This window comes from Notolepis coatsorum (assembly GCF_963971535.1).
Source record: "Notolepis coatsorum genome assembly, chromosome: 7".
Classification (NCBI taxonomy): domain Eukaryota; kingdom Metazoa; phylum Chordata; class Actinopteri; order Aulopiformes; family Paralepididae; genus Notolepis; species Notolepis coatsorum.
Window position 1 is genome coordinate 81,671,657 of NC_140171.1, and position 72,089 is coordinate 81,743,745.

The following is a 72,089-nucleotide window of genomic DNA, read 5'->3' on the forward strand; positions in this document are numbered from 1 at the left end:
GCATTTGCCAATGTGTTACTTGAGTTCACACAGGCTTGATATACTCTGCTAAGCACCCACACACACACACACACACACACACACACATGGCGTGCTTTGATCAGGACATGTTGAAAGTATACTGTAGTGTAGATAAATGTCTGCCATGATTACCATAACCACAGAGTCAGCTAAATATATGACATGTATAGGCCTATGGAGCTTCTCACTCACCCCATCCTCCTCTGAAAAACTAATTGTGTTCTTCTTTATGGGAGAGACAAACATTTGGAATGTATTCTGCTCATTTTGACAGTAATAATAATAATAATAATAATAATAATAACTTTATTTGTATAGCACTTTTCATACAGAGGTTGCAGTTCAAAGTGCTTCACAACAGTAAAAAATACAGGCATAAGCGGGCATAAAAAAGATAGACAGGTAGCAAGGTATGGCAAATCACAGTGTTTCACATTAGGATCTAGCATCCCAATAGGCTCTCCGCTTACAGTTTTCAGTAATACAAATAATAAAAATAGTTTAAAATGATTCAGTTTAAAAATAGTCTAAAAATTATAAAATAGAACGGACATAAAAAATACAGGCATGAGCGAGCATAGCAAGCAGTAGCATTGAGTGGACATGAGTCTATATCAGTCTATATCCTACGATAATGACCACTGATGTTTACAGTAGAGTCTACATACTACTCTAATGTTCACATGCTGTGTTTATAGTAGAGTCTACATGATACACAGTAATGTTCACATATGGTATTTATATGTGAGTCTACATACTATATTGTTTACGTAAGAGGTTCATAGTAGAGTCTACATCCTACTACAATGCTCACATAAGACGTGTATACCCCAAACATTAACAGCTACAATACCCAGAGTGCATTGCTCTATCTAAATGCAGGCCAGCTGAGAAGATGATGTCAATTAGGAGCACCAAATACTGTATTCATTCAACTCAACTGTACGTGGTTGAGCTAACACTGTCCACATTCCACATGAATGCCCACCACTCTCTTTCCCTCTTGTAGTTTTAAAATATCAGGTGGTTTACCCAAAACTATGTCACTGTAAATTCTCCTCACCGTTGGTCTGCACTCTCTGTGGCCATAGGATGCATTCAAATGCGTTTCCTTTCTATGCCCTCTTGAGACAAATTGTGTTGATGTGTAAAATAATTTGCAAAGTACTCATATTTCTATTTCCATCCCTATTTAATACTCTTTCAACTGCAGGCATAATAATAATCATGAGAAAGTCATGGATGGATTTCATGAGTAGATTGTTGTGTCACTTAAGCAAATATGCTCAGTTCAGCAGGGGCTGCCCAACGTATATTACCACAAATGCTGTGAATGTCAGTATAACAGATTAGGCCACTAATTAAAAAAAAAAAATGGAGTACTCCTTCACAGATGAGACAGCAAATTGCAGCCATTATTTTAACATTGCTTACTAATTTAACATCACATGCTTGTCTGTCTCTTGACAATTCACATGACTGATGCGTGTTGTTGTGCGCATGGAGAAGGACATAGCGGTGAACAGGTGCACAAAATGGTGGTACATGCAAATAACGTCAAATTAACTTAAACGTTGAGATCATTATTATGATGAATACGCGTCTTCTGGAGACAAGCATATATTTGTCTCCGGTGGCAACTCGTGCCGCTCCCCTCTCGTTTAAATGGAATTTAGATTCATTGTGAGGTCACGGATTGTTATGGTTTGACACCGACCCCAAACGCTAACGACACAAGAGAGTTGGATTCAGAGTTGCCAAATACGAGGGCTTGTTTATTTGATAATAGGAATAAGTGAAACAGGGAAAGCAGGTCAACAAGAACAGGTACAATGAACAAGGGGCAAAGTTCTGCTGCTCTGCAGCTTCTCCCGGAAGGGTAGTCTTGGGAAGCAGGAGCAGACCTCTGTACCGCTCTGCAGACTCTCACGGCGGACCTCTCAGATGTTGTGTAAGACCGAGAGAGGGAGAGAGGGAACGGGTCAGTGACAGAGCAGACTTGAAACGAGCTGGAGGACAGGGTGTTATATTCTTCGTGTTAAACAACACAGTGATGTGCAATATCACTGTCCGATGAGAGAAGTTAAGAGAATTATTAAGGACTCGAGCCACCCGAACAACTGCCTCTTTGAACTGCTGCCGTCAGGCAAGCGATACCGGAGTCTTATGGCGAGCACAGAAAGACTCAGAAGGAGCTTCTATCCCCAGGCCATCAGGCTGCTAAACGAACAATAATCGCTAAACGAACAATAATCACTATGCAACAACCATCAAATGCACACAGCACACACACCCACACGCACACACACACTCACACAAACAAACAACACACTGCAGCACCCACTCTCCACACTTTAGATCACACAAACACACTTACACTTTATATTTATTGATAAAGGATTTGCACTACAACTCGTACACCTACTGTGAATTGTACCTAAACTGCACCTCGTCCATTTATGCCTTGCACTATATAGTATTGTATATTAGTACACTGCACAGTATTGTATATTGTATATTGTATGGTAACTACGTCTACGAACATTGTACATATGTCTAAACTGAACACTGTGACCTCTTTTTTTTCTTCTAATTTTTACTATGTTTTTATTTCATACTTATCTTGTCATGCACAGTCTCTGGAGCGCAACAGTAAGAAGCATTTTGTACAAAAGTATTCTGTACTTCTGTATGACAACTATTAAAGAAACTTGAAACTTGAAACTATTCCAAAAACAGCCCAAGTGAATATCTTCATGTAAACACACAGTGAGCAAAAATCCAAACACCGTCCAAATGTGAAATACTATCTTCGTGTAAACACACAGTGGGAGGTGGAAGATCCCAAAAATATTATTCCAAAAAAGGAAAGAGCAAAAACGATTATGGCTGGGTGAGTGACTGTCTGACAAAAAGGTGGTAGACTTCAGTGTAAAGGTTTACACACGAAAATCGGAAATAGGTCAAGACAGTCAATCTAGAAAAACTCACCCAGACGAGCTGCGTAAAGGAACAGGAACAACAGTGGAGGCGAGCGCGCGCCACGGAGCAGGTATCCAAGCGAAGGCTTCTAGGAATTCCTGGAGAATAGCACAGTGAAACAGAAGCAACGGGGAAAAACAACCAGCGACAAATCAAGACGAACCAACAACTTAGGGTGGGGAAAAAGGGGTATAAATAATGAGGGATCGATTGATTGAAGGGCAGTGACAGCTGGGGAATGTGATTGAAAAGCGTGGGGAAGTGAGGGAACCAATCAGCGACGTCTCAGATGACGTCAGCGGGGAGAAACGTGTGAACGAGGGAATTGAAATACTTGACAGAAAAAATGAATGAAAACAAAGCGAGGGTGGTTAAAGGAACAGAACGAGTGAGAAGGCAAGGACAGAAACCTCACAGTACCCCCCCCTCAACGGGAGCCGCCCGGCGACCAGGCCGACCCGGCTCGTCAGGATGGGCCCGATGGAAGTCGGTGATCAAGCCGGGATCCACGATGAGCTGCCGGGAGACCCAGCTACGCTCCTCAGGGCCGTAACCCTCCCAGTCCACCAGGTATTGGAATCCCCGGCCCCGCCGACGAACGCCCATCAACCGGCGGACCTGCCACTGGGGGTGACCATCCACTAGCACAGGAGGCGGTGGATCAGGAGCCGGAGGCATAAGGGGACTGAGGGAGACGGGCTTAACCCGGGAGACATGGAACACGGGGTGGATGTGCATGGATGCAGGAAGCTTCAGGCGCAGGGCCGCCGGACTGAGTACCTTCAGGACCTCGAAAGGACCGACGAAGCGAGGGTTGAGCTTCTTGGCCGAGGACCGTAGCGGGAGGTCCTTCGCGGAGAGCCACACCCTCTGCCCAGGGCGGTAAGTCGGCGCGGGAACCCGGCGCCGGTCGGCACCACGACAGGCGCGCTCAGATGTCCGGAGCAGCGCGGTCCTGGTGATCTCCCAAACGCGACGGCAGCGGTCGAGGTGGACCTGCACGGAGGGAACTGCCACTTCCGTCTCCAGTGCGGGAAAAAGAGGGGGCTGGTAGCCTAGGGAGGCCTCAAAGGGGGAGAGGCCGGTGGCGGAACTGACCATTGAGTTGATCGAGTATTCAACCCAGGGAAGGAAACGACTCCAGGATGCCGGCCTCTCGGCTGCCACACACCGAAGAGCAGACTCCACGCTCTGGTTCATCCTCTCCGTCTGCCCGTTTGTCTGGGGATGGTAGCCGGAGGAGAGACTGACCGTTGCCCCCAATCCCTTGCAGAAAGCCCGCCAAACCTGGGAGGTGAACTGGGGCCCCCGGTCAGAGACGATGTCCTGGGGGAAACCGTGAAGGCGGAACACGTGGTGCGTCAGGAGGTCCGCCGTCTCGGCTGCTGAGGGAAGCTTGGAGAGGGCCACGAGGTGGACCCCCTTGCTGAATCGATCCACCACGGTCAGAAGGCAGGTGTTCCCCTGGGAGGAGGGTAGTCCAGTGACGAAGTCGAGCGCCACATGTGACCACGGACGGCTTGGAACGGGAAGTGGCTGCAAGAGCCCGGAGGGTGCCTGGTGAGAGGCCTTGCTGCGGGCACAGACCGCGCAGGCCAATACGAACTCCTTGACGTCGTTTCGCATGGTGGGCCACCAGAAACGACGAGCCAGGAAGGAGAACGTGCGATGGACGCCTGGGTGGCAGGCGAACCGGCTGGTATGGCCCCACAGCAGTACCTGGGACCGGACAGAGTCAGGGACGAAGAGACGGCTCCTAGGGACGTTGCTTGGAGCACGTTGGAAGCGTAGGGCACGCCTCACCACACCCTCGATGCCCAAGGTGATGGCTCCAACCACTCGGGCCTCCGGGATGATGGGAGATGGGTCCTCAGAGGGTGGAGCCCCCTTGGAGTGCATCCGGGACAGGGAGTCGGCCTTCGTGTTGCGGGAACCGGGGCGGAAGGTCAGCGAGAAGTCGAACCGACTGAGGAAACTGGCCCATCTCGCCTGCCGACCGTTGAGGCGCCTGGAAGCGCGGATGAACGTTAGGTTCTTGTGGTCCGTCCAGATGGTAAAAGGCTCCTCGGCACCCTCTAGCCAATGACGCCACTCCTCCAGAGCCGCCACGACCGCCAGTAGCTCCCGATTGCCGGTGTCGTAGTTCCTCTCGGCGGGGAGGAAGCGACGCGAGTAGAAGGCGCAAGGATGTACCTTCTGGTCGGAAGGAGAACGCTGGGATAGGACAGCGCCCAGGCCAGAATCCGAGGCGTCCACCTCCACGATGAACTGTCTCTTGGGGTCAGGGTGGAGCAGGATAGGAGCGGAAGTGAACCTTCTCTTGAGGGAGCGGAACGCAGCGCATGCCGCTGGGGACCAGTCGAACGGCAGAGCGGGGGAGGTCAGCTTGGTAAGAGGCTCCGCCACTTGGCTGTAGTTCCGGATGAACCTTCGGTAGAAGTTTGCGAACCCGAGGAAACTCTGTAGCTCCTTCCGAGTGGTGGGTTCCGGCCAATCCTCCACAGCCTGGATCTTGCGAGGATCCGCTCGGGTCAAGCCCTTCTCCACGATGAAGCCCAGGTAGTCGACGGAGTTGGAGTGGAAACGGCACTTCTCCGCCTTGACGAAGAGCCGATTGTGGAGGAGGCGCTCCAGCACCCGGCGGACATGCAGGATGTGTTCCTCGAGGGTCCTGGAAAAGATAAGAATGTCGTCCAGGTACACCACCACGAACACCTCCAGCATGTCACGGAGGACATCGTTCATGAGTGCCTGGAATACCGCCGGGGCGTTGGTGAGACCGAACGGCATCACAAGGTACTCATAGTGGCCCCTGGGGGTCTTGAAGGCGGTCTTCCATTCATCGCCCTCACGGATACGGACAAGATGATAGGCACTTCGGAGATCCAGCTTGGTGAAGAACGAGGCCTGGGTCAGTGGCTCGAAGGTGGAGCTCATGAGAGGTAGGGGGTATTTGTTCTTGATGGTGATCTCGTTGAGCTGACGATAGTCGATGCAGGGTCGCAGGTCCCCATCCTTCTTTCCAACAAAGAAGAACCCGGCCGCCACCGGGGAGGAGGAAGGCCGAATGAGTCCTGCTTCCAATGACTCAGAGATGTAGAGATCCATCGCCTTCTTCTCCGGGGCAGTCAGACTGTAGAGGCGGCTGCCGGGAAGGGGAGCCCCTTGGCGGAGGTTGATGGCGCAGTCATAGGGGCGGTGAGGTGGAAGGGACTGAGCCCTGGTCTTACTGAATACCTCCATGAGGTCGTGGTACTCGGGAGGAACGGACGAGGGATCCGGGGGCAACTCACCAGCCGGTCTCCGGGGCGGGGGACAAGACGCCGCCTGTAGACAGCGGGCGTGACAGGAGGAGCTCCAGCCCCTGATGGTACCGGAGGCCCAGGCGATGTGGGGCTCGTGCAGCGCGAGCCAGGGCCTACCCAGGACCACCGGGACAAGGGGGGATTGGGTAATGAGGAACTGGATCCTCTCTACGTGGTTCCCAGCAATGGTCAGCAAGACTGGGCCGGTCCGTTGAGAGATGTCGGCCAGGCGGTGTTGGTCCAACGAAAAGATCTCCAAGGGCCTCACAAGGGCCTCAAGAGGTATGTTGGCTTGGGTGGCAAACTCGAAGTCGAGGAAGTTCTCGTCTGCCCCAGAGTCGATGAGGGCCTTCACCGTGGCACGTTGGTCCCCCCAGGCCAGGGTGACGCTCAACAGATGGTCAGGTGGTGCGCGGCGCTGGGAATGGGAAAAACGGCTCACCAGGATCTCCCGGGGTCTTGGTGAGCCCGATCTTTTGGCCGGGTAGGGCAGTCGGCGATACGGTGTCCCGCACCTCCGCAGTAGAGGCAGAGACCGGACCTGAGCCTTGCCTGACGCTCCGCCTGGCTCAGATGAGAGCGTCCCAGCTGCATGGGTTCCTCCTCGCGCACCGGACGGGGAAGCCTGTTACCCACAGTAGTGTTGGGGACGGGGCGTCCAGGAGTCCGGGGTGCTTCAGGAGGTGACAGTCGGGCCCTCTCGCGCCTTCTCTCCAGGAGGCGTCCGTCAATACGGATGACAAGGCTAAACAGCTCCTCGAGGGAGTCGGGCACCTCCCTGGTAGCGAGCTGGTCCCGGACTGCGTCACTGAGCCCCCTTATGAAGGTTAGGCGAAGAGCAGGTTCGTTCCATCCGCTCTCCACCGCCGCCAGTCGAAACTCCATGACATAGTCCGTCACCCTGCTGCTCCCTTGCCGGAAGGTCCCCAACCGGGCTCCAGGGTCCAGACCTCGGGCTGGATGGTGGAACACTCTGCGGAGCTCCGCCACGAAGTCTGGGTAGGAGAACAAAAAATCTGCTTCCATTGCCCAGGAGGATGTGACCCACTGGGCAGCATGGCCTGAAAGTAGGTTGGTTATATAAGCCACTCGGGACCCATGAGCTGAAAAACGGCTTGGCTGATGACGGAAAACCAACTCACATTGCATGATGAATGTGGCACACTCCTCGGGATTACCGTCAAACAGCCGTGGGACGGAGAGAAGGGGTTCCCGAGGTGCGAGATCTGCTGGGGCTGCGGGGAATGTTCCTGGAGGGTGTGAGAGATGAAAAGTATTAACGGCGTCGCCCAGCGAGTTAAGCTGGGCGAGAATCTCGGACTGTTGTCCCGCCATAGCGGCCATTGAACCCTGCATAGGCAGGACCTGGTCCCTGAGGTTCTGCACCGCAGCCGCAGCCCGCTCTAGTTGGAGACCGTGATCCCTGGTCAACTCGACTTGAAATGCAAGTGCGGTTCTGACCCCCTCTGTGTCGGCTGGGGTCGTCATGGTTGGTTCGTAATGTTATGGTTTGACACCGACCCCAAACGCTAACGACACAAGAGAGTTGGATTCAGAGTTGCCAAATACGAGGGCTTGTTTATTTGATAATAGGAATAAGTGAAACAGGGAAAGCAGGTCAACAAGAACAGGTACAATGAACAAGGGGCAAAGTTCTGCTGCTCTGCAGCTTCTCCCGGAAGGGTAGTCTTGGGAAGCAGGAGCAGACCTCTGTACCGCTCTGCAGACTCTCACGGCGGACCTCTCAGATGTTGTGTAAGACCGAGAGAGGGAGAGAGGGAACGGGTCAGTGACAGAGCAGACTTGAAACGAGCTGGAGGACAGGGTGTTATATTCTTCGTGTTAAACAACACAGTGATGTGCAATATTCCAAAAACAGCCCAAGTGAATATCTTCATGTAAACACACAGTGAGCAAAAATCCAAACACCGTCCAAATGTGAAATACTATCTTCGTGTAAACACACAGTGGGAGGTGGAAGATCCCAAAAATATTATTCCAAAAAAGGAAAGAGCAAAAACGATTATGGCTGGGTGAGTGACTGTCTGACAAAAAGGTGGTAGACTTCAGTGTAAAGGTTTACACACGAAAATCGGAAATAGGTCAAGACAGTCAATCTAGAAAAACTCACCCAGACGAGCTGCGTAAAGGAACAGGAACAACAGTGGAGGCGAGCGCGCGCCACGGAGCAGGTATCCAAGCGAAGGCTTCTAGGAATTCCTGGAGAATAGCACAGTGAAACAGAAGCAACGGGGAAAAACAACCAGCGACAAATCAAGACGAACCAACAACTTAGGGTGGGGAAAAAGGGGTATAAATAATGAGGGATCGATTGATTGAAGGGCAGTGACAGCTGGGGAATGTGATTGAAAAGCGTGGGGAAGTGAGGGAACCAATCAGCGACGTCTCAGATGACGTCAGCGGGGAGAAACGTGTGAACGAGGGAATTGAAATACTTGACAGAAAAAATGAATGAAAACAAAGCGAGGGTGGTTAAAGGAACAGAACGAGTGAGAAGGCAAGGACAGAAACCTCACACGGATGCCCGCTGTATTAAAACAAATTTCCAGCTAATTCATCTTGAAAGAGCTCAATGTATTCCAATCACACAAAATAAATATGGCATGCTATATGAAGCCCCCTAGGATCAGCAAATGTTATTATATGGAGTGCCGGATTTTTATTTATTTTTTTATCTACTTTTTCTCCCATTTTCTATTTTTCTCCCATCCCAATTTCCGTATCGTCCAATTCTACCCTCCCCTGTCTCGAACGCTGTTAGGCCATGCCTCCCACAAGCCGGCTGCAATGTGGACTAAGCCTTACATCACGTGTCCCCTCCGGTACTCGAGGAAGCAGCAGTCGCATCTTTTCACCTGCACAGCGTGATCTCTCAGCGTCGGGGGTCTGCGTTTGGAGGGCACGCCGCCCCAGTCGCTTCCTGATTCTACTGCGCAGGCGCACCAACCGACCTGTAGGAGTCGCTGTCCACAACGTCCGATCCCCACCCATCAGCTTCCCACCCCCTAATACTGCCAATTGTATTAGTATGAACGACCAGCCAAGCTGATAGCAATGCGGAGAGCTGGGCTCGAACCGGAGTGCCGGATTGTTATGGTAATTGTGGGATCACCTTCCACATATTTTGGTAGTTTACATTCAGTCATTAGCTATGCTTTTATCCAAAGTGACTTACTTGTCTGCAACAAGTCAGCAAGACCTCTGGTGGTTAAGGGAAAGTGGTATTGTACATTTAGCAGTGGTGAATTTGCATAATACTATAGACATAGTAGCATAATAGTATTATAGGCATAGTATAATATTAGTATAGACAGTAAGAAGGTTCGAATTTTTTATTTGATTCAGATATTGATTGAAAAATGTGTGTTTTTAGTTGATGACGGAAGATTGGTCAGGTTTCTGTTGTCCTGACTGTGGTGGGAAGTTCGTTCCACAACTGTGGAACCAGAACAGAATAGCCTGCTTCATTTCAATGACCCTCCAGGAGCTTGAAGAGGAGTGGATCTCAGGCGGCCGGAAAATGCAGAGTGTAGGGGTCTTGAGGGTGTGTAGCAGTGGCGGACTGGGACCATAATTCCTACCGGGAACTTGACTCAGGCAGGCAAGGCCAGGCCAGGCCCATACCACCCCCCCACAGGGAAAAATGGCATTTTGTATCTTGCTGCGTTGTATCACGTGGTGGCACTGTAGAGGCTGTATACACTAGTATAAATGCGACCTTCAGCACCATGGACAGCGATGTCACAAAATACGGACCATACAAGTTTTATACACTACACCAAAGTGTAAAATAACTACTTTCCAAATAATGGATTGTCCAAACGTCGGGTTATAATATGAAAGTGTCCTTTATAGTAGTTTACCGGTGCACGTTACATTAGATTTCTCTACTTCACTGGCTGTGATCTAGTCGATTCATTACTAGTAGTATCACTCACCCTCTGCGCTGCTGCCGTTAGTTCAACATAATGACGTGTTCCTTACATCCCCGCGGCTTCAATATCAGCATCCAAATCATCCGTCAGAGTTATAGATGTTCTATTTCACGGTCAGGTTCCAACAAAATGTATTTTTTAACTCCCAGTACATCCAATAAAGTGCTCAAGTGATCAGCATTCAGAGTTTCCATGTCAATTTCAATGTCCATCTGATTCAAAACTCGAGTAGTAACACCTCTGATTGCGCCCCGCTTTTGTCTCATTCTTTCAATTTCAGTCCGACGTTCGTCTTCACCCATTCTAGAGCTATCCAAAACATTCATATCTCTCGGGTTTTGGCAGTCGATCTCATCATGATTTAATAGGCTTGTTTGAGATTGGCGAGGCCTGCGCAGGCGTGCTCAGGCGCGGTGCCTCACGCTGGGTTGTGAATGAAATGTTGAAAATGAATGAAACTCATTCCTGCCTACTTGCCTGAACTTATATAGAGAGCACATCTCCGCGCAAATAGAAACACGTATACTGACCTGGCCTGCTTCGGAGTTCAGTGGCCTGACTGCGGGCACAAACAAATACAAATAAAAAAAAATACAAATAAAAACGTCTCCCTATGGCCAGTCCGCTAGTGGTGTGTAGTTAGAAGATGCAGAGTGTAGGGGTCTTGAGGGTGTGTAGTTAGAGACCATTGACCAGAGGTAGGTAGGTAGTAAAGCTGTTCCCTTTGTTGCATGGCATGCCAGGTCAAGAAACTTGCACCTTGATGGTGCAAGCCAGTAGAGCAGTTAGCAGAGCATTGCATTAGTTGAGGCATGATATGACTCTATATTGCAGGATGAGTTGGTTCGCTTCTTTTGTCAGAAAGGGCGGATCCTTCTCACGTTGCTCAGGAAGAGTCTGCAGGTTCTGATTGTTGAGGCAATGTGAGCAGAGAATTCCAGCCCACACCTAGGTTCTTGGCGATTGGAGATGGAGTGATTAGTTGGAGCTAATAGAGCTGCTAAGATGTCAGATGCTATGGTTTAGCATAATAACTTTAGAAAAAGTTAGGATACAAAGAAGTAGTCTGATACATGAAGGGGATAATTATGCTGGAGTCATGGGATAATATGAGGTCAAGGGAGCTGCCAGCTTTGTGGCTGGGAGGCATGACAGAAGGAGTCAGGTCGAAGGACTCTAGGAGAGAGATCACTGTAGCAGACTGGGAGGGGTCAGGCTGTTTGAAATCATTAACATGAATCGCATTAGCACCAGGAGGTGCCACCTTGGCTGGAGGGCAATAGAGAATTGAACGTTGAACATTGAATGGATTAGAGACAGATACAGAATGATGTTCAACCATGATATGACGTCAGGTATTGATATTATACTTGTAGTCCAGGAGGGAGAAGTTAGAAGGTGAGTGCCTCCACCACATATGGAGGGTCTGGGTGTGTGAGAGAAGCTATGTTGTAGATAGGGCTATAGGTGTTGTGGATGTATCTGGTGTTATCCAGGTCTCAGGAGTATTTGCTGTGTACATAGGCAGTAATGGACTATGCCTTGTTGACCGCTGATTGACAGTTCCATAAGCCCCCAGTGACAGGTATACAGTATGTGTGGCCATGGGCGGGTAGTGGAGGATAGGCAGAAAGCACATGGTGAAAATGGTAGATGTAAGTAGTAAGAGGAAAGGTAAGGCTTTCAGAAGATTAAGGGGGGGGGGTAGTTGAATAGCTTAACTTACTGTAGATGTCTGTCTGATTGATTGATTGATTGATTGATTTAGTTGATTGATTGATTGATTGATTGAACATTTTATTAACAGATTGCAGAATGGGTACAATACAGTACAGCTCAATACACACAATTGTTAAGGGGATGCAGACCAGATAATGACTTTTGTCTTGTTTACATCAGGGTCCCCCATTTTCAATTCATCATAACTTATATGACATACATGACATAGATAGACAGTACTGCTACATCTATACATTTATGACATACCAGATTTACAGATACAGTACTGTTTGTGATACAACAAGAGTCTAAAAAAGAGAATATATACATTTGACGAAGAAACTGTACATTGGAGGAGGTTGGGTAGGTGGGGTGGGGGGGAAACTGTACATTGGAGGTGGTTGGGGTGGGGGGGGGGGTTGGGTAGGCGGGGGGGGGGTAACTGTACATTGGATTATTGACGAAACCTTACTTGGTCCCAAGAAGAGGGTCTCGTGTATTATTGGGTTAGGACATTTACTGTACATTGGAGGGGGGTGTGTTAGGACATTTACAGGGGCCAGTTTTGAATTGCAGTCTCCCGTAGGTGCTCTTTGAGAGTGGTTTTGAAAGTGGGTAGTGATTCACATTCCTTTACAGCTGTGGGTAGGGCGTTCCACGTTGATGTGGCATAATTGCGAAACGTGTTTAGTCCCTTGTTTGAACCAAATCTGGGTTTAACATGATTTGTGGAGCTCCCTCTGGTGTTGTGGTTGTGGTATTCACTGACCTTTGGGAAGTAATTTGACATGTACATGGGTACCTTAGTCGTGTAGTGTATCTTGTAGACCACGCCCATTGCAAGTTGCTGTACTCTGTTGTCTACTCTAAGCCATCCTAGGTTGTCAAAGTGGGCAGGGGTGAGGTGGGTTCTAGGAGTAAGGTCAAGCAGTAGTCTGACCAGTTTGTTTTGTGATTTTTGTAATTTTGTTTTTAGCGCCTTTGAGGTGCTTTGGTACCATGAGGTGCAAGCATAGTCGTAGTACCCTTGAATGCGTGCTCCTGCCAGAGTCTTCAGGGTATTATTGTTTACCAGAAAGGACATCCGGTACAAGAATCTAGTTTGTTGGTTGACTTTTTTTATTACATTGGATGCCATTTTGTCACAGGAAAGATTTGCCTCTAGGATGGAACCTAGGTATGTATTTTCATCTTTCCTTGTGACAATATTGTCACCCACTGTAACTGAGAAGCCGTCTGTCTTGCTGAGTTTGTTATTTGAACCGAAGAGAATGGACTCTGTTTTACCCAGGTGTGATGATAGTTTGTTATCAGCGAGCCAGGTGCAGATTTTGCCTAGTTCCGAGCTGAGGGTTTTTTCAACCTGTAACTTGTTCTTGTCAGAGACCAGCACGGCTGAGTCGTCCGCGAACAAGAACAAGTTGCAGTCACAAGCTGACGACATGTAATTTGCATAAATTAGGAACAGTAGCGGACCTAGTATGCTTCCTTGTGGAACACCACAGCTCACTGGGAGGGGGGGGGGGGGGGTAGGGTACCATTTACCTCCACCATCTGTTCTCTCCCCTCCAGGTTGGATTGCATCCAGCTCACTGAAAGACTATCAAAACCAATTGCTTTTAGCTTGTCAATCAGAATGGAGTGATTGACAGTGTCGAAGGCCTTTTGTAGGACTTTCGAGATGGAGGTAAGAATAGAAACAGGGCGGTAGTTGCCTGGGTCTAATTTGCTGCTCTTTTTGTGCATGGGGGTTACTCTCGCAATATTGAAGTCTTTGGGTACGTGTGCCTGTTTTATGGAGATGTTTATTATGTGTGTGATGACTGGGGTGATGGCGGCTGCTGAGTCTCTGAGGAATTTGGAGGGGATATTGTCATGGCCAGTGGCCTTGTTTGGTGGGAGGGCGCTCAGTTTTTTGAGTACCTCAGCTGTTGTTACCATTTCAAGTTTGAAGTCGTCTTTGCGGAACCCTAGGTTTTTGTAGTATTTTTTTATTAAGGATCCCCATTAGCTGGTGCCATGGCTCCAAGCTAGTCTTCTTGGGGTCCACACAACACAATACATAAAACAGTTCATGCATATATCAATACAAAAGATAAAAACAAGAATTTAGTATATAGCAAATAAGCTACTTTCACAGATGCTATAGATAGAAATAAAAAACAAAACAATTAACTAAAAAAACATACAATAAATATCAATTTTTAAAGATACAAAAGGAGAACTTGTAGGCTAATAGGCAAAAACCCATACACAAATGCAATACACATTAAGGCAACAGCTGTAATTGAGATTTGAGTTTCTTTAAAAAAATCTATTTACTAAAAGTGTAGAGATAACTAGGTAGGTTGTTCCAGAGTGTTATGCACCTATAAATAAAATACCGCTTTAAAGCATTGGTTCTAGGACGAGGGATTATTATGGTCTTGTATAGAGCTTCTGTAAACAAGTTGCTCAAACACAAAATATGGAGTCTTGCTGTTGACTGATTTACACAATACTAGTGAGTTAGACGATAACCTTTTTTCAACTGTGAGCCAGGAGAGACCAGCATGCATCCGGTTGACATTGGACCTTAGTGAGCAACCCAAAGCCAACCGTGCTGCAGATGACCAGATCACAGAACAATAATCAACATGACACAGGACTAGACTCTGAATAATCTGACGTAGAAGAGGACGATCAACAAAAGAAGCACATTTTCTAACAATGCCTACAGCTCTTCCCATCTTTGAGACAATGTTAGTGATGTGGTTTGACCAAGATAGAGTACTATCCAGTGTCACTCCAAGGAGCTTAATGCTTTCAACTTGCTTAACGATGGAGTTACATGAATTTAAAATAAGCTTTGGGTTACAAAACAACCCATGCCTCGATCCAAACACCATGCTTTTTGTCTTAGAGATGTTCAGTACAAGCCTGTTAGCTACTATCCAATCATTCACATCATTACGTTTTCTGCTCAGGACCTCATTAAGCATACCATTTTATGGAGAAGCATAATACAAGGTGGAATAATCTGCATATTGGACCAATTTGGCATTCTTAGTTGCCCACGGTAGGTCATTGGTGAACACTGAGTAGAGCAGAGGCCCTAGGGAGCTCCCCTGTGGAACACCACACTCCAAACTTCTACTACTAGACAGGCTGCCATTCAAATAAACCTGCTGAGATCTGGAGGACAGATAACATCCACATCAAAGCCAGGGGATTAAAACCATAACATTTAAGTTTATCAATCAAGAGAGAATGGTCAAGCACATCAAATGCAGCACTGAAATCTAAAAACACAGCTCCCACTATCATGGAGTTATCAATAGCTCTGAGCCAGTCGTCAGTCATCTGAACTAGAGCAGTCGATGTGGAGTGACCAGTTCTGTATGCATGTTGAGACTCTGTAGCCAGACTGTTAAACTGAAAATATTCTTGGATTTGTGCAAAAACACACTTTTCCATGATTTTGCTTAAAACTGGTAAAATGCTTATAGGTCTGGAGTTGCCCTCATTAAAAACTGATTTCGAGTCTTTGGGTAAAGGAGTACCCTTAGCCTCCTTCCATCTCTTTGGACATAGTCCCACTTGTATACATCTATTAATAATATGTCACACTGGACTTGCTATGATCGTAGCAGTAATTCTCAATAATTTACTATCCACGTTGTCTGTGCGGCTGTGCCAGCTAACTTGCTGTCAGGTAGAGCAGTAACCTTTCAATATCACTAACCTCAACCTGTTTAAAATCAAATTTACACCCTTTATCTTTCATTATGATATTCTTAATTATGTAATTTAATTGTGTATTGTTTGAGATGTGCATTCCCTGCCTGAGCTGATATATCTTACTTACAAAAAAATCATTAAAATGGTTGGCAATATCACATGGTTTGGTTAGGACAATTCCATATGACTCAACAAAAGTTGTACAGACATTGGATTTTCTACCCATAATTTGATTTAAAACAATCCATAGATTTTTACCATCATTTCTCACATCATATAACCATTGTTTAAAATATTCCCTTTTTTTCACCTTATTTAACTTTGTGACTTGATTACGTAAGGAACGGTACTTTTGTCTGTCATCCGCAGAACTGGAACACACTGATGCTTATTTGTCTCTCTCATTCATTAAAATCCTTAAGCTACTATCTATCCATGGGGCTGATTTGTTTCTGACTGTGAACTTTTTTAAAGAACCATGTTTATCTGCTACACTCATGTACCTCAACATAAATAAGTCCAGTGCAACCTCTGGGTCATCCTCACAACATACCTCCTCCCAGTTTATACCCGACATTTCATTAATAAAACCTTCTACATTAAAACTCTTATATGACCGTGAGACAATAATCTTTGCTTTGGCTTTTGGGACCTTCGTCATTCTGGAGACTGCTATGATGTTGTGGTCACTGAAACCTACAGGAACAGAGACTGCCTTTGAGCATTGGCCTGGCACGTTTGTATAAATATGATCAATACATGTAGATGAAATGCTACCATCCTTATCCAGTATGCTACTATGTGTTCTACCCCAAAATGCCCTGAGTGGGAGGGTAATTTATTAACCAGTGTATATGTTTGTAAAGAATATGTTTAGGTATTTGGCCACATCCAGTTATATAGCATACTATTGCGTCTCGCTCTGCCATAATGAGATAACCGCTTATCTCCTAGCACATAATGTGCTCACGAAACAAACAAATGCACTCACATGCACGTGACCAAGCCACGCCCCTGCGTCTCCCTATATGACGCCGGAAATGGTCACGCTCCACCTTCCTCTTTTCGTTTCCAACACGGAAGTAGCAGTGCACTCCGTGAACTAGTTGTTAGGAAACGCAGGGAGAAATTACACAATGTTGGGTATTCGCCAGAAGTTCACCAGCCCCTGGAATCTTCTCGGCACATCCTAACAGTGCAACAGGCCTGTCCAGGGTTTTCCTCGTCTCGTGACAGCGGACCGAGGGACGTCGCGCGACGGTTAGCAGTCGAGCTAAGTCGTGCACAGGTAGGGCCTGCGCTATCAGGCATTGATACTAGCATGGGTAATACTGCTCGTTGTCCCGTGAGACAACCAAGTGATGTATTGGCGTGAGGGGAAGGATATTTGGGAAAACAGGGTCATCATGACTCTTTTTTGGGTGTTTTTCCAAATATCCTAGAGCGCACGGCTAATGCTAATGCTACAATGCTGGGATGCCGTTCCCCTTGTTCCCCGCCGAGGGCTGTCTTTATTAAAAGGTCTTCCCTCCTCTTAACCATTCATGCTGACGGTCAATCCGTGTCTAATGTTGGGGGTTTAACAGGGGCTTGTTTACCATTTACATGGGTGGATGGGCTGAGGCTCAGGGCAGGTGTGCTTTTTGTGAATCTATGAATTGAAAATGGGGGTCCCTGGTGTGGACAGGACTAACACTTTCTCTGGTCTGCATCCCCTTAACAATTGTGTGTATTGGGCTAGCCCATTCTGCAATATGTTAATAGAGTTTTCGTTCATTCATTAATTTATCCCTTCATGGGTGCACACCGCAGTGGAGGTTGTTGCATGCCTACTAGTGAGGCAGTGCTTCACTAGTAGTAGACTTTGGTCTACAGCCACCACTGGTGTTCCGTGCTTAGTGAAGCAGGTGGCATCAGTCCTTTGCCCTGACATGGTGGAACGGTGTCCCGCCCGGCCGGTGCCATGAGGCGAATCGGCCCGGCAGGTGGCTAGTGGGCTGATGAAGCATATACCGCCGCCGTATAGAATTAGCAGCGACTGGCAACATTGTTCAATTTGCTGTTTTTTCTGTCAAAAATGGTGTCGGGTGGTGGGGCCTTAGGGCCAGCCGACATCAAAACATTGAGGTTATTTAGCTTTTGACCTAGCCGCAAGCTATAACCGCAGGGAGGGCTAGGATGCTGTCAACGGTTGTTCACAGGCATTTTTGGTTGCAGCAATCTCCCCTTGTGGGGTCTCCCCCTCAGGGCTCCCCCTCCACGGGTGGACCTTGGTCTGTCCACGGAGGTGCGGGCGGTATTTGACCTGGGCTCCACGCTGCCCCACACCGCGCAGCCAGAGGTGAGAGCACGGCCTCGCCAGCGGCTGCGGCGAGGCCCCCGGCCAGCAGCCATTTTTCCCCCGCCTGGGATACCCTGGACACAAAGAAAACAGGTGATCACAAGGCCGACAGCCTCGGCGGCCGAGGGATCGGCTACATTAGATGAGCACGCCCTAAAAAAACTTCACCGTCTAGCTGTGTCTAGCACGCTCTCCGGTCACTCCCCCCCCCAACGCCAGCGGGATACGGGCTCTGATTTGTTCCCCACGTTTCGCTTCTCATGGGGACAGGGGCTGACACCCAGTTGCTAGCTAGGCCTGGGTCTGCCTGTGAGAATGCTGTGCTGTCAAGCGGCTCCCACGCCACACGTTCTGCATCTGTGTTTGGTGAGCCTGGTGTTGTGTCTGTCGACGGAAAAGGTTGTCAGCGGGGAAACTCGAGGCCCAGGAGGTCACAGCGTGAGTTCCCCCAGCCCCGCCCTCGCCAGGCCGGGTATCACGTTAGTGCCTCCCCCGACCGGAAGACCGGCGGTGGTCAGTCAGGCACACGCGGTTTGGGTGGTAGTAATATCACTACAGGGCTACGGTGTGTAGGAACTCACCCTATTGGGCAGTGTGGGGACCACACGCCTTGCATGTCCAGCTGCAGAGCAGGCTATCCTCAGCAGTCCATGCCGGGAAGATGCTCAGTGGGGGAGCTTTTGTCACCAAGTGTGATGGCCGCTCTCCCCGTATCAGACCAGCCCTTTCTGTCGGGGTCCCCCCTTGGGTGCGATTGCCTCGTTGGTAGAGTCAAAGTGCGATATCTCGGCTCCGCGAGCTGCCCTGCTCGCGCAGTTGGCGAGTCCAGGGTTGACAACGCACAGCGGGTGCGACCGGGCCTCCTATCTACAGTTCCTGGCGGACCAGGAAGCGGGTGCGCTTTGGGATTATCATCGCGTATGGCTACAGCAGTGCCATATGTCGAGGTGGATGGGGAGAACGCTGAGGCGAGGGTTTGTGTTGCAGTTTGCACAACCCCACCCTCTGTTTTTGGGTTTGGTACAGACCCTTTTGTCAGGGTCCGCAGCAGTGACAGCTCTGGCCGACGAGATCCAATCTCTGTTGACGAAGCAGGCCGTCGTCGTGGTCCCATGAGAGGACGCGGTGAGCGGCGTTTTCTCCCGATATTCTCTGGTGCCCGAGAAATCGGGGGGGGGGGGGTGTCAGACCCATACTGGACCTGTCCCATGGAAGGTTCAGAATGTTGACCGTCTCCCACCTGTTAGGCGCTGTCAGGTGGGGGACTGGTTCACCTCCATAGACCTGTAGGATGCATATTTGCATCCCGATCTTCCATCCTAAGACATACCTACGCGTCCTTTGCAGGGCTTAGCGTACGGGTACCAGAAGCTGCCGTTCGGCTACTCTCTGGCTCCCCGCATCTTCACCAAGTGCGTGGAGACCGCGCTGGGGCCTCTGCGTCGTCGGTGGATACGAAATTTATTCTACCCTGGACGACGTTCTGGTCCTCGGCCGGTCAGGGAAGATCACCAGGTCTCATACCAGGCAGGTGGTGGAATTCCTCACCAGCCTCTCCACATCCCCGGCAGGGAGAATGTGGGTGCAGATGTGATGACACGGGGCGGTCCTCACCCTGACGAGTGGGGACTACGTCCAGACATAGTCGGACAGATCTGGGACCGATTCCGTGGCCGCCCGGGATTCTGTACGCATTCCCCCCCATACACCTGATGGCTCAGCTGTTGGTGGCCCCACCGTGGCCTGTTCCGTGGTCACCGCGGGCCCTCTCTCAGGCACGCAGAACTCTGTTCTGCCTCCTGTTCTGGGGCAGCCTCTAGGCTTGGTTGCTGAAAGTGTGAATCTGGTGGGGATGCATCTTGACTCTTCTGTGGTTAATGCTATCCGGAACGCGCGCGCTCCATCCACCACCGCGGCTTACGCTGGGAAGTGGCGTATGGTCGAGTGTGGGGGCAGAACATTGTTCAGCCTCCCTCTCGTGAAACGTTCCTTCTTGGCGCTCTGCGTCTCAAGCCTGTGGAACGTTCTCTGTCTCCGTGTGGGACCTCCAACTGGTCCTGGGCCGGTTGTCGGAGGCCCCGTTTGAGCCTCTTGAGCAGACGCCATTGGATCAGCTGTCTTTTAAGACCGCATTCCTTTTGGCCATCACCTCCGCTAAGCGCGTGCACTGGGGGTTTACTTCAGTCGGACTCGGGATCTCAGGGCTTCCGATCAACTGTTTGTTTGTTACGGTGGCCCTCACGCAGGTGAGGCGCTGTCCAAGCAGCACCTGTCACATTGGTTGTGCGAGGGCATTGCCCTTTGCTAGACGTTGGCTGGACAGGTCCCCCCCGGTGGCGTCAGGGCGCACTCCACTCGTGGAGTGGCGGCCTCTGCTGCCCTGTTAGGGGGGGCCTCTGTGGAGGACATCTGTGCTGCGGCCTCCTGGTCCTCCCCGGGTCCTTTCGTTAAGTTTTACCTCGTGGACATGACTGGGGGTTCTGTCTCCCAGGCGGTTCTGAGGTCTGGGACCTCTCCTGCGTCCCACCAATTGGTAGGCTAGCAGGGGTGTGTGGGTGTGGGCCACGGGTGCTCTGTCATACGTGGTCCCGCCTGTGCTGTGCGTTTTCAGGGGTGCCTGGTTCCCCCTTTTTCGCACTTTGGTGGAGTTGACTGCCTCCCCCCCTTCGCTAGGACGGGCGGGTGGACGGGACTCCCCTCCTCCCTGGCTGGGGCTTACGGGCCCTCAGGGGGTACACTTGTCGGGCCACGCGTCCGCTCTGCCCCATATCTCATTATGGCAGAGCGAGACGCGATAGCCAAGTATGCTATATAACGAAAGGTTATCCTATAACATAGTTATATGAATACTGGCTGAGTGTCTCGCTCTTAGCGCCCTGAGGTCCCTTGGATGTTTTTTCCGTGTATGGAAATCGTTCTGAGGAAGGTGGAGCGTGACCATTTCCGGCGTCATATAGGGAGACGCAGGGGCGTTGCTTGGTCACGTGCATGTGAGTGCATTTGTTTGTTTCGTGAGTACATTATGTGCTAGGAGATAAGAGGTTATCTCATTATGGCAGAGCGAGACGCTCAGCCAGTATTCATATAAGGTATAGGATAACCTTTCGTTTGTCTGTGATGATTGTTTTCTGTCTTTATGTTTATGTTTGTAAATCTGGTTTTAAGCTTTTTGCTGCAGCCTAGTTGGTTGTTGAGTAATTTCCAAAGTTTGCAGGGTTTGTTTTTGTTTTCCTCGGTTTTGTCATTGATGAAATTCTTTTTTGCGGTTTTGATCATGGTGTTTACGCCATTTCTTAGTCTGTTTCTTTGAATTTTTTGTTCAACCACGTGGGCTTGGGGTTCACTGTTTGAGCTTTTGGTAAGCTTTGTCTGACTTTTATGAAGTTCCAAGCATTTTTTGTCTCTGGATTTCATAGCGGTCAGTATTTCAGTGTGCATCCATGGCTCAGCGCGGTTTTTAACCCTGGTGGTTCTTAGGGGTGCCATGTTGTTAAGTATTGTTGTGAATTTGGTTTTGAATCCAAGCCATGTTTCTTCAACTAGTGTACCACTGAGCTCATCTTACCAGTCCAGTTCTAGGATAAAGGCCTCTCTAGAGTAGGTTTTGAGGTCCCTAGATGTGACTGTTTTGTGACAGCCGGCCTTTTGTTTTGTGACATGAGCGCCAATCGTGGGACGGCACGTTTCTACACTGGTTAAGCTTAGGCACTCTTCGAAGTTGGTTAAGGTTAGAGTTTGTCTTAGAGCATGGCGATAGAACGCCAGGTAGTTTGCAGGCTGTTTGACGCGGAAATGGGCAAACACGCTATTGGGTGCACATGTCACATGACCTGGCCAATCAGAGCGCCGGAAACGCGGATGCGTTGTAAATGTACCCCCCAGACATGTTGCTGGCCCCGTCAAAACAGTATCCTATCAGCCTCTCCATGGGCAGGTCGAGGCCTTAAATATGTCTTTTATACACAAAAACAGCATCTCGGCTGTTGTGTCTGGGCCGGGCATTGTAAAAACCCCAAAAGAAGTTCTGAGCTTCCAAGTTGTCATCGGCGAACTGTATATTACACGAGAATTGTTCTTTTCCAGTGATATCAGTGGTTCCGTCAGCGCTCAAGCCAAAGAATGGGCTTTTGGATGCTTTGCCTCTAATTTGTCACTGAATATCATGGGCAAACAGCTGTAAGATTTCGTTTTGGATGTTGTTGGACATCCAGTTGTCTCTCTTTTGGACCCAATTCTTCAACTCGGGATCAGACTCGGTGCGCACTCTTTCCATCATCAGCTGCCATAACACCCCATCCCTATTTGCATCACCCCTCAGTGGAAGCCCCTGGCGCCCGAGGGGGGTATAGGGGAACAGACTCAGTTAACTCTTCAATACCTGATGTTGAGGCTGAACTTGTCGTCTCTGTCTCTCTCTGACGTTTATCAGATTTAGTGGGACTGTCACTGGGACCGGCGGGACGTTTCGAAAAGAAATCTGATATTTTTATTTTCTGCGAGTGAGACATTCTCTGCTAGCAAAGTCTGAATACTAGCTAAAATCGACTGACTGCGCAAGCACTGTATCACAGTAGCTCAGTGGTTCGTGGCGCGTGGGAAGGGCAGGAGACGACCGGGAGGTGAATGCAATTAGTTGTTTCACCTGTCATTCAATCAGTCTGTGACAGTCTGTCATCACTCGAAAATCTACTCTGCTGCAATCTTGTCGGTTTTACACGTATGACTGTGTACGTACAGTAGTGTAATGAATTAATGAAAACTTTATTTAACAGATTGGAGAATGGCTACAATACAGTACGGCTCAATACACACAATATTAAAATGGTGAAGAGCTTTGAGCAGGATACACTTATAATATACAGTGTTACAGTTATACAGTTACAGTATATAATATACAAATATATAAATACTGTCATAAAAAAAAAACATTAAAAAAAAGTATAAACAATGATAGATTTTTTTTTTTTATTCTTTGCTTCCGCACCCCCCCCCCCTTCCAACGTGCCTGAAACCTACCGAAGGCCTTGAAGACGGGTGCTTCTTTACGTAGCATATCCGTGTTCCAGTCCCCGATAAGAATCTTTTCTACACCTTCCACCCCAGCTAAACACCCATCCAGTGTGTCATAGAAACCACTCTGCTCTGGTGGTCTATAGATTGGTTCTACTAGTATGGATTTCACCCCTTTCAAATAAGATTTCAACCCAAACAGTTTCAATTTCATCATGGTTAACACTTTCTGCGCCAATCACGTCGTACAACGGGTTTCAAGTTCATGCGAATTCTGCCAGATCACGGCGTACGACGTTATTGTGATCATATTTCATATTTTCAACCTGGTATTCATATTTCACTCACGGAGCCTTGTCTGATGCTGTGGGACTCAGCACAACTCTGCAACGCTTCAATACTGCCACCTGGTTGATGATCGGCGAGTTGCCAAACCGGATATGCCGGTTGGTGCGTCTCCTAAATCCGTCCGGCCACTCGCATATCATCCCAGGACTCTAGCCACACACCGTGGATATGGATCGCTGCCATAACTCAATAATCGACATGATTTGGGCGTGTATTAGTATTATACAAACCGGAAATGGATCGCCTCGATCCCCATCAAATAACTGGGATCTGTTTGGTCCAGTATCATCGCCCAAGGGTAAGAGGAGGCTGCCGTGACATTCAGCGTTTTTGTTTATTATTATCGATGCAAACTGCTCTGATCTATATATCACCCATACTACATAAATCATTTAACGACGATCAGGGAATTATAAATGACCCCCCCCCCCCCCTCCGTTCACCCGCGCATGATCAGTCATAACGTTTAGGACCATGTACAGTTAAAAATTTTAATATAGCGTGGATCGGTATCAAAAGGCATTTGATAATCTAATATATGCATTTATGCCTATATCTCACATTCTAGGAATTACTGCAGAAAACGATAAAAACAAATGTATGCTCTAGACGGTATTTTCGTATGAATGTGTGAATGAAAAAGTAAAACGTTCCTACATCCTGAATGATAGATAATCGATGTTGAATGGGCCATAGTAATGTCAATTTAGCAATACAATTTAAAAAGTTATAGCCCTGCAAAGAAGGTAAACATCTCCATAGACTTAGACTGGTGGCAGTGATCAAACATTGATGGATATAAGCGTGGCAATTAATGTGTTAAGGTCAGTACGGTTGATGAATTTGGTGTCTTTATGAATATACATGCAGACACCACCTCCATACTGATTCCTATCCTTCCTGACAATTGAATAGTTTTCGATTTCAATCTCTGTGTTCATAACAGATGCATCAAGTTTTGTTTCAGAAAAGCATAGAATATCTGTCTCACCGTTGATGAATAATTGTCTGATTTCAGCCAGTTTTGGTCTCAGGCTGTTTATGTTTAGATGGAAAATGTTTAGACCATTTGCTTTTGTTATTTTGTCGATGTCTTCAGGTTTGAGGTATTGTTGTCCGTCTGTGTCTGGTGCTGCTGTGGGGGAGGGGTGGCTTTGTTGATGTCTTCTTCTTGTGGTCTGTGTGTGGGTATGTGGGGAGGGGGGGGTCCTTTGTCCAGTGTCTTCTCTGGCGGCAACCTTTTGTCCTGGGCCGGTAAGCCTAGCCAGCCTGGCTAGGTTGGCTAAGCCAGCAGGCGATTTGACCATGGGGTTGTCGGTTAGATTTCTGTTTTGTGCCATGTTTGGCACCGGTGTTGAAACCTCCGGTTATTTCCGTCTCGTTCTGGTCACTCGAACGTTACGTTGTAGATGTGTTGGGGGTCAAGTCGTGAACGGTGGAGGGTTGTTTACGTTGGATGATGAGTTGGTCAGTGACCGTTGCTTCTTGTGTCAATAGTCCTCGCTTGGTACAGAGTAACTGGACCTGGGTTCAGCTGAATGTCTCCCGAAAGAAGCAGATATAAGAAGATCATTGATCTTCTATCAATCCTGCCCGACGGGGGTAAACTCTTTTGTCCCGGATTCGATGTTAACACGCTGTGTATTGCCGCAATCCCCATGGCTGGATGTTTTCCGCTCCGAGCCATTTAGAAGGTAAAAGTCGCAATGGAACTCTTTTTTTACCCTTTCGTTTCTCTCCACTTCTGTCTGGTGGTGTATTTTCCATGTTGAATTAAAGTACTGGTCCGTAATCCAAAGGAGGGAGAGTAGAAAATGTATAAAAAACCTTGTTGATGTTTTGTTGTGACGCCGTTGTTGGGAGCTGTGGATAATGCGACTGTCCATGTCGAAAGCCGGAAGTCTGTCTTCGAAAGCCAGAAGTCTGTCTGTGTGAACTCCAAGCCCACGTGGTTGAAAAAAAAATTCAAAGAAACAGACTAAGAAATGACGTAAACACCATGATCAAAACCACAAAAAAAATGTCATCAATGACAAAACTGAGGAAAACAAAAAAAAAAACTTGAACTTTGGAAATTACTCAATAATCAACTAGGCTGCAGTAAAAAATTTAAAGCCAGATTCTCAAACATAAACATAAAGACGGACAACACGCTCATCACAGACAAGCTGGATGTAGCCAATTACTTAAACATCTTCTTCACAAACATAGCCACAACACTGGTAAACAAACTACCCTCCCACTCAGGGCATTATGGAGTAGAACACATAGTAGCATACTTCAAAAACCTAGGGGTCCGCAAAGACGACTTCAAACTAGAAATGGTAACAACCGATGAGGTACTCAAAAAACTGAGCGCCCTCCAACCTAACAAGGCCACTGGCCATGACAACATCCCCTCCAAATTCCTCAGAGACTCAGCAGCCGCCATCACCCCAGTCATCACACACATAATAAACCTCTCCATAAAACAGGGACACGTCCCCAAGGACTTCAAAATTGCGAGAGTGACCCCTCTGCACAAAAAGGGCAGCAAATTACACCCAGGCAACTACCGCCCTGTTTCTATTCTTACCTCCATCTCAAAAGTCATGGAGAAAATAGTCTACGAACAGGTCGAAAAGTACCTGGCGGAAAAAAATCAAATCTACGAATTCCAATCTGGCTTCAGAACATCCCACTCCACTGACACATGCCTTCTCTATTTGAACGACCACATCAAACAAGAGGTGGCAGCGGGCAAATACTGCGGCATGGTCATGCTGGACCTACAAAAGGCCTTCGACACTGTCAATCACTCCATTCTGATTGACAAGCTAAAAGCAATTGGTTTTGATAGTTTATCAGTGAGCTGGATGCAATCCTACCTGGAGGGGAGAGAACAGATGGTGGAGGTAAACGGTACTCTATCCCCCCCCTCACAGTGAGCTGTGGTGTTCCACAAAGAAGCATACTAGGACCGCTACTGTTCCTAATTTATGCAAATGACATGTCGTCAGCTTGTGACTGCAACTTGTTCCTGTTTGCGGACGACTCAGCCCTGCTGGTCTCTGACAAGAACAAGTTGCAGGTTGAAAAAACCCTCAGCTCGGAACTAGGCAAAATCTTTCTCAATTTTTCTTTTTTCTCAAATTTGTTTTCATTATTCTTTGGTACATTGCTCCTCAAGGCTCATTAGCCAGAGGCCCACCTTTTAAACAACAACTTTTGGGTTTGTTGAAAACAATAAAACAATTTATTTTAATCTACAAATTAAACATTAAATTTAAAACCCAATTTCCTTAACTCTTTCAGTGCCACGCCTGGTTTTCCGTTTTACCGCTTGAATGCCACCATCGGCGCCAATGTTAACGTTAATATCGCCTAATCTATGTTTTAAATTATGGCTATGTGTCTAATCTGCCCATCGCATTATCAAAGACTATTTTCCAGTCAGTGCTGTGAAGGCAGATTGTTTTTTTATCGCGTCGTTTCCGTTTCAGAGCAGTTAGAAAAGCCCCCGTTTTGATATAAAAAACAGCTCATTCTGGAGCATTCTATGAAAATCGTCTTTTAGTGGAATATTCCACAACGTTGATATTCGTCAGCCTTTTTATGAATCGTTTTCAAATAAACGCTAGATGATCAATATTATACGTGCACGCAAGCACATTACGGCCGCGCACTGATAATCGCTCCGTTGATTTCCTCACAGACTTTTACAGTGAAACCGAAAGAAGACATTTCACAAAACAGCTTATAACTTCATCAAACTTACTCCGATTATCCTACCACTGATAACATAGAGTCCTTACCTGACATCAGATGGTATCCAACTGGTATATTCCAATTCCTGATCACCATTCGAAAAAATCGATACGTGTATGGATCCAACGCGACACTGTAGATCTCCATGATCCGCGGGGATCTGAGGCTCCAGAATGAACTGCGGCTGGATCAGTGAACTGGAAAATGTGGAGTACCGGATTTTTTTCCCCATTCATTTTCATTGAGTCCATTCCAAAATCACTTATGTCATCTGGGAGACGACAGGGGGCGCTTTTTTCCACAGTGATCACCGGCGCAGCTCGGCTATACTCGGGTAGGCTCGGGTGATGCAATAATTTTTCAGATCGCAAAAAAAATAAATAATAATAATTCCGAGAAATCTCGTGAGTGGCACGCAACCACCTATAAAAAAACAGAGAAATCTCGTGAGTGGCACTGAAAGAGTTAATCTATATGAAAGGTTGTTTCCACACTCCTTTACATGATCTGGTTTGAGAGAAAACATACATTAGTTATCACAATATTTTCACTTTACATTCATTTTCTCTTCTCCTGTTAATTCTTTTCTTCACCAATTAGTTCAACCACATTTCTGCATAATTCATCGACTGGCTCTCCCATCCATCCTCCCCCCTTTATGACACATATAATGGTCATAACCTTACCACCTTGGTTTCCACAGCCCAGTCCGGTAGAGGAAAGCAAATTTCCAACGAAATTTTTTTTTCACTACCCATCCTTACTCTGACCGTAACCTACCTATGTGTATGCTTCTTCTCATCCCTGCGTTGTGTCATAATCTATCCGCCCTTCGTTTGTGCGACCTATCAAATCAAATGTGCACAAAACAAAGCCCATCAGTATCCGACCAGTCACCTCCCTGTCCCCCACAGTCCAATCCATACATAATTCCTCAGAGACTCTTCCCCACATTTTTCAGCTCAGCCCTCAGGCCGGCTCCGCACCCCAGGCCAGGCATGCCCCCAGGTCCAGTCATCCATCCTGCCATGACAACCTGGTCATCAGATGAGTCTTTTAGCCAGGAAATTTGTCCCAAAACCCCATCTGTTCAGTTATTACAACCTGGCCCCACCCGCATGGGGTTCTGTAGAGACGGGGGCGAATGCATACAAGAATTCTCCCACCACAATTTGGTAACTGATCACCGCTGGACTGCCGAGAAACAGGGAAGATGAAATCCTACGTTACCGTGTTAATGTAATGTATTCATGTGTCCCCCCGAGTTGATCTGCAATCCCCCCTCGACTGAGCTGTTGAAGAAACAAAAGCACAAAGCAACTCCTATTACACAATATGTCAACATACTCTTAAGGGAAGCCATTAATTCCATATGCAAATGTGGTGGAACTACTTAGCTGTCGTCGACCAACTGTTCCAATGCACCTCAGCCCCCAACAGTCCTCTCCCACCAGATCATGAAAAACATTTGGGAAACAAAAGAAACAGACAAATAATCAACATAATATCTCAATAAACACATCCTTCAACCACATGTTTTGCAACTCCACGTGTGAAATCACCATTCATACCTAAAACAGCAAAGGAATAAAAATAACAAGCACCAAACATTAAAATTAAAGGTTTTTTTTTTTTAAAGGAAAGAAAAACCCAAAATAAACCAAACACATCCTCCTATTACACACGTGGCAGACCACTTGTGAATGCTCCATGCATACCAAGAAAACATTAAAGGAATAAAAACAACAAGCTTCAAACTTCACATGCACACAACCTTTTCACTCCTGATGACCCACATGCACTCGTTTCACACTCATCATCATCACACAACTGTTCCAAACATGTCCTTGTGACTTGACAGCTCCACAGGCTCCATACAAACACATTCAGTCCAGAAAAGTACAGATTAAAAAATAGAAAATAAAATTATATGATCTAAATCCAATCGCCCATCCACACACAACAGTGGCTGTCAACTTCTAAGACATTCAAAAGAAATAAACTTGAATGAAAGCAGTGATTAAAATTAAAACACCGCTTTGGCTTATACCAAAAGTGGTCAGTTGGCTCACCACAATACCTAACATCCTGTCTATTGTTAGGCCTAACTAGATAACAGACTCAGTCTACTATCTGTCATCCCCAGCCTCAATCATTCACTAAAAAGAAAAAACATAGACAATAACAGACCACACTCATCATTCACAGTCACTCAGATCATTTCAACCACCATCCCTTCCCAACATATATTACACATCTCATAAACAAATACTTCCAAACTCTCCCATACAACTCGTTACAGACAGACACTGGTTAGTATCCCTTCCTGCTCCTACACTCAGCTTTCCCTGCTCTCAACCTCAGGCTAACACAATCCACACCAACCTCCACACTCCTACCCACACCTCAAAGATGGACTGGACCCATCTTAAATCCAGAACCATCCATGCCGTCCAGTGCACAGACAGTTCCAAATTATTCCCTTACCAAATAGTCTCCATTCAAAAGTCATAAACCAATTGAACGATTACCTTATTGATTCTCTCACTCACTCACCAAGCTGCTTTCTGTATTAGCCCCCCTTTCTCCACCTCCTGTTCCCCTCATGCTGTCACCTTATCTTCCTGTCTCCCTAATGCTGCCTTTGATCCTGTATTGACCCCTTACAACCACGTCCTGTGCCCCTGTCGTAAAAATAGCTGTCATCTGTTATCACACTCCGACCCTCGCTCCCTATCTTCACCAGCTGTGACCTCTCTCCTGTTGTAAAGATAGGCGTCATCTGTTATCTCACTCTGCAACTGTGCCCTCCAATCTTCACCTCCGACCTGTCCCCCTGTTGTAAAGATAGGCTAGCTCCCTTTTGTGAGTGTAACAGTGACCATAACCAACAGGTTTTAGCATCCCCGTGGCTTCCCGCAACCTGTCTCAAAGCATTCCTACCCCCCTGGGCAATATAATCTTCTCAACTCTTGTCTCTCTGCCCACTGGCACCTGGTGCAAGCCCTTACACCCCCATTGTCCCCTGGCATATGCAAGCCCTCCTGTAATAAAACCCCATTCTGCACTGCCCTCTGCGGTTCTCTGCATACCGCCTCCATCCAGCATAAACCCCCTTTGTGATCTATGCATACAGTCTCCCCTGAGCATAAAGGCTTTTGACACAAAGACCCTATCTCCTCACTCCTTGAATATAGGCCCCCTGTAAATCATTAAAAAGTTCATCAAAACATCTCATCATCCCCCCAGAGGCAAGCCGCCCCCTAGGTTTGAATAAAACACACATTCCTACTGCTTCCAGGGGAAGGCTAATCACCCTCCCCCAGAGGTTAATTAGCACCTATTTGCAATTTCACCTAGTCACAGACAGTGTCCTAAGTACAGATAACTATGGAATAAAAACAATCATTTCAACTACTGTAAACACAATCATAACCATTACAATCATTTTAACAAGCCCCCATCATTAAATCATCCCATTACGAAACAAGGACTTGCAACCAGTCTTAACATAAAACAACAGCCTATGTAAACCAATGGCATTAAAGATTTAACATACATAAACACCATATCAATTCTCTACACACGTGCACAACCTAAACAGTTTCCAACATTGCAATGTAACAAAACCTCAACAGTGTGACTCTAATTAAGTTAACAATGTTATTAAAAATGTTAACAAAAAGTACACAAGCATAAACAGACTGCATATCACAAATATAAGCATCACACATGTGGTTAGACATCATTAGTGGTTAGTTCCCCCATGCTAAGACTAAAAAAACTGTAAACCGGACGTTCTGGGAACGTTAACTCGGTACATATGTGACATATGATTCTAATGTAGATGGATCAATTGAATACAATGCAAGCAATATGTAATTTTCAGTGTAGAGCAGTTTACCAAATTCAGCCCATTGCTACTCCCAAACTACTGTCTGTCATGTATATCATGTATGTCATAAATGTCATGATGGATTGAAAATGGGGGGACCCTGTCTCTGGTCTGCATCCCCTTAACAATTGCATGTATTGAGCTGTACTGTTTTCAATCTATCAAACCCCCCTTGGTCAAGAATATACCCCTGTGTCCAATGTGTATATGCATGTTTCCATCAAATACAATAACCCAGAGCAGCCAGTTTGCGAATCCCAGCCTTGTATAGGTCATGTATTCATCAATTAATTTCCCCTTGATAGGCCACTGCCTTGTTTGCAGTCTAAGTAAACCCTTACTGACTTCCTCCACACTTGTCTACCATCTCCCTTAATCTAAGCACCATACACTTTTACTGTTTACACAAAAACACAATTCACAATATACAAATATATAGAACAAAGCTAAATACAAACTCACCCGTTTCCTCTCGAGCGAATGAAATGAAAAACAGCGGTTTGCGCATGCGCACTAGCGCAAACAGCGCTCACAGCAAAACGATGTATCGCGACAAAGTACAACTATCACTACAAACCACTCCGTTTCGTCCTAATATAATGCAACGACTTCCACCGCGCTCTCCAACACTTCCTAACCATCACTCTCAAAACTCTAATCATAACACATGTCGCCCGCAAACTCACAAAACAGCCGCACGCAAGCTAACAGCCTAGCCAGCCTGATGCTCCCCTTCCTAGGTCCCACAATATGACGTCATCAACCTGCGACTGCTTCTCCATAACAACATCGTCGTACACATTGAATACCGCATTAAATATAACCATTAATACGGCCATAATCACATCAACGAACCACTCGATTCGCTTCTTAACAACAATTTCTCCCACAGTGTTTCGTCAAATCTCTCACCTCGCCGCCTTAACATCCCTAGACCACCGCGGCCCTTCCACAGAGCTAAGCTAGTTAGCCCCAACTCCCAATATGACTCTCCAGTGCTTGCACATTGTATCTACCGCTTGTTACATTACTTCTTTCAATAGTTTCGCCGCACTCATTTTCACCGCGCTTAAGAGCGTTAGTACACAATACATGCAATGAACATTTACATTATAAACAGTATATCGAAACGACTTGTTGCTAAGCGCTATTGTCCCCATTTTGCCGCGACGAACGTGTCGAAATAGAACGCCGAAGCTAAACACGTTCTAATCGGATCTGCTATGGCTTTTGCTTTCTGCAATCAACCGTCTCACGGGTCGACAAGCAAACCCTGCATCCTCCTACCCAATCCTTAATATCGGATCGACTATATTTAGACCGGCTGATATTTCAGAAAAAATCCCCTCCCCGTTGAAAGTTTCGAGGTGCCCGGCTAGTCTGAGTAATATTTTCAACAGCCTACGCGTTATGCTTCGAACAAGCCCCATCCACCTATTTCACCATACCACGTTTACAATCTCGCGACCCGTGACGACCACAATCATATTAGCGCCCTCTTACATATCAACCTGACTCCGCGGATCTGTTTCAGCGTTGGATTTAACAAGGTTTGCATCTCAAAACCCCAACATGTACATACAACAGTCATTGTTAACATCGATGAAAATAGAGAATTTACTGTAAGCCCCTTTTCATATGAGTAAGCCTGGTTTCTAAGATAAGTATCTTTACATTCTATTCTAACCAACCATAATGGGTCCATCCAGCTTACTTACATGAAAATCAGCCGACAGCATTCTCTGGGTTGGGAGAGGGGAGCCGCAGACCTGGGGGCGATCTGGGCTCCTGAATTAACACTGTTTTGCTCTTAAATACTATAATTTCCCACCAATAGTAGCACATTTTAATAATACGTTTGGTCCAATCCGGTTGGTTCTTCTGTGGGGGCTGTCCCCAAATCGATCTCCTGTGTGGGTCTTCCTTCAGTAAACAGAAGGGGGGGCCGCCGATGGCCCCCGTCGGTGCCTTCCTTCAGTGAACAGGGGGGTCTGCTGGTGGCCCCCGTCGGTGTGGTCCCTTGATGAGTACAGAGGAGGGCGCTTTTGATGACCCCCCTCCTTGGCTGCTCAAGTCTCCTCTGAATGAATCAACATTCCTTCGTGTACCATTATTGACCAGATCATATAACTGTGATAACTATACCAGGATTCTTAATTCTAAATATCTATATAGATGTTTTTATTGATTTCTTTATAGAGTTGTCAATCCAATCAAAGCCAATCAAGTATCATGCTTTTTCATTTAACTTTGAACCATGTCCTTATTGATTAATGATCTTTAGTCCTGTCTTATACTTATCAGAGCTAGTTATCTGGTCTCTGCTGTCGGCTGACATCTGCTAACATTTGAGTGTGACTTTTCAGTTCCTTTGTTAGTGTCGCTAGTGGGGGTTGAAATAACTGTTCCTGCCGTTATCTGATGCAGCTGTCTCTAGAATCGTTCCTCATTTAGCCCTGCAGCCCACTCTGCTGCTAAAAAGTATACAAGGCATAATGTTATGGTTTTCTAATTATTCACACATATTAGTTATGGAATTCAAGGTCAATATTACCACAGGTGTGCGTATGCAAGTGTCGGGCTAGGGGAGCCGTCCACCTTGTATGTATGGGGAGCTGAACTTTGTGCACGATTGCTTGGTAACGTGAGCTACGTCATGTCTGATTGATTGAAAACTTTATTAACAGATTGCAGAATGGGTACAATACAGTACAGCTTCTCGACATTAGCCTGGTAACGTGAGTGCTGTCATGTTAACGTTAGCCGCCTCAGTTAAACCTTGCGACACCTCGTTAGATGAGGCTTGCGAATCCCCCTTGTCGGATTCCTCTTTTTTTCCGTCTATTTTTCCGCTTAAAATAAAAATGAATAGGCAAATGCGAGTGAAATGGTCATGTATGGATGTAGCCGTTTGTCTCCATCGCTTTGTTTCCCCCAATTCAGATTTAGGGTTATGTATCTCGAGGCTGGAGCCAGCATTTTTGGAAATCAAAATATGGTCACCCTAGGATACAACCATAATAATAATATGGTTAATAATAATATAATAATAATGTAAAAATGATCATTAAAAATACCTGATTATGAGATAAAAATGTGTCTTTAAAATGCTGTTACGATGCATGTAGCCTACTGTATATGGATGGAATATTGTATGGCACACTAGTTAACAAGAGCATTTCAAACTGGCACTTCATGTCAAAAAGGTTACCGACCCCTGGTATATAAGATAGTACAAACATATTAGTGAAAACAAACAACTCTACTCGACATCCAATAACTGTGTTAAAACTCAAGCCTTGTGACGTTTGGGGTTTTTGCTCTCACCTGGGAGCAAAAGCCCGGGCGTTGCCCTGGGGTATAGCACCTATCCATCTATCCTGATTGTCCTAATTGCTCTGATTAATGCCTGCTGTGTCTTGTGTGCCTTCCTTCATATGTTCCCCTGGTATGCTGTTAACGTTGTCAGTTGTTCACTGATCACCTACGTGAGTACTCTTTCAGAAGCATTTGCCATCGCTCCCGTTTGGAAGATACTCGTCATACCACGGTCGGTATAATGCTTAGCCTGATTGTATTCGTGTTTATTATTGAGTGTTTGTAAATGTTTTGATGTGTGCCCTGCAACATCATCCAGTATCGATTTCTGATTGTTATTCCGTTTTTGGAGACTGACTGTCTCCCATTTCCTTTCCCCTGTTTAAAGTATTTATTTTCGTCTTAGACTTTTGCGGAGATTGTTTTTGTCTTGCCTTTTCTTTCGTTACATTATACCGGGTTGTGGACACAGCGTGTCTCACCGTATCATTTGCTACGTGCCACCCTATGCTCCGTTGTTCACAATAAAGAGACATTGTTAAAATTGTGAAAGAGCAACCATCGTTTCCGACTCCATTCTTCTCTGCACATGGGTCCAGCACACCTACCCCAACGCTAACAAGCATGTGATGTCATCAAGTATACGGTCTGAAGCTGCTCCACAGACAATGATTTGGGGGAAACATTTTCTACTACATGTGACATGTAGTAGATGTGACATGTGACTGAGAACACCTAGGGGAATGTTCTGTGTAACGATTCATTTTCTGTTTCAGAGTGAGAATACTGCTAGAGAATGAAGCTCATTTGGGTATAAAAATGCAAACATTCTATGGTGTTTGATGATATCACAAGACTGAGTCTTATTCCTCTGGTTTATGGCTTTGTGAGAGTAGCTCATATTCATAAATATTGATTGAACTTTCCTGGGCCTAAATTTGTATGTGACGTTCCCCTTTGAGCTGATATAACTCTTTATTACAAAAATGCATACTAAATCACAGTAGGCAGATTAATGCAGCTAACGTGAAAATATGATCTTTTAAATTAATTGGAAAAAATAAGGAAAAATAATACTAGTTTTTGTTTATGATATATTGGTGATTATCGCCGTAACTGATGAACTTCATAGTTTACGGTTTGCCAGCCTTCCCACTGCATCACTATGCATGATGGACACACTGAGTAATACAGCAGAAAGTAGCCATCCTAGACCTCAACCATTTTCTATGCTTTTCATGTTAGAACACAGCGTGTCACATTGGGACTAGTTCCAACACATTGCATCGCTCTGAGGCATAGGAAATGGTGGAGGACCGTGGTTTTCTGTTGGAACCGGGTGATGGGCCAGAACTCTGACCATGGGACTTGGGTGAGTAAGATAAGGGCATTGCATCAACTATACTACTACGTAATGTAGAAAAATCTGAATGAATCCCTTTAAATGACAAACCACTGCATACTAAACACCTAAACACCAGCCACTATTCAACTTATTATATTTATGTTATTCCTAACACAATCCACCAGAGAGCTCCAATTTAATCACAGAATCTGATTACTTTTTTAATAACTTTGCTTCTAGAATCATTTGAAAATTAAGCTAATGTATCCCATTTAATTTATTCTAAAACGATTGCAATGCATTAACATAACTACTCCCCTCCTCTCTGTACAGCCATGACTAAGTATTCTATCAAATCAGGTAAAAAGATGTTTGTGTCCATAATGGGGTGTAGCGGTACGTGTATTCTTCCCGCAAATTTACGGTACGGCCGTCACGGTGCGGTACGCTCAGCCATACGGAGAATACGCTGCGCGTCGCCAACACACACACACACATGCCGCGCATCGCCAACACACACACACACACACGCCACGCGTCGCCAACACACACACACACACGCCGCGCACATCGCCAACACACACACACACACACGTTGCCAACAAACAACAACAACATTCTCCCCCGCCGGACTCACGCTGATCAAATAAAAAAAAATAAACATACTTTTTCGGACTGATCATCTGAGCTCCTCTCGACTCCAGTTGAACTGCTATTGTGTTTAAATCCAAATAATCTTCTGCCATTGTTGTGTAACATGTCATCTGTTCTCTAGTATTCAGTCTCGTGCAGTTAAATCCTCTCTAGAAGTGAAAGTGAAACTTACCAAGCCTATAAGTTGTTAAAGGGGCACTAGGCAATTCATTTACTCTGGATGCCTGAATGAGTGACACCAGTATCACTCACTACCACGGCAAGCCTATAGAAAATTATTATATTTTATAATAATTATAATAATTATCATAAATATAATATATTTATAAATAAAATTATATTAATAATTATAAATATTTTTTTTCTGTTGTACCAAACTTGTACCGAACCGTGACCCCAATACCGAGGTACATAACCGAACCATGGCTTCTGTGTACCGTTACACCCCTATTATGTTTTTTGTAAGTAGGCCTAATCACCATTTCTTCTCAGTAAGATATTTTATTTTACAGTAACTAACAAATTACAGTTACTAATTTGTCATTTGTATTATTATAATCCCATTAAATGTAATTAATTTCATACATTGGAAATAACTAAATGGTCTGATCATTCCTTGCATCCTGACAACAAAAGTCTCGGAGCAACAGTGCGGTAGTGATGCAGCAAGCATAATGCAGTCAAGAGAGGGACACCCATGATGACAGCAGCTGGGCACTTTCTTGTGTGTGGGGGGGTTATCGTGTCAAGAAAAGAGGAGAGTGAGCAAGATGGAGGGAGGGAGAGAGAGAGAGAAAAGAAAAAAGAGTGGTGATAAAATGATGAAATAGATTGAAAGAAAAAGATGAAGTGCCGAGGGCTCTGTGGGCTCCAGTTATCACAGACTCTGTGTGTGTGTGTGTGTGTGTGTGTGTGTGTGTGTGTGTGTGTGTGTGTGTGTACGCGCGCATGCATGCTTTGGGGGGGGGGGGGGGGGTCAATGACCACATATTTGTGTCTGTCTTTGGGATAAAAGGTATATGGAATATGAAGGTATTGTCATGAATCCATGCAAAGGTCTTTACTATATCGCCATCCAATATACTGTAAAAAGAAAAATGCATATTGTACATACTGTATATCTTTTAATTAATAAAAAAAGATTCCTAGCAGCATTAGTTAAAGTTAAATGAAATTGAACCATTTTGAATTAAATATAACCAAATATAACCATATATATAACTATAATCATATATATATAATTTTTTTGTGCGTGCATACACATTTATTTTTTGTTTGTGTCTCTCTCTCACACACACACACACACACACACACACACACACACACACACACACACACACACACACACACACACACACACACACACACACACACACACACACACATACTCCAGATATGTAGGCTATGTACATACCCATGCATATGTATCTGTCCTGGCATTACATTTTCTTCCTGCCTGCACATGCCCTCCTCCACCGCAGGTCTTCTTGCTGTGTAAGCGATTATGTGAGGCCTCCTAAATCTGGTATTAGGATCTTCAACAGAAAAGGCAAATGGTAAATGGGAACAGCCCCTAAAAGAGATAAGACACCCATGTGCTTTCCTGTTCTCCCCTGCATTTTTCAGCTGTGGCACGAGAGCTTTTCCCCTATACTGATAACCGATAAGAAGGACTTGCAGGCCATCTCACCGCCTGCCATAGCTATAGCCTCTGTGATAATCCAAACTTATCCATATTTACCAAGGTCACAGGTTTAATGTATGCAGGCATTCCTGTAGTGTCTTGTATCTGATCATATGTTCAGTCACACACTCACACTCACACATGTACCACAGATTGTACATGCAGTCACGTACACAGACACACACAACCCTGGGAAACAGGCCTGGGGAAGCCCCGGGTCTTCTGAGTAAATTGGCTGGTCTTATCACAGCTGACCCCACCCACTCACAGGGGACACTAGATTATGGTGGTCACACACACACACGCACGCACACACACACGCACGCACGCACGCACACACACACACACACACACACACACACACACACACACACACACACACACACACACACACACACACACACACACACACACACACACACACACACCTATATTACCAACAGTGGACTATCATTCTACATCAACCAAATGTGGACCTCTGCTTCTAGTAGGTTTGAAAAAAATATATAAAAATGTTCCTTAACCCTTTCTCCGCCGGAAACGGCTTACGACGTGTTTCAAGTTCATGCGAATTCTGCCAGATCACGGCGTACAACGTTATTCTGATCATATTTCATATTTTCGCCATGGTATTTGTAACTGAGGGGTACAATTCCCTGACTGTATTGATAAGTATGGTATCATTAAACCACTACCGTCTTATGCACTTTAATTACTGGCCATACAGTACATGATATATATAATGATGAACACTTCCCACAATGAAATCGGTTCCACACAAAGTTGTAATTAAGTATTTATTGCAGCAAAAGGTACATAATATACTTCTCTATTTCACTTTGAATGCGCTTATAAGGCAAAGGAATGTGCGTAGGCAAATCAATAACGAATGTCCATTCTCTGGTTACGCAGGAGGTAATTATACAACCTGAATCTTAGGGAATTATATCTATGGTACACTAGTAATATAGCGGGAGATACTGGAAGGGTCCCCCCGGTTGTAAGCCAGCAAGGGTAGAGGATCTGTCGGTAATAGAGTCTGGGTCAACGATGATAAGGAGACTCCGAGTACGGGAGACGGTGCAATAAGATCTTGATCCACAGACGAATACAGCTGTTCTCCGTAGCCTGTAGCTCCACAGGGAAGAAAGCTAGCCTGCCTCAGGCTTCTGAGGGGCAGACTCGACGTGGCTCCTCACAGGGTAAATCCCACACACGTGTGGGCGTCGGCGATTCTCCGCTCCATTAATCACAGGACCAAAAGCAAATATAATCCAGCCGTAAAGGGCTATGCAGTCGTCGGGTAGATAATCCAGTGTACATGTCCACACGGTCCTCGTCTAGGGCTCCTCGGGTGAAAGCGCCATGAAAGCAGCCCAGCCTGGATAAGCACTCTAGCTGATACGAGGAAAACGTTGGTGATGCTGGTCACTGTAGAACTTTAGCCGCACGATACACTATACACAATTAGACTATTACTGACTTAATAGAATATGTCGCACTCGACGGTATAGCGCCAAACTCTGACACTTCAGTTATTAATTTGCACGCGGTCTCAATGCTCTATTTGGGGCCAAACAGGCCATACTTCACCGCACGTAGTATCGTGGGTGAGGCTTCAACTTATTGGGTAACATACTTCTGTATTCACCTGCGCCGTATTTATACGCTTAGATGAATAAACTAGTACCAGCTTTATTTCTGTCTCATATCCTTGCGCAATACCATTCATGTCCAGGCATGTCCCTGGCGGTGACTTTGAACCTGACTTTGGAGGCATGGCCTTGGCGCCTGTGGACCGCTGTCCAATAGGAGAATGAAATATTATGGTCTGTACTAGGCTAAAGGGATATTCCATGTATATGTACAAGGAATATACAAGGGATATCAAACGATATACAAATATTATGCAATATATATCAATCAATAAATATATATATTCAGTTTAATCTGATCCTTTGTAACAGTATTCATATTTCCATCACAGTGGCTGGTCTGATGCTGTCTGAGCCAGCACAACTCTGCAACGCTTCAATACTGCCACCTGGTGGCTGATCGGCGAGTTGCAACCGGACGTGGATCTCTTGTGATCCCGGTGCGTCTCCCTATTCCGTCCGGCCACTCGTATATCGTCGCGGAACTCAAGACACACACCGTGGATATGGATCGTTGCCATAACTCAATAAACAACATGATTTGGGCGTGTATTCGTATTATACAAACCGGAAATAGATCGCCTCGATCCCCATCACATAAGTGGGATCTGTTTGCTCCAGTATCATCGCCCAACGCTAAGAGGAGGATGCCTTGAGTTTCAGCGTGAGTGTTTATCATTATCGATACAAACTGCTCTGATCAATATATCACCCATACTACATAAATCATTTAGCGTCGATCACGGAATTATAAACGACCCCCCCCCCCCCCCCCCCCCTCCGTTCACCCGCGCAGGATCAGTCATAACGTTTAGGACCATGTACAGTTGACATTTTTAATATAGCGTGCATCGGTATCAAATGGCATTTGATAATCTAATATATGCATTTATGTCTATATCTCACGTTCTAGGAAATACTGCAGAAAACGATAAAAACATATTATACTCTAGACGGTATTTTCGTATGAATGTGTGAATGAAAAAGTAAAACGTTCCTACATCCTGAACAATAGATAATCGATGTTGAATGGGCCATAGTAATGTCAATTTAGCAATACAATTTAAAAAGTTATAGCCCTGCAAAGAAGGTGAACATCTCCATAGACGTACAGTGCTGGCAGAGATCAAACAGCGATGGATATAAGCGTGGCAGAGAATGTGTTAATGTGCAAATGTGCTTTTTAACTTGCATCCTTGACACACACACACACACACACACACACACACACACACACACACACACACACACACACACACACACACACACACACACACACACACACACACGACACACACACACAGACATTAGCCTCTCGTTCACCATGTCTGTTCACACACAGACACACTTCACTCTGGTCGCAGCCCCGCGTAGCAGAAAGCAAGTATTACCTTCTCACAGCATGATAAATCGAATCGTGTGGCCTGTCTTGTTCCGACTGGTGATGTGAGTCACACATGGGGGATGTTGTAAGTGTGGTTGTAAGTGTGTGACACACACCATCTCCCTGGCCCTCTGTACGACAGCCACGGACCGTGTCAGTGGAGATCCAGCGGGTCAACTCTGTCAGCGACCAACCTCATCCGTGTTTGATTTACTCCCCCACTTCTGCTCCCGTGAGCTCTGCCTGGGGGTGGGAAAAAAATGGGAGGTGAAGAGATGAGGAGAGACTAAAATATTTTGATAAATAACAGTTGAGGCGTGGGCGGCCGGGTAGCACAGCGGACAGAGTGACACTGCCTGGGCTAAAGCAAAGAAATCGAATATTCCATTAGATTGGAATCTGTATAGGACACTAAGAAACAAATGCACTAAGCTGATTCAAAACTCTAAATGTGCCTACTATCTCGCAATGCATGACAATTTGAATAACCCTGCAAAGTTTTGGAAACTTGTTAAATCCTCCTCAGGTTCTATCACTCCAAACAGCCTTCCTGATCTCTTAACACAATGGGGGCCAAGGACGGAGATCTCCGTGTTTCGAATCCATGCGTTGTGGACAGAGGCACGGACATATCCGTGGGAAGTTGTTATTGCTTTTATTCCATTTTAATAACCTATTCAAGGTCGCCGAGCGGCACTGCAGATTTTCCCTACTCTATGAATTCGACAAGGTGCAATACCGGCCAGATCCTCTTAGGGGCGCTATCGCGCTACTGCAGTGTGCCCTGTGGGCGAACGGATCAGTATTTTTTTTTCTTTCAACAGAGATTTCAGTAGCAGGATTCTGGATGTGCATCATGGAGCTTGGATTACGTTTCGAATAGCAGATTTCACCATGCAATAAGGGGATTTATCATCAGCCAATGGACATATCGATCTACCAGATGGCGATCGATAACGGGGAAATGCTCAGGGGGATCAGCCCGGACCACGGTAAGATCTTTTTCACGTAAATTACAGCCCGATCCGGCATTGTTTTGATAGCCATCCAGGCGATCGGCCTATGTGGCTAGTTAGACGAACACGGTTATTGGTAATCAATAATAATAAATGACGTCCCCCGCCCCCCCCCCCCCCCTTTCATGCATACATGCTTTGGGATAGCCCCGATCATATGCAGTTTGAGTTATTTCTGTACCATCTGTAAAACGGAAATGCCATTGGATATAACGTTAGCAGCTATTAGCTCTATATCTAGCCTTCCAGAAACTATACTACTCGCAAATCCCGTATAACGCTTATATTCACGGCGCTATAAAATGAGAACCTATTGATGCATTTTTTTTTCTCTTTAAGCCATTTTGAAGGGACGGTTTATGGACTCAATTGACAATGAGAATGGACAGATAGCAATACTATAAAGCAGGGGTCAGCAACCTTTTTGACATGGAGTGCCTGTTTGAAATATAGTTGTAACTAGTGTGCCTCAACAATATTCCATGCATCGTAATTTTTTTTTTCATAATCAGGTATTTTTAATGATAATTTTTACATTATTACATCATTATTGTTATTGTTATTATTAACAATATTATTATGATGGTTGTATCAACCCTAAATCTGAGTTGGGGGGGGATGCAATGCAGACAAACAGCTGCATACAGTGCGACCATTTCACTCACATTTGCCCATTCATTTTTGGACACATCACACACCATCGGTGTGTGTACTGTACGTGTGCTGTCATAGCTCCACCTACAGGCCTAATGGAGAACACTAGGATGTGAATGGAGGGTGAATGTGAGGTATATCGTGTAAATAAGTTTTGATTGATCTCAAGACTACACTGTAAAAAAAATAAAAAAATTACCAGAACTTAAAAATATTGAGTTCAGTTACTGTGCATTAAGGTTTTCAGTTTTCAATCCATAATAAGTTAACAGAAAAATAAGTACACAACCACATTATTTCAACCTATTAAACTATGTTTATTGTCATTGTTTTAAGAACACAAGTTGACTTGGTAATACTCACATTTTGAGTAAAAAAATGGCTTTTAACATGTGCAATGTTCAATGAAATAGAAAAAGAAATAATAAAATTAGTTGATTAATCCCACTGGTCACAATGATGACCGTAATAATGTTTTTGTTATAAGGCTCTGCAAATGTTACTGAATGATGTAGCAATGTATTTCCAGCTAAATTGAAATAATAAACAAATAAAGGGTCTCAATTAAATATGTGGTAGTAAAAACAACCTGTGGGAGGATTTCAACAAGATAAATGCGACAACAGTGCAAAATATTTCACTATAATATTTCAGAGCAAAAAAAATACAATAAAAAAATGTATACATTTATTTTTTTTTTATATTGCTGCCCCCTGTGCCTATGCAAATGCCCCCGCGTGCCTATGCAGGCACGCGTGCCTAGGGTTGCCTACCCCTGCTATAAAGTATAGATTTAGCTCTACAAACACCCCCACGTTTGTTTACAAAAGCTGGCCCTCTACCATTATATTAGACGGGCCCCAATGGCCATCAATGTGTTAAGGGTAAATCAGAGTGAAATCAAGGGCAAAATGGATATTGCAGACAGCTTTAATAATAATTTTATTTCTGCTGGCTCAATCTTTGATTCTAGCAACTCAGGGATGATCGCTGCAGAAGGAGAGCCAGGTCCTCTGCCGCTTGACCCTGATCAACTGTTCACCTTTGCCCCCATCTTGACCTCTCAGGTTCACAAAGCTTTAATGAGCCTAGATGTAAAGAAATCTTCAGGCCCAGACAAGATAGAGCCGTACTTCTTCAAAGTTGCTGCAGAACCCATAACCTCTATTTTGAATCTCAGTCTTTGTGCTGGTGAATTACCTAGCTCATGGAAGTTGGCCATGGTTCTCCCCTTGTTAAAGGGCGGAGACCCCTCTGACCTAAATAATTATCGCCCTATTTCCAGACTGTCTGTAATGGCCAAAGTATTTGAATCTCTATTATGGTCAGTTTCTAACTGACCATAATATTCTTAACAAGTCTCAGTCAGGCTTCAGATCAGGCCATAGTACTACTTCAGCAACTATGCTAGTCTCAAATGACATAATTGAAGCACTGGACAAGAAAAAAGACTGTGCAGCATTGTTTGTTGATCTGTCTAAAGCTTTTGATTCTGTGGATCATGCATTGCTACTGCAGAGGCTTGGCTGCATAGGTCTTGGTAAAATGGCTTTGAGCTGGTTTAAAAACTATCTATCTGAAAGAAGTCAGTGTGTTTCAGTAGAAGATTATACCTCAGCTGCTCTTACTGTAAACAAAGGTGTTCCACAAGGTTCTATTTTTGCCCCTGTCTTATTCTCCATCTTTATAAATGAACTCGGAAATGGGATAAACCCAGCACGTTTTCATTTATACGCCGATGATACAGTTGTTTACACAGTGGCTTCCTCTTTAACTTAGGCCATAGAGCTTCTACAGGATGCTTTTAATACACTGCAACACTCCTTGCTAAGGCTAAGACTGGTCCTTAATGCAAAAAAGACCAAGTACATGACCTTCTCTCGTTCTCGAGCTAATACAGCTGTCCCTCCGATTCTGACACATGCCTCGATAAAGTAGCATCCTATAAATATCTGGGCATATGGATTGATGAAAAGATGGCCTTTGATGTTCATATTGGTAACCTACTGAGAAAACTTAGACCTAAACTGGGCTTTTTTTTCCCGGATAAAGAAATGTTTCCTGTCTGAAGCCAGGAAGAGAATTGTGCAGAGTTCCTTTCTGCCTGTATTAGACTATGGCGATGTGATCTATATGCATGCTCCTTCCTCCCTGCTTAAAAAGCTGGATTCTGCGTACCATACTGCCATACGTTTTGTAACGGGTGCAGGCTCTCGCACCCACCACTGCACTTTGTATCTGTCTGATTTTATTTTATTTTATTGATGGATTAAAAACACACAACAAGGATCCAAAGGATAACACGTGAAAGAGTAAAACCCTTATTTCCGTCATGGTCCCAGGGCTGTTAGGCCACAACAAAAACACATACATTTAAAACATTAGAAGACTAACCTATAGCTAAAATTGTATACCCCACAATAACTAAAAACTGATTGGAAACCCAGCTTTAGTCCTTAGGATGGTCCTCTCTGTACCAAAGAAGACAATCACACATGTTGATTTTTATCCTTAAGTCATTGCTACAGTAGGTAAGCTGCCCTTATATATCTCCAGACTTCTGTCATTTTATACTTGCTTTTTTAATACCAGACGAGCAGCCAATGGGATGCTTTTAAATGTTCCTTTGATGCAGTCAGAGCTTGGTAAAGCTGCATTCTCCCACTATGCTCCCTTTTTAAGGAATATGCTGCAAGTAAAACTTGGGGCGTTTTTAGGATTAGAAAACATTGGGGGCTTCAACATTGGGGGCTTCAACCAAAATGGAAGGAGAGTGAAGTACTGTACACAGAGAACGTGAAAATATACAATACATTCACCAAACACTACACAAGACAACCAATGATGCAGACTGATGAAAATATACATTTTCTCCCATTTTCCCAAATCAGCCAGATCCAGCTAGGCAAAGAGATAATGTCTAGTATTTTCGGTTAAATTTTTTTCAAAAAAAATAAATTATATGTACATAAATAAATTATATTTTCATCAGTCTACAGCATTGGTCTTGTGTAGTGTTTGGTGAATTTATTGTATATTTGCACATTCTCTATGTACTTCACTTACAGTACTCTAATCACTGAGAAGTAGAATTGCTAAATGTGTTTTAGGTTAAGCACAGCAATGTGTGTAACTGGTTCAAACAGAATTAAGTCATATGAAACGTGTGTTTCATATGGTAACAAAATGTAGTTTTTATAAATTAGTGTATGGTTTTGACAAGTGTTTAATTTAGCAAAGGATCTGAGGTGTTCTGATAATTGTGTGTTTTGAAACACCGGGCCCCGTTTTCAAAATCATGCTTAGGCAATCGAAAAAAAACTGTATTGTGTGTTTCATTATATACATATGTTTCAGTCTTTTCATAAAAAAAATATTTGATTTTTGGGTCTTTTCCTGGCTTTGGTCCGCTTTGCATTCACATCTCAAATGAACCGCAGCAGGGTTCACTTGCAAGAGTGAATGAGCTTTCACACCACCCCAAACCAACCGGACTATCCGAGGAAATGAACCAGGGTTCGATTAAAGCTTATTATAGGACACTGGACATGGGTATGGATGGCTCCAGGTGCTGCTGCGTTAAAGTGCACATCTTCGATATCTGTACTATTTAAAAGCACAGTGCAGGACACACTCAAAGGTTATCGCACCTCAGAGATGGCAGTGGACATGTATGACAGGACAAAGGCCATATGTAATGGCCTTTGGATTGAGGAACATACTACCAGCCAAAGGAGGAAGCAGAAAAGGATTGACGAGTATGTAGTTGAGTCATCTTGTGGCACAAGCTCAGACCTCAGCTCAGGAGATCAGCTGAGACAGAGACTGTTCTATCCAGTCGTCGACAGAATGCTGCAAGAGCTTGAGAGCAGGTTCTCATGAGTTGGATAACAACTTATGAGAGGCATACAGGCATGTTATCCAGCCTCAGACCAGTTTCTATCAGTGGAATTAATGCAACCCCTCGCCACACATTACAATATCCAACTATTGCCAGAGGAGATCACAGTTGCAAAGTGTTTCCTGGTCAGGACAGGCAGAGATGCAGTCCCTACTATCCAAAGTGTCTTTTCCCTCCTGGATGATAATAATAATAATAATGCATTTGATTTATAAGGCGCCTTTCAGGACACAAGTCCACAAATTGGTGAATGAAAAAATTATAGGATCAAATGAAAACTACTTACTAAAAATGGATTTTTAAAAGTACTAAAAACCAACAAAAAATACCAAACACTAACAAACATTCAAAAAAATAAGTAAACATTTTTATTTATTTTTTAGATCCGGGGCTAGGAGAAAAACATCCGGGGCTAAAGCCCCGAAAGCCCAGGGCTAACGACGCCACTGGTCTAGAGGCACTTCCTACTGTGAATGCTTTTAAAGGTATGCTACGATTAGTCCTTTATGAAACATGTAACTGTTTTACCTGATTCTATTGCTGATCTGATTATGCTCCTTGCCACTGCACAAATGGCCTTCTGTATTTATATTTGAATTGTATGTTTTTTGTTTAATGCCCTGTTTTATGTTGAAACTTGTTGTGTGCCGTGTTGGTCAGGACTCCCTGGAAGAAGAGATCTTGTATCTCAATGGGACAGTCCTGGATAAATAAAGGATAAATAAAAAATAAAATAAAACTAAGCGTCTGTCTACCACTGCAGATACACTGGTATCGAATCCGGCTGTCAGCAGTGCCTCCGGCTTGGCCGGTCGTCGTACTGACTCAATAGACCTATCGCTCAACCACGCCCCCTTTGAAAAGTCGGACAAACAAAGTCGACCGTGAATGACCGTTGACGATGGCCGCAGGCAGCCCCTTTCCTGACTGTGATGCAAGCCTTTAAAGATAACACAAATATTTCATCTAGAAGCAGACAGAGAGGGTTACAATATGCAGTGGAAAGTACGTTCATGAGATACACATTTACCTTAGACCTCCATGGTGATGCAAGCATTAGCTATATATAACGTTAGCTAGCTACTCTCAAGCATTACTTACAGTTGACTTGATTGAAGATTACAAGAACTATGACGATAATCCATGATTACTACTATTGCTGATACATTTTAGTGGAGAGGGGATCTATATTCAAGTAGCAACTAGTACGAGCAGTGTTCTCAAACAGTAGCCTATTTCTTTTCTCCCCTTCTCATTTCTGTTGAAACCAGGTCACCAGGGTACTGTGCACACATCATTGGGCTCATGTACAGTTTAGACATTTCTTGTGCATAAAATGAAGACACTGCCTACTGTACAAGTCGGCCGCCCACAGCAGAGGGAAGAAGGTAGCAGGCCAGCCTATAACCTCTGCAGTGGTGGCAAAAGTGATCCCCACCTACACTCCTAACAGGTAGTTTCAAAGCACAATAAAAACACATACATTTGGTAATAAAGGCAAAATGGTGCTCATTCACAGTTTATTGAAGAAAAAATTTCATGCAGTTTGATGTGAAAGAATAATAGCCTAGGCACAACATCCGATACATTTCTACAGTGAATAGTTAATACTATGCATAACACAGTTAATTGTAACATGTATCTTTCTGCCTTTAGGAAAGAGTCAGGAATCAGTGAGGAAATATATAAGACACAGAGGAATGAGAGGCACACCTATAAGCTACATCGTTAACCAGACCCCTATAGGTAGCAGTAGGTGGAAAGGACTACCCCATTGGTTGTGTTATGTTAGGGATCCTCTCTGACACAATTTTAAATTTCTTTATCTTTGATATAGCACGTTCAACATGTATCCTGTGTGCAGCCACTTTTTTTTGTCAGGCAGACATCTGTAGAGGGCATCTGCCTTTTTCCTCTGACGAAGGGTGGGATGTTTATTTCAAGTCCAATTTCTTGTAGGTAATTTTTTATTAAAAATCCTTTATCTACCATAAGCCCATCCCCTTCCTGGAGATAGCCATGTTTAAGCAGATTTTTCATTAGCTTAATAAAGTTGCTCTGCCTAACTATTTCTTGTCAGACATAGATCCAGTGAAAAGAGTTGAACAAAATATTACAGAACCTTGTGGATCACATGCTATGAGGGATTTCAATGTGTTTGCAGACTTGTAGGTTGAGTAGCTTTGGAAGTTGGGGTTTGAATTTTTTACTCTGTACAGTCTAATATTGCCATCGTTGTAGGAAATTCCTCTCTGTACTTTCCTGGCATTTGTGCCATTAATATGTCTCTATGAGGCCATGCGGGTAGTTCCCCTAGAACTGTGAACATGTAGTCCACCCATGCGTTGAACAAAGTACCAACACTACGTTCATCAATCATAAATGCCAAATTTTTTTAATCATGATTTTGTCTCAGTTTCATAAGAACAAGCAAGAGCTGCACACGCAGGGGCATTGTGTTAATTTGCCGATCACTTCTGCTATATGTCAATGGGACTGAAGTTTGCTGTGCTGTTTCACTGCTAGGTATACTAAACACAGTACATAGATTGTTGAATTGATCATAAGTGAATCCAGTGGCATATTTGAAATAGGCTGGTACACGGCTGTGCTGCAAGACCTCTGGTGTTAATCTATTTGGTAGTTGATTATGTCTCAGAACAGTATTTATACTTGTGATTCTATTTGTGCTTGTTGATTTCTCAATCTTTCATCTTGCTCCTCTTGTCCACCTTCCATTGGGGGAGCCTGCTCCACAGGCCGACGCTCCTCATCTGGAGGCTCCTCTACACCCTGACCTTCTTAGAGAAGAGAGAGGAGTAAGAGGGGAGGAGAGAGGGGTGATGGATAAGGGGAGAGGGATGAGGGGGAGAGGTGAATGAGGAGAGAGGGATGAGGGGGAGAGGTGAATGAGGAGAGAAAGAAATGAGGAGAGAGGGATAAGGAGACAAATTACTCATTGATGTTTCAAATTTGTTTCTCTCGCTGCAGCTCCCACTGTTGCAGCTCCCACAGACCAACCCAGGCTTGCTTGAGGTGAAATGTCCCTTTGCAGCAAGGGACATGACGGTAGCAGAGGCAGCCATAACATATTTCTATGTGCGTAAAGACGGAGAAGACATGCACATCTCAGAGAGGCACAACTGTTATTACCAAATGCAAGGGCAACTACTACTTAGCGGACTCAACTTCTGTGACTTTGTACTTTTTACAAGAAGAGATATATATATATTGAGAGAGTTCACAGAGATATTCAGTTCATCAATGACATGATTGTAAAGCTGCACACATTCCATGATGCTCACTTTAGTCCAAAAACATAAATCAGACCTCTTTCATTGTCACTCATGTCCTGTCTTGGGTTGACCTGTGTCGTCTCTGTGAGGGCAGTAACATCTCCAGCACACCTCATTCTGTGAAAAAAAACACAAAAAGCTGAGTATTAGCTAAGCATAGACAGATAATAATAATAGTTCATTTATGGAGCATATTTCATACATAAAATGCAGCTCAAAGTGGATTTTATTGACAACAAACATAACAACTTTGACAGATCAACATTTGTATTTGCCTTGTCAGAGATAAAACGAAAAGTCCAGGACTTATTTACATCATTGTCCCTTGTTGTTACTGGTTTCAAGTGGCACTATGGCATCTGAAGTGCATCGAGCATTCTTAGTGCATAATCTAAAGTGCATGTAGTAGTATTCATGTTTCAGTTAAATTTTTTTTATAAAAAAAAAGCGTCATTCATGCTCATTGGTGCATTAAAAACAATTGTTTTCATCAACAAAGTGCATAGAGACATTACTCATCGTTCACCAGAGGTTCACCAGGTTCACCAGAGGTTCCTCCGGTGGTTATAACAAGTTTGTCCTTAGCCTTATTTTTGAACCCATTAACACTTTGAGCGCCACGCCGGGTTTACCTTTTTACCGGCTGAATGCCACCATCTGCGCCAATGTTAACGTTAATATCGCCTAATCTATGTTTTAAATTATGGCTATGTGTCTAATCTGCCCATCGCATTATCAAAGACTATTTTCCAGTCAGTGCTGTCAAGGCAGATTGTTTTTTTATCGCGTCGTTTCCGTTTCAGAGCATTTAGAAAAGCACCCGTTTTCAGATAAAAAACAGCCCATTGTGGAGCATTCTATGAAAATCGTCTTTTACTGGAATATTCCACAACGTTGATATTCGTCTGCCTTTTTATGAATCGTTTTCAAATAAACGCTAGATGATCAATATTATACGTGCACGCAAGCACATTCGAGCCGCGCACGGATAATCGCCCCGTTGATTTCCTCGCAGACTTTTACAGTGAAACCGAAAGAAGACATTTCACAAAACAGCTTATAACTTCATCAAACTTACTCTGATTATCCTAACACTGATAACATAGAGTCCTTACCTGACATCAGATGGTATCCAACTGGTATATTCCAATTCCTGATCACCATTCGAAAAAATCGATACGTGTATGGATCCAACGCGATACAGTAGAACTCCATGATCCGCGGGGATCTGAGGATCCAGAATGAACTCTGGTAACTCCGGCTGGATCAGTGGACTGGAAAATGTGGAGTACCGGATTTTTTTCCCCATTCATTTTCATTGAGTCCATTCCAAAATCACTTATGTCATCTGGGAGACGACAGGGGGCGCTTTTTTCCACAATGATCGCCGGCGCCGCTCGGCTACTGTATACTCGGGTAGGCTCGGGTGATGCAATATGATTTCAGATCGAAAAAAAAAAAAAAAAACCACCTATAAAAAAACACGAGAAATCTCGTGAGTGGCATGGAAAGTGTTAATATGGATTCTGTCTTGTTGCCTAGATGCAGTGACAACCTGTTGTCTCTTAGCCAGTTCTTTATACTATCAATGGTGGTCACTACATTAAATCTATAACTATAACTGTCCTTGTTGGTCATCATTTCCACTGTTATGCACCTGGCTGACTGGCAGCTAATGTTAGCTAGCTGGGCTGGATATATGCTAGCTAGTTGGCAGTCAAAGTCAAACGTTAGCAAAATAATAGTTTGGTCTACGTTTCTAATACATGTCGTCAAATATTATGTCTTTATGAATTGACCTTACCTTTGAGCAAACATAAGTGTCCTTGGAAATGGTCTTCACATTCAGTTGTGTATGTGGTCGATGACACAACAGAATCCACCGCTTGCATTTATCAAGTTTTCTTTTGGGCTTCGGAAAAGGTACAAAATATACTCCTCCATCCAGTCTTTCAGGGTACCTGGTGTCCGAATTACAGGTACCACACGGCACACGCACAGCGTTTCACCATCAGATATTAGGTAGATAATAACATAGAAACTGAACTCTTCACAGTGGTTTCGATCACAGACGTTTGGTTTAGATGCGCCCTACACACAGCGTTTCTGTTGTTGTCTGACTTTTCTCCCAGCAAGGATTTTGGCTGTGATATGATTGGACAAATTGTATTTGGTTTAGCGACAGGTCTATTGGCAGAGACAGTGGGTGGTAATCTGGTCATTGTAAACAGCGACTCCTACAGGTCGGTCAGGGCACCTGCACAGCGAGGGAGGGAAATGGTGAAGGCAGGGGCGTCATTTTGGTATGGCAAGGTATGCCACTCGCCATACCTTGGCAAAGAAAAAAAATTAAAAATTTAAAAAGAAAAAGAAAATGTATTACAATTTTTTATGTTGACTTAGAATTTGAATGTCAACATTATGAACGAGGCTTCGAACTATTCGGTACAGCCCTAGCATGTTTTGATATTGTCAATTATCTCACTTTTACTAGGTGACTTTTACTGTGACTAACTGAAATATGCCAAAAAATAGGGAAAATGGACATACAGAAGTTTTTTTTATCAGAGGGCAGCAGAGACAAGTGATACAGGGACACAGGTAAGGTCTTACAATGGCTTAGTGATTATAACAGTGCAGTTCAGCATTCAGTAACCCATACTTTTTGTGAATGTGTTTTTGATACTATATTCTGTTGAACACACACCTCAAAACCGTACCTAAGGAAAATTGGCTCAATTGCAAGAAAAATAATAGACAGTTATGATATTACATTCTGCATAATTTGTATGCAAAATATTGTGGTTGACACATTTCTATATTAAAAATTAGGGATGCTCGATATTGGCTTTTTTACCGATACCGATATACCGATATTGTCCAACTCTTAATTTCCAATACCGATATCAACCGATATCAACCGATACCGATATATGCAGGGTTACCCCCCCCCCCAAAAAATGGAATAATTTCAGGTAATTAACATTACATATCTCTTGTTGTGGAATTAACACAACATTATACATACTTTTGACAATAAATAAAATCAGAATTTGTTCTTACTTGCTTGCCTGGGTAAATAAAGGTTATAGAAATAAAAAAAATAAAAAATAAAAATTTAAAACCGATACCGATATTTTCCGATATCACATTTTAATGCCGATATCGGCCGATAATATCGGTAGGCCGATAATATCGGACATCCCTATTAAAAATGCTTGTGTCATACCTAAATGTCATACAAGTGAATTTTATAGAAACAACTCACCAAAAGTGACTATTGCATAACTGATTTGACAAAACAAAACCACCCCTTCACACCCCCCCCCCCAACCTCCCTCCTCGCCATACCTTGGCTTTTACTGAAATGACGCCACTGGGTGAAGGTAGTGTGACCTCCCACGCGTTACACTTCACCAATGAGAGTCCTCGCTGCCAGATGAAAAGAGGCTGCTGGCTGTCTCCTATGTATCGGAGGAAGCATGTGATAGACTTCAGGGCTCCCTAGACCAACCAGTGGGGGGCACATGCGTGCAACAACCAGGAAGGGGAGGGGGGAATTGGCATAACGACTAAATTGGGATGGGAGGAAAAAAACAGAAAAATAGGAGGAGAAAAAGTGGATCAAAAGAAAAATAACAGTTGAGGCGTGAACCAAACACAGTGGGAGGGTTCTGAAAAAGTGCAGAAGAAGAAGAAGGAGGAGGAGGAAACGGTCTATAAGCAGTCGACAGAAAACCTCTTCCCTCCATACAGGTAACTTCTTTAGCTTGATTGATGGTTTATGTGGACGTTATAGGTTACGAATGTTTCATGATTCAATATGGCACAATTAATCCAATTATAACTCAATATAAATCAAATATATACATACAGTATACATATATATATACACACATACACATTTATATGTATATATATATGGTCATCATGGTTGATTTTCCTTTAAGGGTAAGTTTAGAATTTTGTAGGCTACCTATGATGAATATGATTTAGCTTAATTGCATAAAACTATACATTCTTAACTAACACGCTGCTAGAAAACATAAACTTTTGAAAATGTTCCATGCTCATTTGGAGTGCTTGAAGTCCTAAATAATTGCACAGCCTGGCTGGGAAAAATGTCCATTGCTTGACAATTTTGAAAACGTTCCTTAACACTTTATCTGCCACGCTTATATCCATCAATGTTTGATCACTGCCACCAGTCTAAGCCTATGGAGATGTTTACCTTCTTTGCAGGGCTATAACTTTTTAAATTGTATTGCTAAATTGACATTACTATGGCCCATTCAACATCGATTATCTATCGTTCAGGATGTATGAACGTTTTACTTTTTCATTCACACATTCATACAAAAATACCGTCTAGAATATAAATATGTTTTTATCGTTTTCTGCAGTAAATCCTAGAACGTGAGATATAGGCATAAATGCACATATACATTATCAAATGCCATTTGTTGCCGATACACGCTATATTAAAAATTTCAACTGTACATGGTCCTAAACGTTATGACTGATCCTGCACGGGTGAACGGGGGGGGGGGGGGTCGTTTATAATTCCGTGATCGTCGTTAAATGATTTATGTAGTATGGGTGATATATAGATCAGAGCAGTTTGCATCGATAATAATAAACAAAAACGCTGAAACTCACAGCAGCCTACTCTTACCGTTGGGCGATGATCAGTGGTGCAGTCGTGGTCACACGCCGTTACACGCCGTGTTACTAGATGATCACTGAGGCAGAAGTACGCGCGCACAAAGATGCGCTCTATCCATTCGTTGTGCGCTAAGTACCCGGCCAGTGGCCACTCATAACAAAAGCGCGTCTTCAACCACGCCCCCGCCCGCAAATACAAACAGATATAAACAGATCATTTGAGTACACCCGGCCACCCATAACAAAAGCGCGTCTTCAACCACGCCCCCGCCCGCAAATACAAACCGATATAAACAGATCATTTGACAACAGTATCATGTTCCTACCTGCAACGCAACCTGAACCAACGATGCCACCGCCGCTCCACAAGAGAAGAAAGTTGCAGCTTCAGAATCAGCCTATCCAAAGCAAACTTAGTTTCGCTATACCTGCACGACCTCCAACGCCCGGGTACAGTACAGTACAGCTCAATACATGCATACAATTGTTAAGGGGATGCAGACCAAGACTTTCGTCTTGTTTACATCAGGGTCCCCCATTTTCAATTCATCATAACATACACCAGATAGACAGTCTTGCTCTCTTAATATGCTGGTTAAATCGGCTGTCTTTAACCTGAATTAGCAAACAAGATACAAAGCATTCAGTTGACTAATTGTATATGTTCTAATGTTCTCTGTTCTAATGTTCCTGCTACCTTTTTCAGCTTCGCTATTTAAAAAAAAAAAAAAATCTGTTCTGTGCGCATGCACGTACCGGCGGTCCGGCGCGCGTGCACGTGTGCGCGTGCGTGGCGTGTTACCAGTTCCCATATTACGACTGCGGTGTGTGTCTTGAGTCTTGCGACGATATACGAGTGGCCGGACGGATTTGGGAGACGCACCGAGCTCCAACGGGCATATCCGGTTTGGCAACTCGCCGATCATCCACCAGGTGGCAGTATTGAAGCGTTGCAGAGTTGTGCTGAGTTCCACAGCATCAGCCAAGGCTCCGTGAGTGAAATATGAATACCATGGCGAAAATATGAAATATGATCAGAATAACGTTGTACGCCGTGATCTGGCAGAATTCGCATCAACTTGAAACCTGTTCTATGACGTTATTGGCGGAGAAAGTGTTAACTGACGACTTAACTGACAGTCAATGGTCTAGTACACACCCTCAAGACCCCTACGCTCTGCATCCTCTGGCCACCTCCGACCAACTCCTATCCGAGCTCCGGGAGGGTCATCAAAGAAAAGCCGCCTATTCTCGGTCCTTGCCCCACAATGGTGGAGTGAACTTCCCAGTTCCCACCACAAATAGGACAGCCGAAACCCGACCAATCTTTCACTGTCGACTAATGTCACACTTCTTCAATCAATATCTGAAATGGATTTTTTTTTTTTAAATAACCTTCTTATGCACTCTTCCTAATATACTATACACTCAACACTATAGCACTCAAGTCTTAACACTTTGATGAACATTGTTACTCAGCTGATAGAGTTGTACCCTTCCTACTGACTTGTTGTACAAAACTGATTGATTGATTGATTGAATATTTTTTTAACAGATTGCAGAATGGGTACAATACAGTACATCTCAATACACACGATTGTTAAGGGGATGCACACCAGAGAAAGACTTTCGTAAGTCGCTTTGGATAAAAGCGTCAGCTAAATGATAAAATATAAATGTAATATGTCAGCAAGCATTTGTATATAATATAATGTCAATATATTAAATTATTGTAATGAATAATGATAAACCTGAAAACAATAGCCATTAACATCCATTAACATGCTATTTCAGAACTATAGATTAAGCATAAAACAATATTTATATCAATTGTGACAAGAGACGGTGTTGTCTTATAAGCCACTGAAACCAAATGTGTTGATCTAACATCGAACCTTTTCTCCTGTGTCTGCCCTACTTTTACTGACCCAGGAAAGAAAAAACGGTGTACTCTAAGAAAAATAAATCAACCAACTCGCCTGCTATATATATATATATATATATATATATATACACACACAGCATTTAGCCTAGTTTTAGTGGCATACCAGTCTATTCATAGTATGAATTGTTCCATTCATGATTCACGGCTCCTCCCCAGCCCTGCCATCTCATTACTCACTCTGACTCCTTCACAGACAGACACTAAAGAGCATCTGCTAAATCATTTCACAGTTCCTAAGGTATCCATACTGTATAATACCACCAATGAAATTGGCATTTTTACGTTTTTGAGATTATGAAGATATTTCCCCACTAAATCCCATGACTTGGCCTATACCGTAGATAATTGGCAGAATTAGGAAATGGGATTTAGTCTAATGTAACCAAGAGTTCAGAAAACCACACACACATGCAACAGGAGACAGATAGGTTACAGACTAACAGTGACCAGCTTGGACTCAAGATCAACACCGGAAAAACCAAGACCATGAGGTTAAATCTAAAAACACATGATCCAATCACACTGAGGGGAGAGGCCATAGAGGACGTGGAGCACTTCACCTACCTAGGGAGTAACATCAGCAGGGATGGAGGAGCAGACAGGGACATAGAGGCACGCATCAGCAAAGCACAAGTAGCATTCAGGATACTCAGACCAATCTGGTTGTCCAAGCAACTCTCCAACAACACCAAGCTACGGATCTTCAATACCAATGTGAAGACTGTCCTGCTCTACGGCTCTGAGACATGGATGACTACTGAGGGCCTCACAAGCAAGATCCAGGTGTTTGTCAACAAATGCCTGCGCTACATCCTCAAGCTGTGGTGGCCCATCAAAACCACAAATGAAGAGCTGTGGAGGATAACCAACCAGGACAGCATAGCTACCACCATCAAAAGGAGAAAGTGGAACTGGATAGGGCATACCCTTAGGAAGGACTCCAACAACATCACTAGACAGGCCTTGGACTACAACCCGCAGGGGAAGAGGAAAGCCGGTAGGCCGAGAAACACCTGGAGACATTCCACACTCCAAGACCTAAAGAACATCGGAGTGAGCTGGAAAAAAGCAAAGGCCCTGGCCCAGAATTGAGTGAGATGGAGAGCTCTGGTGGACGCCCTATGCCCCCCAACGGGGTAAAGAGGATTAAGTCAAGTAAGTCAACCAAGGGTTCTATTTCAGGGTCAATGTCACATGATTGAAACAGGATAGGTGGTACAGCATCTTGTGTTTGTTCATAAAAGGAATGACTCAATCACACAGTTCCTTTGCAGGTCTCTTTATCTCGTTCAAATCCATAGAGTATATGTACGCATGTGTGCAGTGCCTTTGCTGGCTTTAGTATAACTGTCTGCTTTTGAAAATAAAATAAATGTATAACTAGTTCTGGTTTACACTTTTTAGAATGGACAATGAAACCATGTTTTCCCAAAAACACACGAAGGGAAAAGTAGTTTGGGGACACATGATCTGACAGCATGAGTACAACATGGGTAGAGCTTCCTTTGTCCTCAGTTGTCCTCAACATTATGCTTAGTTGGAATCAGGTTATATGTGTAACGGTTGTGACAACGTCACCTCAAACTTCGATGCCCAGAGGGAGATTCAAAAGTGGCGCGTGCAACAACACAGACCGCTATACCAAGAGGTGAATTCACTTCTTTGTACCATGTCTATGCGTCTTTTGAGGATGTGAGAGTGAGTTTAACCCATAGCATCGCTACTCACCCCAGCCCTTCGTGATTGTGCTTCACGATACCATCCTGGCACCGCTAACCCCAGCCCTTCTTGACTGCGCTTCACGATACCATCCGTTACACTCACCCTCCTTAAACTCACTCCACTCCACCCAAGGCATCCGGGTCAGTCGGCACCATTGTAACGGTTGTGATAACGTCGCCTCAAACTTTGATGCCCCGAGGGAGATTCGAACACAGGTCTGCCACGCCACGTGCAACAACACAGACCGCTATACCAAGAGGTGAATTCACTACTTTGTACCGTGTCTATGCGTCTTTTGAGGATGTCAGAGTGAGTTTAACCCATAGCACCACTACTCACCCCAGCCCTTCGTGACTGTGCTTCACGATACCATCCTGGCACCGCTACTCACCCCAGCCCTTCTTGACTGCGCTTCACGATACCATCCGTTACATATGTTCAACCATACATAGTCAGTGGAGAACGTATGCAGACAATATTGTATGCTTTCTTTGTGACAGCCAACGAGTCTGATTATTCACTTTCATGCTGGACCATGTTTGGAAGGTGGCAGCTGTTGTTTTTTTTTTTTTTTTTGGTCTTTTTCCCCCTCCATTTTTCCTCCGATTTTCTCCCATCCCAATGTTAGTCGTATGCCAATTCCCAGTCCCTTCCTGATCGCTGCGCACTTACCCCCCACAGTCAGATCATCTGGGAGAGTGGAGGCTACCACGTGCTTCCTCCGACACACGTCCAGCCAATCACCGCTTCTTTTCACCTGGCAGCGCGGATTCTCATTGAGAGGGCGTAGCGTGTGGGAGGACCATACTATCCCCCTCACGTCCAATCCGCGCTTAGCAGGCGCCCCGACCGAACTGTAGGAGTTTTGAAAGATGACATTCTGAAGTTTTTGATTCCAGAAATAAAATTCACTTTTAGTGCTAAAGTAATAGAGTAACATAGGTCTGAACTTGAGTTGTAGAAAAACCTGTTACTCAAGTTTTTCTGTAGTAGTTAGTAGTCCAGAGGTAGTATTTCCCCAGAAGGTGGAATGGCTTACAAATCCAGACGGAGCCATAGCCTCAAGCCTTATGTAGTACATATCCACTTTATTTCATAAAGAGCCATTCAGAAATTCGTGATTAGGAGTGATTTTGGTAAACTGTGTACAAAGAAAAACTCAGTTTTCTCATAGACTTCAATTCATTTGGCTTCCTGTTAAATAATTTAGGTGTTCACCTAGATCCCTGATTCACACATCCCCACATGGGGTATCATTGGAAGCCACACTCATTGGCTACAGCGATCCACAATAATTTTCGAGATCGGATCTAGATTTGAGTTACTTTGGCAAACCTTGCAGCCTCTTGCATCTCGTTACATCAGAATGGGGTTCGAGTTGTAGGGTCAGGGCCATTCTGGACCCTGTGCACATGATGTGCCTCTGGTCCCTTTGATCCTTTTGAAACAACCTTTTAAAACAAACTATTTTCTCAAGACGCTTTAAGGGCCCTCCTACAGCTTGGGGCCCTGGGATGTCAAGTCCACTTTCCTCCCAACTTCTACGCCCCTGTTTAGAGTGGACTCATCTTAATCTAAAGGTACTTTATTTCAGCATATACTAAATCCATCAGGCTATAATCCTTCCCCTAACAAATACCATTCCTCAGGTTAGACAAGGTCACCTCATCAGTGTGGCTTCTTCAAAGTAGAGCCTCAAACCTAAAGTTGTAGAATCTTCAAATTAGAAATCTATAGACCTTTTCAGTGGAATTGCGTTGTTAGGGAATAATTTAGGCCCACGTTTATTTCAAATCAAATCAAATCAAATGTATTTGTAAGGCCCGACAACACACGTTAATGTCCCCATGGGCCGGACACGTCTTCTTTAAACAAGTCAAGAAGAAACATGACAATAAGTCAAGAACAAAACAAGGACACCATAGAGTCCAATTTTTTTTTAAATAAATGCAAAATAAATGCAACACTCCGAGACATACCCCACGCGAAGGTAACGAAAAACTCACTAAAACCTAGCAATAGGAAAAAATGCACCACAGGCAATGTGGAGGAGAGAAACCTTAGAAGGGACATTCAAGGGGGGATCTCCCTTCTTAGATGTTGGTGATAGTAGTGTTGCAGTAAAAACAGGCGATCAGTTGGTAGTGAAACACAGATAAGTGCATGCAATAGCAACTGAACATTTTGAAAGATTAAAGATAGAGCTGATAGCGATAGCAACTGAACATTTTTGAAAGATTAAAGATAGAGCTGATAGCGGATCTATTTGAGGCAAAGGGGCGGCGCAAAGAGGGTCGCGTCCTCCCGGTCTTTATCACGGGACGTCCAACACTCCTGTCATCACTCCAAGACAGCCGGAGACAGGGGGCGGCACAGAGAGGGTCGCATCCTCCCGGTCATCATCACGGGACGTCCAACACTCCGGTCATCACTACGAGACAGCTGGAGACAGGGAGACAGGGGGGCGGTGCAGAGAGGGTCGCATCCTCCCGGTCTTCATCACGGGACGTCCAACACTCCGGTAATCACTCCGGGACAGCCACTCACAGGGGGAGACGGGACAGGCGTTAGACAGCTCACCTGATTGTGATGGGCGGACATAGCAATAGATACAAGTGGTAAGCATATATGTGAATAGAATAGATATATGTAGTAAGCATATTATGTGAATAGAATAGAAGTAATTAACCCAGCAATGAAACCACGTTGAGAGACCACGGACAGAAGACGGTAAGAAGCTGATCCATGGCCTCGGTGGTGCACGTAGAACAGTCACTGCAATCTTGGCCAAGATCCCGAGACATCCACCACCTTGGTCAGCACTACGAGACAAGCACTCAGAGAGATGGGGGGGGGGGGGGGGGGGGGTTGGACAGGGGTTAGAGAGTTTCCATGTTTGTAATGGGCAGAGATGGAGCAATAAATACATGTAGTGAGCATATGCATACATGGTGACAGTAGAATCATAGTATATAAGAAAATTGTGAAATTGAGTAATAGATAGAACTACTGCAGGCGTATGGATACAGGATGAGATACAAGACAATTGCTCAGGGCCGTATGCCCCATGGGGGCAGGAGAGGCCACCCAGAAGGCCAGACAGAAAACGGTATGAAGCTGCTCCATGGGACCGGTTGAGACAGAGACAGAGGTTAAAAAGGTTATCCCTTTTTAATTTCCTGTTGGGTATTGATATTAGCAAACACTGAAGCAGAAATAAAACCTGGACCCATTTTGAAATGCTCTATGGAGTATATACTATATACACTGCTAGAAAAGGCCCATAATTTGAGGCATGTTGGTAGGAGGGCAATCCCATATGAAAATTAACCTGTTCCACCGGTGGAATATTTTTGCCTAAAGTATATACCTAGGTAAATGGAATATTGCTCCACTTCTACAAGGTCCATTTGCATATTCTTTGTATCTAGGGACATCTATGGACCTCAGGGAATGTATTCACAGTGTCAGAAATATTGTGTCTATTACTAGGCTTGCTTAAATTGTGATGAAACAAAGGAGAATATGAATTATGATTTTTCTTTGCATCTTTGACAGTGAATAACACCATGCTAATAATGACCAAACATTAAAAACTGCCACTGATCTCGTTCAGTACCCTCTTGAGATCATGTGTAAAAAAAATCTAAGGAAATTAATAAAGGGAAGATGATTAAACCGAAGGTTCTATAGATACAGTACTGAATTCTCCCATCCGGACCAATGCAATTTGAAATATTATTATAGAATATAGAATATATATATACATATATTATCTTTCAAATGCCCGACTTCAATTTGGATTTAATATCACCAGGCATGCACAAGAACAGATAATGAAATCTACTGTAATCTACTGTACTTTTTAATTTTCCCCACAGTGCAACCGTTTTGAAACTAATTTCAGATCTAATTGTTCCTACATGTTAACAATAGGGAAGAGAAACTAACTGTGTTAAAAAAATTGTCAAACACGTTACCTTTTGTGGCTTTTTATCCCGAATAATAACAGTTATTGAAATAATTCATACAGAGCTCTGAACCTTGAACCCCATATAATCTTCCAGTAAGTGTAGTTTGGAAAAATGCCAACGCTGATCGACAGCTATGCATGTCCTCTACAAAATGGCCTCAAAAAGACTACAATTCCCACGGTTAAAAATGTCCAAAATGGTCACCCTCGCGACCTGTACTTCGTTACAAAACTTCAAGTTCAAGTTCCTTTTATTGCCACACGGCCAGGCCGGTGGAATTCGAGCACGGTGCAGGTGGTAGCTGCGACAATACACCACAGTCCACAAGGACATAAGAAGACACATGGAACATAACATAATAAAAACATAACATAACATAACATAACATAACAGCAGGGGGTAAAATTAGGAGGAGTTGGAGTTAAGTAGTTGTATGGCCTTGGGGAAGAAACTGTTGTTGAACCTAGCCGTGCGACTGCCCAGTGACCTGAACCTCCTACCAGAGGGGACGTGTTGGAAGAGGTGATGAGCTGGGTGCAGGGGGTCACTGATGATTTTGTGTGCGCGTGTGATGGTGTGATGTTTGTGTATGGAGTCCAGGGTGGGGAGTTTGCAGTTAATGATTTTGGATGCCCTTATGATGATCCTGTCTAGTCTGTGTAGTGTGTGTTTGGGTGTGTTGCCGTACCATACAGTGATGGAGAGTGAAATGATGTTTTGTATTATGGCTGTGTAGAATTGTATCATTAGAGTCTTCCTAACATTGTACTTCTTGAGTTGTCTCAAGTGAAATAATCTTTGATTGGCTGTTTTAAGTAGATGAGTGGTGTGATGATCCCAGTTGAGTTTATTGCTGATGTGTGTTCCTAAGTATTTGAATGTGTCTGTGGCTGAAATGGGTTGATTATTGATGAGCATGGGTGTTTTAGTGGGTGTGATTTTCCGAAAGTCAATGATGAGTTCCACGGTCTTGCTTTCGTTGAGTATAAGGTTGTGTTCTCTGCACCATGTTAGTGTCCGCTCCACCTCCAGCCGGTAGTCATCCTCCTTGTTGTTGGAGATCAGCCCTAGGATGGTGGTGTCATCCACGTATTTCAGCGTTTTGACTGAGGGGGATGCTGATCGGAGGTTGTTTGTGTAGAGGGAAAAAAGCCACGGGGAGAGAACACACCCCTGTGGTACCCCAATGTTGGTGGTCAGAGGGAGAGAGGTGAGGTTGTTGTAGCCGCGGACAACTTGTTTGCGGCCCTTCAGTGTGTCCAGCAGCCAGAAACAGAGGGAGGGGGCAATGTTCATGTTGGTCAGGGTTTGGAACAGTATGAGGGGGTCGATGGTGTTGAAGGCACTGCTGAAGTCAATAAAAAGTATCCTTGCATAACTGTTTTTGGTCTCCAGATGCTGGAGGGTGTAGTGCAGTGCCAGGTTGACTGCATCGTCAGTAGACCGATTTGTGCGATAGGCAAATTGTAGAGGGTCCATCAGGGGGGATGTGAGTGTTTTTAAAACTGACAGGACTATGCGTTCCAGCACCTTCATGGCTACTGCCGTCAAGGCCACGGGTCTGTAGTCATTAAGGCTAGATATTTTTCCTTTCTTGGGTATGGGGATGATGGTGGATTGTTTGAAGAGGGCTGGGATCTGCATTTGCTGGAGTGAGGTGGTGAAAATGCCAGTGTAGACTGGTGCTAGCTGGTCAGAACAATAGCTGAGGCAGGCAGGTGAGATGTTATCCGGGCCTGCTGCCTTGCCCTTATCCAGCCTCCGGAAGAGGTTCCTCATTGTATCTGTATCAATGGTGAGTGGGGTGGATAGGTGAGGGGGTGGGGTGGGCCAGCTGTCTTTAAGAGGCTTCTCAAACATGGCAAAGAAGGTGTTCAGCTTGTCTGGGAGGTGGGGGTCTGCGTCAGGGGGGGGGGGGGGATTTATTTTTGTAATTGGTTCGTTCATTGAGAGTTTTCCAGACTGCCCTAGTGTTGTTTGAATCAAATGTATCCTCCAGTATAGTGGTGTAACGGGGAAGCCTGTGGGTATGTCCACAGTCACGGAAACAGGTGTGTTGACGAGTGACTGTGGCAGTGCGGGCTGGTAAATTAAACTCACTTCCCCATAACAGGGTTAACAGACGCATAGGTACGGTAGTTAGGAGTGAATTCACTTCTTAGTGCAGCAGCCTGTGTCGTCGCCCGCGGACGCGGGAGCCCCCTGTTTGACTCCCCCTCGGGACATTCTCATTTAACATCAAACACAACGCAGACCAGTATGATCCGTCACAGTGGTGCCCAGTGACCCGGATGTCCTGAGGGGCGTGAGTTTAGGGAGGTGAGTGTAACGGGGAAGCCTGTGGGTATGTCCACAGTCACGGAAACAGGTGTATTGATGAGTGAATGTGGCAGTGCGGGCTGGTAAATTAAACTCACTTCCCCATAACAGTGTTAACAGACGCATAGGTACGGTAGTTAGGAGTGAATTCACTTCTTAGTGCAGCGGCCTGTGTCGTCGCCCGCGGACGCGGGAGCCCCCTGTTCGACTCCCCCTCGGGACATTCTCATTTAACATCAAACACAACGCAGACCAGTATGATCCGTCACAGTGGCATAGGATGTTTTTGCCTTCCTGATGGCAGCTCTAAGTTCATATTTAGCTGCTTTGTAAGTCTCAGTGTCCCCCTCCCTGAACGCAGTGTTTTTCCTTCTCCGCAACTCAATGAGATCGCATGAGAACCACGGTTTATTGTTACCATAGGTTTTAACAGATTTAGTGGGGATATGGAGATTAACACAAAAATCTATATAGGATGACACTGTGTCTGTGTAGGAGTCTAGATTGTCACAGGCCTCACTAAAAATAGACCAGTCAGTATATTCAAAGCAGGCTCTAAGTGTTTCAATAGCATCATCTGACCAGATTTTTACTTTCCTAGAATGAGGTTTGACAGACCTGACTTTCTGAGTGTAGGTAGGAACCAAGTGAATCATAGCGTGATCAGAGTTTCCGAGGGGAGCTGTTACCTGCGCACTGTAGGCGGATGTTATGGTGTTGTAACAGTGGTTGAGTATCTGCTGTTCTCTCGTGGGGCGGTCGATTTGTTGTTTATAATGTGGGAGTTCTTTAGATAAATTGGTGCGATTAAAGTCTCCCAGCACCGTGATGTTACAGTTGGCGTGCTTGCGTTCCAGGTCGGAGATATGGCGCGACAGCTCGTTGATAGCCCTGTCGCTCACTTCAGTCGACTGAGTGGGTGGAATATATACTCTTGTTAGGATTACAGAGGCGAACTCTCTGGGGAGGTAAAAAGGTCGGCATTTCACAGACATGAATTCGAGGTGGGGCAAGCAGTACCTGTGCAGAAGGGTGGAATTATTGCACCAGCGCTTGTTGATCATGAAGCTGATTCCACCGCCAATCGATTTCAGACTGAGAGCCTCGGACCTGTCTGCTCGGAATAATGTGAAGCCGGGCGGGGAGACTGCAGCGTCGGTCACCGATTCATCCAGCTATGTCTCTGAGGCAGATTGCCGAGCAGTTCTTAAAGTCCAGGTTGGTTTGGATCAGCAGTAGAAGTTCGTCGAACTTATTCCTAAGTGATCAGACATTGGCGAGCCATAGAGACGGCAGGGCAGGCTTGGGAGGGCTTCTCCGATGGCGGGGGGATGCCGGCCTGCTGCGACGATGTTCGTGTCGGGTGCCTCGGTTCCGTGCGTGGCCTCCCCAGCCAGGTAAGGTGCCGTCGGCATGTAGCTCCTCGGGCAGAGGGTTGTCAAAAATGTGTAATCCAAATGCTGATTTCCTGATTTCCAGTAGCGTATCCCGGTCGTAGGTGTAAACACAGAGAACTGATTTGACAGACAGTAAAAACAGAAGAACCAACAAAAAGGACCGGCGTATTGACAGAGCATTTACCGTGACTGGCGTCAGAGCTGACGGTGCCGCCATGACAGCTGACGAAAGGAATGTTTTGGAGGATTTGTACTTTACTCTAGTATTATTAGGTTTGTATACTTTGTACTTTTACTCCATTACATTTCAGAGAAAAAATACATGCTTTTTACTCCTTACATTTAAAATGCAGACCTACAAAGTACAAAGTACAAATCTCACAGGTCCAACCATTTTAATTCGTATATTTTAATTGTTTATCTGGCCGAACTAACGTTAACGTTATTAATCCTGCGACCGCAGGTAAACAGCCAATCAAATCCCCATCAATGGAAAATGAACCCACCCATACCCATGCTGATTGGTCCTTGTGCAACACTAGAAAGAGGGGATCTTTGATTAAACACCTGCTATCAGAAGAATAGACAGTCACATCAGCATTATGCTGTGGTTAATATTGTGATATTATTCAGGGTAGTCCAGTATTCTGCCTTTAATATTGTGATATTATTCAGGATAATCCAGTATGCTGTGGTTAATATTGTGATATTATTCAGGATACACCATTCTGTTTTTAATATTGTGATATTATTCATGCTGTGATGTGAATGCCGTCCATGTTAGTTTACCTTCAATGGAGAAGTGCATTAAATAATTTTAATGCAAAAAAAGTGTCCTCTGTTCTTTCATTTCAGCATTGTCTATCGCAGAACACATTCCATTGTGGGCAGAGTGTATGCTTGGTTTCATTCCAGCCTTGCCTAAACACCAGCTGATGATTTCACTAATTGGCTCACCTCTTCAACTAACTCACCTGGTGCAATGTATAGTTAAAATGAACACTTGGCCCACAATGGAATGAGTTTGAGACCCCTGGTCTATCCCTTTAAAAAAAAATTACTTTTACTTTTTAGTACTTAAGTACATTTAAAAGTAGGACTTTTTGACTTTTACTCAAGTGTGTTTTTAGCCAGATATTCTGACTTTTACTTGAGTCAGATTTTGAGACGGGACCCATACTTTCACTTAAGTATAATTTCTGGTTACTTTTTACACCCCAGGAAGAACGGCCCATGTTGAGCAGTTCGCGCAGAAAGTGAGAGAGGCAAGACTGAGATGGTTTGGACATGTGCGGAGGAGGGAGGTGGGGTACATCGGGAGGAGGATGCTGGAGATGGAGCTGCCAGGAAAGAGGAGGAGGGGAAGGCCCAAGAGGAGGTTTATGGACACAGTGAAGGAGGACATGCGGGCAGCGGGAGTGACGGCGGATGACACAGATGACAGAAACAGAAGGAAACGGATGATCCGCTGTGGCGACCCCTGACGGGAAAAGCCGAAAGAAGAAGAAGAAGAAGATAGTGGAATATAATGTATTAATATTCCATATACTGTCTTCTTCTCTATGATATTATTTATTGTTGGTTTATAGTCCTATTGCTAGAACTAAATAAATGTGTGGAGAACGGCTTAGTGAGGCAGCCTCAGCGCACAAGCACACACACACACGCATGCACACGTATACAGTGCAAAAATAATCGTTCCAGCAGCTATTATTCGAATGACTTGTTTTTATTAGGTATAGCAGTAAGTCCTACTGTAGAACATGACATATTAGCTTGACATCTCATTTAGTAATGTCAATTTCTTGTCAATGTCATTTCTTCACAAGCACGCAGTCGTTCAGTATTGACATTACTAAATTAGATGTCATGCTAATATGTCATTATTTATGGAGCATTTATTTATCCACTCTGGTTGGATGGTGTATTGTACTTGTGCTGTATAATAAATAACAATACATTTGAATCTAATCTCATTTTGAGATCAGTCGCAAATCGCTTCCGCGCTACCTGTTGAATGGATCAGCAATGGTGCAGATTCAATGCCGAACCTCTGCTGTTTTGCATACGGCCCTCGCCATTTTGCACACCCCTCATTCGACTTATAAGGAGCTGGTGGGGCGTGTCTGTATGCAATTCAATAAATGAGAATGCGCATTTCAGTTTAAGAATGGGAACCCAGGTGCGAAGATTTTGGCCAGTTACGGTGACCGTTTCACGCGTTTAGGAATCCGGAGGAGGATTTTCGTAAATCTGTTGGTACGGAATTTTTACCAAGATATTTACAAATGTGCTTACGAACAGGTTAGAGAATGAGGACCACTGTTGTGATTCACCATACAGTTATATGATAGTCCACTACAGAAAGGCTATGGTATTTCTGGGGTAAATCTCTATAGTGTGTACAACAACACAGGAATACTACATGTTTTAATGATGCGACGCTAGCCATCAAACCAGTCTGCTGTCAGTAACAGTGCCATAGCAGAAGCAACATATTGATCAGCCAAACAGATCCTCAAGGTTCTTCATGCCCATAAAGGTTCCGTCCTATGGGACTCTGCATGATTAACTGTCTAGTTTTATTCAGATCATGTACTTTATTTAACAAACAAATCAGCGCAAGTAAACAAAACCAAACTGCTCAGCTGCAACTTTCCTACTGTCTTCCGACCTCAGCGTCGTCCTTTTCTTGTTGCTCCCTGTGATCCATAGAGCTTATGGAATTGCTGTAATGTTTTTTCTCTCAAAATCAATATAGTTTATTCATGACTTATTCATGACTTTTAGCCCATTCTTAGTCTGCATTTGAACATCCATCCTATCTAAATGCTGCAGTTTAAACTCAATTGAAACAACGTCATTGCTGGAAGTCATGCCCTATCTGCCAGTAGTCGGATAATGGACCGTCTGTTGATTTCTCAATTAATCTTTTCAAATTGACAGTTCCAAAGTGATTCACAATCATAGAATAAAATGCATAATACTACACAGCATTAGGTAGAAATCAGCAAGTAAAATACAATTATAAAACAAAACGGTCACTCCATAAATCTTCTAGGACTGCTGACATAGGCTTTGGCTTGCTCCAAGCTATTAAGTGGAGCAATTGGGTTTGTCAACACGTTTTTCTGTCTGCTTCTAAGGTCTAATACATACACATGTCTAATGTCAACAAACAATTTAATCAAGGCAGTGGTTAAAATAAAAGCTTTAGCCGTTTTTAAAATAGTCAGCGTATGCATATGTCAGTCATCCTCTGGAAGTGTTCCAACTATGTGTAGGCTGAGCATAATACGCTTTCATTTAACTCCAGGAACAGGGAACAGACATGTCTCAGATAATCTAAGACGTCTAGAGAAAGTAGGCCAGAGATGTATTTTGGCCCTAAACCATTGAGTGATTTATAGACGAGCAGCAGTATTTCAGAGTAAATTCTATGACCAAACATTTTGGCCTCTCACAGAATGTTTAGAATAGAAAAGAAAAATAAAGAAGATGCATTTTCATCCATGTTGGAAGAGGAAACAGTTGCTTTATGTTGAAATATGAGAATATATGAAGAACATTGAGAAAATTATTTATTCCCGGATCTTGTAAACAAGTCACAGTGGACCATATAATGCTATATAGTGATTTTCTGTCTCTACCACTACACATACATTTGGCATTTTCTCTTAAAGTAGTTACCAATTATTTCAGGCAGCCATTTTGGAAGAGAGAGAACATACTACACAAACATCCCATGAAAAAAAGTTGTTCATCTTGTAACAGTTTCACTAAGCCAGAACACAAACACGCAGAGACGATGTGGAATCAGAGTATAACCCAGATGTCGGGTGTATTTAATGAGAAAAGAAGAGACAGTCCAGGGAGTGAGGCGGTACGGAGTAATCAGGAGCGGGTCCTCATACAGTCCAGGGATGTTCACGGAGAGAGTGGTCAGGCAGGCAGAGGTCATTCACGGCAATCCAAGATGAGGGAACAGGGAGTGGAGCCAGGTAGGAACTGTGAGCAAAAGGAGGATAAGGACGTTAGAAGCACAATAGAACACTGACTGATAAATAGAACAAGGCACGAGAATACGGACTGACTGGAAATAAGGAACTACGATCTGGCAGCCTCATGACATCTGGGCCAGGTCTAAGTAGGGTTGGTAATTAGCTGGTAGATGTCACTCGGCTGCTCCTCTGGCTGACACTGCACCCCATCCTGTAATCAGAGAGAAAGAGAGCGGAAGAGAGGGAGAGTAGCTAGGTCGGGATAGAGTGGGAGAACCAAGGGTATTAGAGGATGGGAAGCCTGGAGGACTGGAGGGGCATGACACATGTAGTCTTGTTAGAACTCCAGCAGCAGCGTTCTGGATGAGCTGTAGCTGCAGGCGATCGTTTGGGGAAAACTACAGTTAGAGATAGAGATGAAGGCATGTTTGGGTTTTCTAATCTTGTTTGGACATGTATCCCCTGAGAAATTAAGGCAGTTTGCACATGTATCCTCTAATTCCTGTTATACTGTTATTATTGGTCTGCTCCATCTGCGGCTGTTTGCCATTTTCTCATATTAATCCTGTCCTTTCTGCATAATCAAAGATAGCCCTCGTATAAAGTCCTCCGACATTTCTTCCAAATTCCAAAAGTGTGTCTTATTTTAATAACACAGGCTCAGCTCATCAGGAGAAATATTTACTTGGATTATGCTACTAATTCCTATGTAGCTATTCATTTTAATCTGGGTGCTATTTTATTCTAAATCCCTGCATGTGCCTATAGTCATCCCAGCACAGTGTCATTGTGTGCACAGGTGTCAGACAGCCCCTGTACCCCGGCGTTAACTATCCTTCAGCTCATCAACATGCCCGAACCTTCAGAGAATCAAATTTATTTGCTAATCACTTGAATGGCATTTCTTAGTCTTGCCACGGTTATTTGCTTTCTCTTTTTCATGTCACGGCCTGCATACAATCAAACTGTAACCCACATGGCTGGAGTTGCCATATGCAATACCTGGTTCATCTCAAACCTCTGAATCTTTTGTCATTGTGGGCTGCCTGACTTTGCTCATTCATTCTTCAGGATCCATGACGAAGCATCTCGTCCCAATGGCCTCAATAAAATCATCCATAATCAAGTACCATAATAATTTTCAGTAAAGTAGCATGCTATTTTTTTTTTATCAAATATATATATATTTTAATTTTTCTTGTTTTAACATGAAACAAAACATATCACAATACAATAATAATAATACATAAAAATACTTCCCAGGACAATAACTTAACACCACATAACTGAGACAGACTGTACAGTGATCATCCTACATGGACACTCGCTCTTTCCCCCCCCCCCCCCCCCTGCTCACCCAAGGACCTCAACGTGAGTCACACTCACAATACATTATTCAGTAATCAAAATCAAAGATCAAAACAAAAATGTCCAAACTTATATGCGTTCTTTTAACTTTGCCACTGCAGCCAACCAAATTGCGATATTAGATTCCTTAACCCCTATAACACGTGCCGTGGATATCTCCAAATAGATTACATCAAGGTAGGTGAGAAACCATACCTTCAGGCAGAGTTTGTCTGGGTGAAACCAACGTGAGGCAATACATTTTTTTGCGGCTGTGAGGCCGGCCAAAATGAGTTTTTTCACCTGTATAGAGGTCGGTAATTGAGAGAGATCATTCAATAGCAATACAGAAGGAGATACAGGTATGGTCAAAGAGAAAATGTCTGAGAGCTGAGATGTAACATTTTCCCAAAAAATCACAACAGGAGGGCATTCCCAGTACATATGCATAAATGTACCTGTTGCACCGTTTGGACACATGTTAGGATTGGGGTGCTAATGAAGGTGAGAACACAGTTTGCAGACAAGGGAGAAGGAACAGAGGCAGAGACGAGGAGCGATGCTTGAAGAAGGGGTGTTTACTACTGATCCAATATACAATACAAATAAAATACACTACTACTAACAAAACAACAAAGGAAAACAAGAAAACGACAGGAGTATACAGGCAAGGACTCACTAGACATCAACGGGGAAGGCAGGCACGACACAGGGACAACGCGGGTACTGGAGGAAATGACACCACAAGGAAATGAGGACAGACAGACA